Source organism: Miscanthus floridulus, chromosome 6 (genome assembly GCF_019320115.1).
Source record: "Miscanthus floridulus cultivar M001 chromosome 6, ASM1932011v1, whole genome shotgun sequence".
Classification (NCBI taxonomy): Eukaryota; Viridiplantae; Streptophyta; class Magnoliopsida; order Poales; family Poaceae; genus Miscanthus; species Miscanthus floridulus.
The window spans coordinates 117,143,077-117,211,604 of record NC_089585.1 but is presented as its reverse complement, the minus strand read 5'-3'; the positions used below and the strand labels follow the sequence as shown (position 1 = coordinate 117,211,604).

General features: G+C 49.0%; 8 protein-coding genes and 1 pseudogene across 11 annotated transcripts; 3 read left to right on the top strand and 6 right to left on the bottom strand.

Annotated features, from left to right (window-relative positions):
* Nucleotides 1-20,007: 20,007 nt before the first annotated feature.
* On the bottom strand, nt 20,008-21,597 carry LOC136459235 (EID1-like F-box protein 3). Its single transcript, XM_066459114.1, has one exon. It carries the CDS (start codon nt 21,201-21,203, stop codon nt 20,319-20,321), a length of 885 nt encoding a protein of 294 aa, XP_066315211.1. The 5' UTR covers nt 21,204-21,597; the 3' UTR covers nt 20,008-20,318.
* Nucleotides 21,598-24,805: 3,208 nt separating this feature from the next.
* On the top strand, nt 24,806-25,683 carry LOC136459234 (uncharacterized). The gene has a single exon (XM_066459112.1). The coding sequence runs from the start codon at nt 25,031-25,033 to the stop codon at nt 25,544-25,546; it is 516 nt and encodes a 171-aa protein (XP_066315209.1). The 5' UTR covers nt 24,806-25,030; the 3' UTR covers nt 25,547-25,683.
* Nucleotides 25,684-26,135: 452 nt separating this feature from the next.
* Nucleotides 26,136-30,471, bottom strand: LOC136459233 (4-diphosphocytidyl-2-C-methyl-D-erythritol kinase, chloroplastic-like). The gene is made up of 11 exons (XM_066459111.1): nt 30,113-30,471; nt 29,343-29,438; nt 29,194-29,262; nt 28,508-28,612; nt 28,369-28,425; nt 28,048-28,248; nt 27,559-27,651; nt 27,389-27,488; nt 27,192-27,291; nt 26,698-26,783; nt 26,136-26,518 (listed from the first exon to the last, which is right to left on the bottom strand). The coding sequence occupies exons 1-11, from the start codon at nt 30,314-30,316 to the stop codon at nt 26,415-26,417; spliced, it is 1,215 nt and encodes a 404-aa protein (XP_066315208.1). The 5' UTR covers nt 30,317-30,471; the 3' UTR covers nt 26,136-26,414.
* Nucleotides 30,472-32,681: 2,210 nt separating this feature from the next.
* LOC136459232 (probable auxin efflux carrier component 9) lies at nt 32,682-35,629 on the top strand. The gene is made up of 5 exons (XM_066459110.1): nt 32,682-33,619; nt 33,957-34,042; nt 34,314-34,471; nt 35,283-35,359; nt 35,504-35,629. Exons 1-5 carry the CDS (start codon nt 32,682-32,684, stop codon nt 35,568-35,570), a joined length of 1,326 nt encoding a protein of 441 aa, XP_066315207.1. The 3' UTR covers nt 35,571-35,629.
* A 10,269-nt stretch (nt 35,630-45,898) lies between these two features.
* On the bottom strand, nt 45,899-46,740 carry LOC136459230 (EID1-like F-box protein 3; annotated as a pseudogene).
* A 4,889-nt stretch (nt 46,741-51,629) lies between these two features.
* On the top strand, nt 51,630-52,630 carry LOC136456707 (uncharacterized). Its single transcript, XM_066456649.1, has one exon. It carries the CDS (start codon nt 51,664-51,666, stop codon nt 52,156-52,158), a length of 495 nt encoding a protein of 164 aa, XP_066312746.1. The 5' UTR covers nt 51,630-51,663; the 3' UTR covers nt 52,159-52,630.
* Nucleotides 52,631-52,775: 145 nt separating this feature from the next.
* Nucleotides 52,776-57,154, bottom strand: LOC136456705 (4-diphosphocytidyl-2-C-methyl-D-erythritol kinase, chloroplastic-like). Its single transcript, XM_066456646.1, has 11 exons — nt 56,747-57,154; nt 55,980-56,075; nt 55,830-55,898; nt 55,148-55,252; nt 55,009-55,065; nt 54,689-54,889; nt 54,200-54,292; nt 54,030-54,129; nt 53,834-53,933; nt 53,340-53,425; nt 52,776-53,160 (listed from the first exon to the last, which is right to left on the bottom strand). The coding sequence occupies exons 1-11, from the start codon at nt 56,948-56,950 to the stop codon at nt 53,057-53,059; spliced, it is 1,215 nt and encodes a 404-aa protein (XP_066312743.1). The 5' UTR covers nt 56,951-57,154; the 3' UTR covers nt 52,776-53,056.
* Nucleotides 57,155-57,603: 449 nt separating this feature from the next.
* On the bottom strand, nt 57,604-62,114 carry LOC136456706 (probable E3 ubiquitin-protein ligase RHC1A). 2 transcript variants are annotated; one of them, XM_066456647.1, is made up of 2 exons: nt 61,880-62,114; nt 57,604-58,937 (listed from the first exon to the last, which is right to left on the bottom strand). In XM_066456647.1, exon 2 carries the CDS (start codon nt 58,928-58,930, stop codon nt 57,953-57,955), a length of 978 nt encoding a protein of 325 aa, XP_066312744.1. In that variant the 5' UTR covers nt 58,931-58,937; nt 61,880-62,114; the 3' UTR covers nt 57,604-57,952. The 2 variants fall into 2 exon arrangements, with proteins under 2 accessions (XP_066312744.1, XP_066312745.1); XM_066456648.1 differs by lacking the exon at nt 61,880-62,114 and adding an exon at nt 61,246-61,845.
* A 1,139-nt stretch (nt 62,115-63,253) lies between these two features.
* Nucleotides 63,254-65,691, bottom strand: LOC136459229 (basic leucine zipper 23-like). Of its 3 annotated transcripts, XR_010760160.1 has the most exons (4): nt 65,437-65,691; nt 64,216-65,350; nt 63,639-63,790; nt 63,254-63,544 (listed from the first exon to the last, which is right to left on the bottom strand). XR_010760160.1 is itself a non-coding variant. In XM_066459109.1 (3 exons), the coding sequence occupies exon 3, from the start codon at nt 65,051-65,053 to the stop codon at nt 64,391-64,393; it is 663 nt and encodes a 220-aa protein (XP_066315206.1). In that variant the 5' UTR covers nt 65,054-65,095; nt 65,257-65,350; nt 65,437-65,691; the 3' UTR covers nt 64,133-64,390. The 3 variants fall into 3 exon arrangements, 2 of the variants coding, with proteins under 2 accessions (XP_066315206.1, XP_066315205.1); XM_066459109.1 differs by lacking the exons at nt 63,254-63,544; nt 63,639-63,790 and having other exon boundaries at nt 64,133-65,095; nt 65,257-65,350; XM_066459108.1 differs by lacking the exons at nt 63,254-63,544; nt 63,639-63,790 and having other exon boundaries at nt 64,133-65,350.
* Between the last annotated feature and the right edge of the window lie 2,837 nt (nt 65,692-68,528).

Below are 68,528 nucleotides of genomic sequence, written 5' to 3'. Positions count from 1 at the left end.
TCGAGCTACGGTCCTGTCTGCAGGGAGCTCTCCTCGAACGAGGCAATCAAGGAACGAGACTCGCTAGTCCATGCCCTGGTTGGCCTCGGGAGGCTCCGCGTTGATTTCCATGGCCTCGGGCTCGGCCACAGGGGTCTCGGTGACAGAGGGGGCCTCGGCCCTGCGGTGGGCTCGACCGATGGGCCCTCTTCCGCCGCCGAGGCGTAGTCGATGGAAGGCTCGTGGAGGTCTCTGGTGAAGATGTTCGGGGGGGGGCCGGGGCCCGTGCCGATGCCATCTTTGCCAGTAGGCCTCGATGGTTCGCCCGATGTGCTTGCCAAAGACCTGGGTCATGCACCGCTGGTATGTGGCCCCTGCATTTCTGAGGCCGAATGGCATAGTCACATAGCAGTACATGCCGAATGGGGTGATGAAAGAAGTCGCAAGCTGGTCGGATTCTTTTATCTTGATTTGATGATAACCGGAATACGCATCAAGGAAGGATAGTGTCGGGGACCTAATACCGGGGTACCCCAGAAGGTGGAACCAATAACCACCGAACGTAAAAAAACTTCTGGACGCATAAGGGCGCCATTTCATCCCTTGTTCGAGTGACAGGAGTTTGGTTCCGCCTCGCCCGACGCCTTTGTGAGATAACTCTGCCTCGCCCGAGGGCTCAGGGTTAATCTCTGTCTCGCCCGACGCCTTTGTGAGATAACTCTGCCTCGCCCGAGGGCCGAGGGATAAACTCTATCTCGCCCGAGAGATAAGAATTGGTCTCCATTTCGCCCGACGGCAAGGAACGAGTCTCACCCTGCTCCATATCTAAAGATTGGATTCATCTTACCTGACAACTTCTCCCCATTCCCTCAAGATGATAAGTACAGGGCAGGATAAGACATTCGGGTCAACCATGGCTCCAAGGACCATACCCTGTGCCCTGGCAGGAAAAGTACTGCCAGGGGATGACAGGACAGGTGCTTTAGACCCTTCCGGGCGTCGCAGAGCCTGAAAGGTTGTACAGGTGCGTGCTCCTTGCCCTGTAGAGTTGTAGGCGCCACCTTTAGCCCTGGGACACAGAACCCGACGAAGATATACGACAACCACTACGCTCCAGAAAAGAATTTGCTATCTCCACGAACAACGGATTTTTCGTCACCACGCTATGGACCCAAGGGAGCGGCGCCCGCTTCCCAACCCCTTAGGTCCGCCAAGTCAAATGGCCTTGACCACGGCATTACGCCGGATTCCGACCCCTCGTCCCTCCGATGAAGACTCACAAGAACCAGAAGGCGTGCGGAGCAAGGCTAGGAGAGGCTAATAAGTCAAAACCACTGTACTACAGCCCATACCCTGCACAGGGCAACGTTCAGTGATCAACCTGACATTCTACAGAGACATCGACAGTATTGTAGGCACTTATCTTCCTTCGCACTCATCAGAATGAAGGAGGAGGATTGGGTAGACGTGAGCCACAAGACTAAGTAGAGTATACATCCTAAAACCTCGCCCTTGTAAAAGCCAGCCCCTTCCTCTATAAAAGGGGATGCGCTTCCTCCATTAGGGGGACGGACTCTTGAGACCGAACAATATGACACATAGATACACACAGTCAAGTTGCTTCGAACCTCTTGACCTCCCTTCAACCCTTCCATTAGAGACTTGGGACCAGTCCCTCTCTCGATCGTTTGTACCCCTTACTACAAACCGTTCACGGTGCTAATAACACGAGCAGCAACAAACTAGACGTAGGGACTTTCGGCCTGAACCAGTATAAATCTTGTGTCCTTTAGCGCACCATCCGAGCCTAACATGCATTACTATAAATTTACTTGCTGGTGCTTGCACGAAACACCGACAGTTGGCGCGCCAGGTAGGGGGGCTTGCGCGTTCCAAATCAGGCCTCGGATGGCCACCCATGCAATCACCTGGGCCCTGGGCGCACACGTGCGTTTCGGCGACCTAGATTTCATCATCACACTAGGAGGAAAGCTGGCGCTAACTCACTTAGCCGCCCCATCCCTCCCTTCCATCAACCTCAGCCATCTTAGGCTTGAGGGCTCGCCGGGCAACTCCTAGGGAGTCCAGTCATCAAGTGAGGTCTCGCACAACATCACCCTGTGTCCAGAAGGTCCCGTACAGAGTGCCCCGACAGCGTTTCCGTTCGGTCTCCGTAACGCTGCGGCGACCGCTGGCCACCTTCTAGCGCTATGTAAGGTTCAGTCACCCACGGACATCAAGTTCGTGGGGGCGATTGAGCATGATACGGAGACCCTCTATGGGCTCCTCAACGATGAGCCAGGATCGTTCTCTAGCTCAAATTCCAATAGGGGGAGCCACCACCCTTCCCGAGAATGCTTCATGACGTAGACCCCCGAGGGTCACGTCGAAAGCGCCTCTAGGGAAGAGGTCACCCCTACAAACAACCCTGACAGCAGATCCGGAGAAGAGACGACAGCCCCATCTCGCCTAAGGATGGAGCAGCTAAGGGCCCGTCAGCAAGAGATCGATGAGGTCGGGCAAGGGCTCGTCCAGGAGTACGCGGACATCAATCGCGAGATTGAACGCCGCAAAGACAGGGGGCGCGCGTGCGCCACGGCCCGCACCGTACACCAAAGGATCCTCACCGACGATGGGACCCTTCCTCACTTTGCCCGAGCCAGCCAGAACATCGCCACAGCAACCGCCTTATTGCATGGCCTTCCGGAGGCCACGACGGCCGAAGATCGCCGGGCCCACAGGGAGATTCGGACGTTGCTTGAGCGTGCGGTGGCGCAGCAGGCGGAAAGTTCGTTGTCTCGACGATGTGAACCCGACACCAGCCAGCGCTCGCCCTCAGTACGTCCCACCAGGGACGCGTCCGTTCACCAAACCCCGCCAGCCAGCAAGCAGCCCTCCGTCGTCCCAGTACATCAACGCCTCGGCCATGGCCGCGACGTACGCAACATCATCGACGCTCGGAAACGTGCCCATGGCGACGACGGAGAAGCAGCACGCCGTGGCTACCATCCCTGACGTGGCGGACGCTACGACAGCAACGAAGATCGAAGCCCGAGCCCCGGCCTGCCAGGTCCTCAGGCCTTCGGACGGCACATCCTCAATGCCACGTTCCCCCTAAGGTATCGACCACCTACCAATATCCCTAAATATTCTGGCGAAACAAATCCTGGGCTTTGGCTCGAAGACTATCGGCTTGCATGTCAGGCCGGTGGGGCGAGTGATGACAATTTCATTATTTGCAATCTCCTGCTGTTCTTGGCCGATTCAGCGCGAGCATGGCTAGAGCACCTACCGTCCAATACTATTCAGAGTTGGGCGGATCTGACGGAGATCTTCGTGGGTAACTTCTAGGGCACGTACAAACACCCTAGAAACCCATGGGACCTCAAGAACTGCCGCCAAAAGACCGATGAAACCCTTTGCGGGTACATTCGGCGCTTCTCTCGACAGTGCAACGAGCTCCCTAACGTCGCCAACACCGACGTGATAGGAGCCTTTCTGTCCGGAACAACCTACGAATCCCTGGTCCACAAGTTAGGACGCAGGGGCCCGCAAACTACCAAGGAACTCCTGGACATCGCCACCAGTCATGCCTCTGGAGAGGAGGCGGTCGGAGCCATCTTTGATCGCTCTGACGGAAAGATGAGGCGGGACGAGGACGCAGGCGAAGGCGCCTCCAACCGTCCCGCCAAAAAGAAAAATAAGAAGCAACGGCGCGACAACTCGCTCGTGGCCGCTGCCGACCGCAAAGGTGGTCGAAAGCCCGCGAAAGGCACTCCGAACCACTTCGAGAAAATGCTCGAGGGGCCATGCCCAAACCACGCCTTCCCGGCCAAGCATCTATACAAGGATTGCGGCCTCATGCGCAAATACTTGGCCAGGGGCCTCAACAAAGGGGAGCGGGGGAAGGAACCTGTTCCCACCACAGATGACGCAGAGGCGAAGGACGACGCCTTCCCAACGCCGACCGGTGCCCTCATGATCTTCGGAGGATCAACGGTCTATGACTCCAAGCGTCGCCAAAAGCTCACACGCAGCGAGGTCTATACAGCCGGACCAGCCACGCCAGCCTTCCTCCGGTGGTCGAAATCCGCCATAACCTTCGACCGAACCGACCATCTAGATGCCATCCCACATCAGGGAAGGTACCCACTTGTCGTTGATCCAATCATCGGACCTAAGCGGCTCATGAAAGTACTGATGGACGGAGGCAGCGGCCTCAACATCATGTACGCCAAGATGCTCAATGAGATGGGCGTCGATCGAATGAACCTCCGCCCCATCCGAGCACCTTTCCATGGCATCGTGCCTGGTAGGCAGGCTATGCCACTGGGGCAGATCGATCTGCCCATCACTTTCGGGGATTGGTCCAATTACCGGACCGAGACCCTCACCTTCGACGTAGTGGGGTTCCCGTGGACTTTCCACGCCATCTTGGGACGACCATGCTACACGAAGTTCATGGCCATCCCCAATTATACGTACCTTAAGCTGAAGATGCCGGGTCCCCGCGGGGTCATCACCATCGGCACCTCCTTCCAGCGCGCTTACGAGTGCAAAGTCGAATGCTACGGACACGCATCCGTAGTCATTGCCTCCGAAGAGCTCGCCACCCTCAGGGAAGAGATCGTTGAAGGGGCACCCGACGCGAAGAAATCAACCGGGTCGTTCGAATCGGCAGAAGGCTCCAGGGAGGTCCTCTTGGACCCCAGCAGCTCCGAGGGCAAAAAAGTCCGTATCGGGACCGCGCTCTCCTCCGAATAGGAAAGCGTGCTCGTCGACTTCCTCCGCGACAACAAAGACGTCTTTGCGTGGAAACCCTCGGATATGCCAGGCATCCCGAGGGAGGTCGCCGAGCATACTCTCCAGATCCTCCCGGGCTCCAAGCCGGTGAAGCAACGCCTGCGCCGCTTCGACGAGGAGAAACGCAGGGCCATCGGCGAAGAGATAGCCAAACTGCTGGCCACAGGATTCATTAAGGAGGTATACCACCTAGAGTGGTTAGCAAATCCCGTTCTTGTGCAAAAAAAGAGCAGGAAATGGAGAATGTGTGTCGATTATACCGGCCTCAATAAAGCATGTCCAAAAGATCCGTTTCCTTTGCCACGAATAGACCAAATAGTCGATTCCACCTCAGGGTGCGAAACCCTCTGCTTCCTTGACGCATACTCTGGCTACCATCAAATCACGATGAAAGAGTCCGACCAGCTCGTGACATCTTTTATCACCCCCTTCGGATCGCTTTGCTACGTTTCAATGCCATTCGGTCTTAAGAATGCTGGGGCAACGTACCAGCGCTGTATGCTCAATTGCTTCAGAGACCTCATCGGGCGAACCGTTGAGGCCTATGTCGATGACATCGTAGTAAAAACCAAACGAGCTAACCACCTTGTCGCCGACCTTGAGCAAACCTTTGCGAAACTCCGGGCAAACGACATCAAACTCAATCCTGAAAAATGTGTTTTCAGGGTCCCGAGGGGCATGCTGCTCGGCTTCATCGTCTCCGAGCGTGGCATCGAAGCCAACCCGGAGAAGATATCAGCCATCACAAGGATGGGCCCGATCCAAAACATAAAGGGAGTTCAGTGGATCACAGGGTGCCTCGCCGCCCTCAGTCGATTCATTTCACGCCTCGGCAAATGAGGACTCCCCCTTTATCGACTCCTAAAGAAAGCTGACCGCTTCGAGTGGACGGCTGAGGCTCAGGAGGCGCTTGACATGGTTAAGCGATTTCTAACTAAACCACCGGTCTTAGTTCCTCCATGCAATGGAGAATCCCTCCTACTGTATATATCGGCCACCACCCAAGTGGCTAGCTCTGCCTTAGTAGTAGAGCGAGAGGAAGAGGGGCATGCCTTCAAGGTGCAGTGCCCTGTGTATTTCATCAGTGAGGTGTTATCCGACTCCAAAACCTGCTACTCCCAAATCCAGAAACTCCTCTATGCCGTCCTCATCACCAAAAGGAAGCTACGCCACTACTTTGAGTCACACCCCGTGATAGTAGTAACATCATTCCCCCTCGGTGAGGTCGTCCGTAGCCATGATGCTACGGGAAGAACCGTAAAGTGGGCACTCGAGCTGATGGATCAGGACATTTCCTATGCTCCCCGAACAGCGATCAAATCTCAGGTACTAGCTGACTTCATCGTGGAGTGGACCGAGGTCTAGATGCCACCAGCAGCCGTCGATCAAGAGTACTGGACAATGTACTTCGACGGATCGCTGATGAAGAAGGGCGCTGGAGCAGGACTAGTCTTTGTATCTCCCCTCGGGGTCCACATGAGGTACATGGTTCGGCTCTATTTCCCCTCATCAAACAATACTGCAGAATACAAAGTGCTCATCAACGGCCTACGAATTGCCATCGAGCTGGGCATCCGACGCCTCAACGTCAGGGGCGACTCTCAGCTGGTCGTCAACCAGGTCATGAAAGAGTCATGCTGCCACGACGCCAAGATGGAGGCATATTGTCAAGAAGTCTGACGGCTGGAGGACAAATTCGACGGCCTCGAACTCAATCACATCCCCAGGCGCCTCAACAAAGCAGCCGACACACTCGCAAAAGCAGCATCTGGCCGAGAGCCAGTCCCAACTGGCGTCTTTGCCAATGACCAACACAAACCCTCGGTACGCTATGCGGGGTCGGAAGAAGCCAACGATGGCCCTTCTAGACTGACCCCAGAGGCCGATCCGCCAACCACTCCGCTCGACCCCGAGGTCATGGAGCTAGAAGAGGACCCAGCAGTGGAGTCTGACCCTCCCGATGACTAGAGAACGCTTTACCTCGATTACCTCCTCCACGACAAACTACCGGCAGACAAGACGGAAGCCCAATGACTCACACGACGCACCAAGTCCTTCGTTCTCGTGGAGGGCGAACTCTACAAACGAAGTCACATCGGAATTCTGCAACTCTGTATCCCTGGCGAACAGGGAAAACTCCTGCTGAGCGACATCCACGGTGGAGTCTGCGGTCATCATGCCGCACCAAGAACATTGGTTGGGAATGTATTCCGACAAGGTTTCTACTGGCCCACCGCAGTAGCCGATGCTGAGCAAATTGTATGCACCTGCGAAGGGTGCTAGTACTACGCTCGGCAAACACACCTCCCGGCCTAGGCTCTCCAAATGATCCCCATCACATGGCCCTTCGTGGTCTAGGGGCTCAACCTGGTTGGGCCACTCAAAAAGGCACCCGGGGGCTTTACCCACCTGCTTGTCACCATAGACAAGTTTACAAAATGGATTGAAGCTCAACCAATATCCACGATCAAATCCGAGCAAGCCGTGCTGTTCTTCCTCGACATCATCCATCGCTTTGGAGTACCGAACTCCATCATCACAGACAACGGCACGCAGTTCACCGGTAGGAAATTCGTTTGATTCTATGATGAACAACACATCCAGATCGATTGGGCAGCCATCGCACACCCCCGGACGAACGGGCAGGTCGAGCGCGCAAACGGCATGCTCCTTCAAGGCCTCAAACCCAGAATTTTCAACTAATTGAACAAATTCGGTGCACGCTGGCTAGCTGAGCTCTCGGCCGTGCTCTGGAGCCTAAGGACAACTCCTAGCCGGGCCACCGGCTACACACCTTTCTTCATGGTCTATGGTTCCGAGGCCGTTCTCCCAACGGACCTCGACTACGGAGCACCAAGAATCAAAGCATACGACGAACAGGGGGCCGAAACATCTCACCAAGACGCCATGGACCAGCTACATGAAGCCCGCGACATCGCCCTCCTCCGTTCGGCTAAGTACCAGCAGGCGTTGCGATGGTACCACAGCCGACGGGTGCAGGGTTGAGCCTTCAACGTCGGAGACCTTGTCCTCTGTCTTGTGCAGAGCAACAAGGACCGCCACAAACTCTCCCCGCCCTGGGAAGGGCCCTACATCATCGTGGAAGTACTTCGCCCAAGCGCCTACCGGTTGAAAACCATCAACGGAGAGGTCTTCACCAACGCCTGGAACATCGAGCAGCTACGTCGTTTCTATCCTTAAAATAAGCTTACACTTTTCCTTATCAGATTTTGCCATAACAAAACCTCGATCCTTAGTGACTTCCGACCCCTGCAAATCGCAAGGGGTCAGACCTCACTCGGGGGCTGGCATGTGATCGTAACACATGACATATGTAATACAAGTATTACGCTTGCAAAAAACCTCCTGTGTTATATTTACAAACATTCTCTAAGTTTTCCGTTCGCCTCATAAACGAGTCCCAAGGGCTAAGATTTTGGGAACCAATTCTGAATACAACTGGTAGGACTGCGAGACACCCACGCCCCAGTGGCTGTAACCTCTTTGCTCACCAATTCAATCAGAATTAGTTCACCCACGTTCCTAGCTTCTTATGACTTAGACCATGAGAAGGGCCGGAAAGCATTAAAATCATTCCTACAGAAAGGAGAAAGATAAAAAATTGCTTGCCATAAGCAAATGATGTAATTTTGTTCATTTTTTGCACAAATTCGTCACTTACAAAGCGATTTCATTACAAAAAGGAATAATATACTTATAAATTCAGAGGACTGTTTACTCGGGGGCTTCCCCACAAAGTTATTTCATTACAGTCTCTACTCAGCTCTACTACAAGCACTATTGCGGTCGCCGTGCCACGCTCTCCATCGGCGACGCCCGGGACATGTACACGGGCCAGCTCGTCTACTGCGGTTGCCGTGCCACGCTCTCCATCGGCGACGCCCGGGGCATGTACACGGACCAGCTCGTCTACTACGGTCGCCGCGCCACGCTCTCCATCGGCGACGCCCGGGGCGTGTACACGGGCCAGCTCGTCTACTGCGGTCGCCGTGCCACACTCTCCATCGGCGACATCCCGATATCCCGCCGCTTCGCAGGATCCTTGAAGGCGCCGCCATCTGTGACGCCTCTGCCAGGGCGTCCGGGGACTACGCCATCATCCCCAGCCATAACCCTGACAATGGCGTATGGGCAGGAAACACCTCCCGCCAAAGGAGGAGCACAGCGGACGACGGCGCAGTCGACGACGTACGACGCCTCCCAGCGTCCCTTCTCCTTCGGCAGCAGCGACTCCTCAGCAAGGGCGGCATACACCATCTCATCTACGTTGGATGATCTCCGGCTTGACATCACGCTCTAGATTCACGAGTGGATTTGTGAGTTTTCTCTCTCTCTGGCATTACTCTTCCTCACTCAGGAACCGCCGTGACACACAGATGCATTTGGTGGAAAGGAAGAAGAAGGAGAGAGAGCGGCTCAGAGGTAGAAGATGAGGTGGGATGAGAACTCCCCTCCCCCTCCCTATTTAAAGAAGAGCCACTGCAGCTAAGGAAAGGCGAAAGGCGCCCACATAGGCAGACAACCCTTCGCCTTCCCATGCAGGACCATGGGACGATCCGATGGCACGACCTTTTTGGATCTCCTGGGCTGGCCATTCGGCCCAGAAGAGACGACGAACGAACGTCCAAAGAAAGATAAGCATCTCAGCTTTCTTACTTTATGCATTAAAATTCATTCTCGAGCTTCCGACCCCGTCAAATGGCGGGGACACGAACATCACTCGGGGGCTGCCGAGGATGACTACCAGTCTAGACATCCTCTTCACCCGACCCCTCCGTACGCTTGAAACTAGGAGTGCGGAATACGGGCATAGAACTTTGAGTAAAACTGGGCGAACTAGCAGACCCTACGCCTCGGTAGCTACGGTGTTTCTGTTCACCAGAAAAATCATACTCAACGCCCCTCGCGTCTCCAGCTTCAACGTCTGCCTTCTCAAGAAGGGTTCGGAGGGGTCCGCCTACAAAATCTCCCCCAAAGGAGAAGCTGTCAGGTTGCCCAAGTTAATTAAACGACTCGGATCACCACCGAGATACGAAAAACAAAGAATAGCAATTCTTATGCAGGTTACTCCAACCTCATCGCGAACATCAGGGTCCGAACCCCGCACAGACACATTTGGTAGGAGCTTTTCGTCACTCATACCGCCACGGTAACGTTACTGACCCCGCCTTCATTTCGATTATATTATACATATGCAAAACATCCCAACGCTTCGTGTTGCATCACGAAACAACCGTCGCCTCATTCGATATAGGCGACCACAGGCCGAGGTTCAAAGGTCGGTCAACGAAGGGCTCGAGGCTGCCTCATGCCAAATAGAGCCAGGGAGAAATAACTGAGACAAGCCCCAGCGGCCCTACCCGACTCTGCTCAGAAGCGGACAGGGACGTCTCGACCTTTTCTCGTTCGATTCTAACCCCGAGCCAAACCCTCCTGACCCTGTGCGGCAACCACCGCCGCACTCGAGGACCCTCCGGCTGGACCCTCCTCCGTCTAGACCGCTTTGAACGCCACGGGCGGATCCACCTGGGCCCCTGGTGGCGCAGATTGCACTACGCCCTCGAGCGCCACCATGACCGCGCCTGGCTGATCCTGGCTTAGCGCGGTCATGACCACCTCCACCAGGCGGTATGCGGCCCTCGACCGACTGTTCCACGTCCGCCATGGAGGAGGCCGCTCGCTCAGTAACCTCCATGGGCGTGGGAGCCACCACGGGCGCCGTCGGGTCGGCCAACGCGGCCCCGACGTCGGCACCACTCCTGCTCGAAACGGGGGTGACTCCAGGCGACGCCGTCTGTCCCGCTTGAATGGCGAGACTCTTCTTGGGCGCCAGCCCCAGGGGGTGACCCGTCCGCAAGAACCTGCACAAAGGTATTAATCATTAGATCAAAATAGAAATGGAAAGAGGATGAAAACACAGGAATCAGCAGCTCACGTTGACGTCCTCGGCCGGCGGAAGCATTTTGGGGATGGATCCCCAGATCCCTGCCCCAACTCATCTGGGCGGGACCGTTTCAAGCCTACCCCCTTCTCCGGGGCAGGGAGGCTTACCTCGTGGGGTGCGGCACCAGACCCACTTCCCTCCATCGTCTCATGGGGCGCGGCACCAGAGCCGCTCCTCTCCATTGTCTCATGGGGCGCGGCACCAGAGCCACACCCCTCCATCGTCTCATGGGGCGCGGCACCAGAGCCGCTCCCCTCCATCGTCTCATAGGGCGCGGCACCAGGGCCCCTCCCCTCCCCCGTCGCTTCGGGGTCGGCAGTGGCAGGCCCGCTTTCCTCCACCCACCGGTCCTCGACTGGCACGTCGTGCAAAGTGGCGGACTCGCTGGCCTCCACCGACCTCATCGATTCACTTCCCTCCGCGTGGAAAGGGAAGGGTCCCTGCACGGATGGGTGGCCACTCGTCAGCGTGTCCTCGTCCTCTAGGGTGTCCCAATCCATGCCAATGGCTACCTCGTCATCATCATCATCGTCGTCGTCTTCATCCTCACTGCTCACATCCTCCCCCTGATCCTGTGCCTCCTGCTTCAATTATTTCACCTTCTTCATCTCCTCCCTTGCTTTCCTATCCTGCTCGGCCGCGAGTCAATTTGCCGCCGCCACGGCCTTGTCCTTTGGCAGCGGAACCGGACTATCCTTGAAGACTAGCCCCCTCGGCTGATCCCAACGTCACAAAATCAAGTATTAAAAAAGGGAGATTCAGGAGAAAGAAAAGAGCACAGGAGAAGAGGGCTTACGAATTCAAAGAACCCAGGCTCCGGCCACATTGGGGGATGTCCGGGCACCGGATACACGATGTCGAGGACCCTGCCGGCAGAATCCTTCGTCGGCTCCGTCGCCTCCTTGATGCGCTATGCCACTTCCGAGTAAGGAAGCGCCTCATCAATGAGCACCGTCCCTTCAAACGACATCTCGGGCATCATCCGATGCAGGGGAAGCACGCGCGCCATCAGTGGCGCCACCCTCCTCGCATGGTAGGCACCGATAATCCCCGTCCCCTTTACACCCTGACCCTTCAGGGCTTGGAGGGCGGAAAGAAGGTCGGAGATGTGTTTCTTGTCTTTGGGACTGGACGCCCCAGCTCCACGACTCCGGAGCATCCACAATATGGCGTCCAGTGTACCCTCGGTAGGGGGTGGCACTCACATCATCCCTAACATAAAACCACTGCGAATGCCATCCCTTATTGGATGTCGCCAGACGCATGTATGGGTAACCCCTCGACCGGGTATGGCGCAGATGGATGCTGGCACATCCCATCGGCGCGTTCATATCTTTTCCCCCAATCTTCCTCTTCGATAAACTAATGTTAAAGAAATATCGCCACAGATCAAAATGGGGATCGATCCCCAGGAAACCCTCGCACAGGGCAACAAACACTGCCATGTGTTGAATCCCATTAGGAGTTAGATGCTGCAGCTCCACCTCGTAATAATCCAGCAACCCCCGAAGAAATCTATGCGCGGGTATAGCGAATCCCCGCTCATGAAAGATGGCGAAAGAGACAACATACCCTTCGGGCGGCACCGGCTCACTCTCGTCGCTAGGTAGCAGCCACTCCTGGACGGCGGACGAGGCCCTCCAGACGCTGTGAGGTGATGTTAGATCTGCCCCACAACTCCATTAAAGCAATAGGGGAGGAGGGCAGGCGCGAGCTTGACGGCGGCTGCAACATGAACGCAAGCTAGTCGGTGGTGGCGATACGGGCGCATGAGGCTAGGGCGATTGGCGGCGGATGTTTCAGAACGCAAAGGCAGGGGAGTGAAATACGGAACCTTGGGGGCGAACCCCGTGGTTTTATAGGGGGTGACAGACATGAGAAGGGCAAACCGTCCACCTCGATCTCTAGGCCTGCCACGCGCGCCACCGCGTCACGTCGCGGGACACGCGCCCGCATTCCCTATCCTCTCACCCCAAAAATCTCGGCGGACGGTTCACCTTCCCCAGGCGAATTCGGACTCTCTACCCACCTAGGAAACACAAGCCACGAAGGCCTTTTCTTTTCTCTTTGGCCCACCTAGGGCCCAGAAGCTCGCCAGCTGGCCAACTAAGGAAGGATCCACGAACGATCCCGAAATCAAGGGCAAAAGCACCAGTTAGGTCAGCCCTGAATCAGTTCCTAGCGAACGGGATGCCACGACCCACTCGGAAAAACATCCAGTTGATGAAAAACTAAGTCCTTCAGCCTTACCCGCGAAGGGACCGATACAACCCCCCGGGCGACTCTACTCAAATCACCCGGGGGCTCGAGGGCTACACCCATCAGGTGCGCTCGCGCGCACCCTCTGGCAAAGTAACTTTGACAAAGTCAAAAAACACCCTCCAGGTGGTTCTACTCGAATCACCTAAAGGCTCAGGGGCTACTGTCGGGGACCTAATACCGGGGTACCCCAGAAGGTGGAACCAATAACCACCAAACGTAAAAAAACTTCTGGACGCATAAGGGCGCCGTTTCATCCCTTGTTCGAGTGACATGAGTTTGGTTCCGCCTCGCCCGACGCCTTTGTGAGATAACTCTGCCTCGCCCGAGGGCTCAGGGTTAATCTTCGTCTCGCCCGACGCCTTTGGGACAGGCTCGGTCTCACCCGAGGGCCGAGGGATAAACTCTGTCTCACCCGATGCCTTTAGGGTGGGCTCGGTCTCGCCCGAGGGTTGAGGGATATATTCCGCCTCGCCCGACCCCGGAGGGGCGAGGTTGGTCTCGCCTGAGAGATAGGAATTGGTCTCTGTTTCACCCGACGGCAAGGAACGAGTCTCACCCTGCTCCATATCTAAAGATTGGATTCATCTTACCTGACAACTTCTCCCCATTCCCTCAAGATGATAAGTACAGGGTAGGACAAGACGTTCGGGTCAACCATGGCTCCAAGGACCATACCCTGCGCCCTGGCAGGAAAAGTACTGCCAGAGGATGACAGGATAGGTGCTTTAGACCCTTCCGGGCGCCGCAGAGCCCGAAAGGTTGTACAGGTGCGTGCTCCTCGCCCTATAGAGTTGTAGGCGCCACCTTCGGCCCTGGGACACGGAACCCGACGAAGATATACAACAACCGCTACGTTCCAGAAAAGGATTTGCTATCTCCACGAACGATGGATTTTTCGTCACCACGCTATGGACCCAAGGGAGCGGCGCCCGCTTCCTGACCCCTCAGGTCCGCCAAGTCAGAAGGCCTTGACCACGGCATTATGCTGGATTCCGACCCCTCGTCCCTCCGACGAAGACTCACAAGAACCAGAAGGCGTGCGGAGCAAGGCTAGGAGAGGCTAATAAGTCAAAACCACTGTACTACAGCCCATACCCTACGTAGGGCAACGTTCAGTGATCAACCTGACATTCTACAGAGACATCGACAGTATTGTAGGCACTTATCTTCCTTCGCACTCATCAGAATGAAGGAGGAGGATTGGGTAGACGTGAGCCACAAGACTAAGTAGAGTATACATCCTAAAACCTCGCCCTTGTAAAAGCCACCCCTTCCTCTATAAAAGGGGATGCGCTTCCTCCATTAGGGGGACGGACTCTTGAGACCGAACAATATGACACACAGATACACACAGTCAAGTTGCTTCGAACCTCTTGACCTCCCTTCAACCCTTCTATCAGAGACTTGGGACCAGTCCCTTTCTCGATCGTTTGTACCCCTTACTACAAATCATTCACGGTGCTAATAACACGAGCAACAACAAACTGGACGTAGGGACTTTCGGCCCGAACCAGTATAAATCTTGTGTCCTTTAGCGCACCATCCGAGCCTAACGCGCATTACTATAAATTTACTCGCCGGTGCTTGCACGGAACACCGACAGATAGGGTTTCGCATCCCGCAGTGGAGTCAATGATTTGGTCGATTCGAGGTAATAGGAATGGAACTTTTGGACATGCTTTATTCAAACCGATGTAGTCTCTAGGGGCGTAGGCGGCAGCGGCATTGCCCAACCTGAGGGGGTACGGGGGTGGTGTCATCGCCGGGCTCCGCTCCGCCAGAGTCGACTCCTCAGGAGGTGGCGGGGCAAAGCTTGATGACGGGGCGTTGCTGCGTGCCACCGGCGTCTTTCCCTTGCCCAGGCTTAAGCTGGACAGGTCCCCAGCCAGGGACTCTATACCAACAGCCGGGTATGGGATACTGGCAGAGCGCGGTGCGTCGCCCTAAGCTCGCGCGGTGTCGGGGTGGTCCCACCCGCGTCGTGCCTGGCGAGCGCGACGAGAGCGGTGGCCCGGGTGCCGCTTGCGCCTGGGCTGCTGGTGCGTGATGTCGTCGTCGATCGATGGGGCTCTGGGTGGGAGGAGTACCATATCATACTCATATCCTAGAGACATGAACTCTAGGCTCCCGAACCAGATCACCGTGCCGAGACGCAGTGGTCGCACGGAGTCTGCCATCCGAAACTTGTTGGAATGACTAAGCTGACATGCAGTATGTCCCCTACCTGGCACGCCAACTGTCGGTGTTTTGGTCCAGGGGGTCCTCAACCGACTAGTGAAAGTGTACTGCGTGCCCCTAATCCCGGATGGTGATGCAAAGAGACACAAGGTTTATACTGGTTCAGGCAATAGGTGCCCTATGTCTAGTCTGAGAGAGTGATCTTGTATTCCTTGCACCGAGGTGCTTGTAGTAGGGGCTTACAAGCTGGGCGAGAGAGGGAGCTAGTCCTAGGTCTCTGCGTAGAGTGGCGTGGGATGCTTGAGATGTTGATCTCTTGCAGTGAGGGAGCATGTGTGTTACAGAGCGTTGTGCGTTGCTTGCATGGGTGTCCCCTAGAAGCGGCCCTGGCCACTCCCTTTTATAGTCAAAGGGAGGCACAGGGGCGATACATGTATTTACTACGTGGCGTTTTGTGAGCAGAGGCGGTATGTCCGAGCCCCGTAGCTCGTCACTATGGCGGCATGGTCGGTGGAGTGGTCTTGTCCTCCGTGCACTGGAGCGACGCACCGGTCACGCCTGATCCTGTACGACGTGGGAGCTCCTGTGGCGGCAGGCGCGCCTCCTTCTGTTGGAGGCGTGCTAGTCACTGTATGTTTGACCGGCGCGGAGTGCCGAGGCCGGATTGATGCGATGGCGTGGGTACGCTGATTTCGAGGCTACAGGAGCTAGGCCCTATGCATGACGTGGGAGCTCCTGCAGCCCGACGCAGGGCTTGGCGCGTACTGCGGGCGACGTGCCGATCCCAGAGCGCTGACAACGTAGAGAGCCGAGTCCCGGTCGATGCAGAGGCTGGACCGTCGTGGGGGGGGCTCGGCGGGCACGAGTTCCGAGGCTACAGGAGCCCGGAAGCGGGTAGCCGAGGCTCGGAGGGAGCAGTTGGCCTTGTACGTCGTTTCCGAGGCTACAGGGACCCAGACTTGACTTTCCACGCCACGCTGTCCTTGGAGCAGGGGGTAGGCAGCACAGTGCAGCACGGGTGTCAACCGTGGGCACAGTGCCGAGCACAGCGACCGGTAACCCCTGCCCCGTCCTGTCCCGGATGGCATGGCGTCGATGTGACTCCCGTCTCGTCGGCCACTCCGCTGTATCGTGCCGTCGTTCGACTGTCGTCGCGGGAGTGGTTGGACGCGTTAGTTGGATGTGACGTCTCGTCAGAGAAGTCGGTCAAGGCAGCGGTGACGGGGTTGATGCCGAGCCGGCCTCGAGCGAGTCGGTAACTGGGTGCTCGTCCGAGGTCTCGTGGCGCGGGGCCTCGGGCGAGTCGGAGAATCGGTACCTCGTTCGAGGCCTCGTGGCGCGGGGCCTCGAGCGAATCGGAGAATCGATACCTCGTCCGAGGCCTTGCGGTGTGTGGCCTCGGGCGAGTCGGAGAATCGGTACCTCGTCCGAGGCCTCGTTCGAGGTGGGCCAGACGGTCCAGCCAGGCCTTGGATGTGGCAGGTTTGCCTGCGGTTGTTTTTTGGTTTCGTTATTTATAAGGTCTAAGCAATTTTTTTTGGTTCTTACTTAGGGTACCCCTTTTTATGGTATCCGACAGTGTTTTACCACACGTTTCCTCAAAATAGCTTCAGCTCCGCTAAAGAATCTACTCCATCGTAGAAGCCACAACCAAAACTGTTTAGCTGGAGCTAGAGCCTTATCAAGCGTGCCCTTAGAATTCACTAGTACCCTTACACAGGCATATTTGCACGAGACAAATGAGGGGGCGGTGAAGTACTCTGTACTCGTGTACTGCCTTTTTTTTCTTTTCCTCAGGCGAGACCTAAATTGTTTGCAAAGCTCACGCAGCAGCAGCAGGAACGGATCCTGATACATACAGCTAATATGTACTCACTTCGTTCACAGAAGAATATAATTCTAGCACAATATTATATTTTAGTATTATTGTTCGTTTCGCTAAAATTTGATTTATACTGATTTGTTGTGAGAATAAAATATTGTTCGTTCGCTAAAAAGTACGGCTGAAGTAATGCTTCAGAACATGACGAAATATAGATAAAAAAATATCTATGATACCAAATAAATACTATTGGATTAATTACAAAATATATTTTTATAATAAATTAATTTAAAGTCACAAATATGAAGAAACTTGGGTAAATGTAAACTATTTCTACCGGCACGCAAGCCGTAGTTACGTTCTTTTCTCGTCGCAGGAGTACCTCAATCCTCGTTGTGAATATCAAAATTGACCTGTAACCGTTTTATCAACCACTTCAGTTCTAGCCTTGTACGGCGTAGCAGCAGTTTCAGGATAACAACAAGGAGCCGTACACGCTGAATCTATTACTCGTTTTTTTTAAGACACGTGTAGTAGTTTATCAACTCACAATTAGCACATGCGTGCAAGTGGCTCGCGATCGCCCCCTGGCTTTAGTTTAACTTGTTTCATTTACGCTGATAAGGATTACGTACACTACAACTATGAATTCCACGTACGGTTACTCGTAGACTAATTTATAATTATATATGTTTTCACTGGTTTTTGCTGAATTATATTGCATCTGACTGAGAATTTATATTGCTGCCCCGTAACGATTGTTTTACTGCATCTGCATGTTGTTGGGACTGCAGGAACCCCCCGTCGCGGTTCGCTCGCCAAGTCTCCTGGCACTTGCGGACACCGGCGTTTCAGGCCTTGCGGCGGCGTGCAGCCTGTTCGTTTCCAACGATCATGAATTATTACCGCTGGCTGGTTTAGTGTGAGAAAAAATATTATTTTAACTTATAATTCACGATCATTTACGACACAGCGAACCTATGTGGTCGTCAAAATATTATTTTAACTTATAATTCACGATCGTTTACGACACAGCGAACAGGCGTGGTCGTCAGTGACCTCGGTGCGGCGTGACCGTGCCTGTGCTGGCTTGGGCCCTGAGTGGCTGGTGCTGGCGCTCTTGGGTGCACGTGCCTGTGGGCGAATGGATTCTGGGTAAAAACCCTATTTGGCTTCTTGCTCTAGATCGGCAGCGGTAGCGCTCTTTGCGTCCTCTACTTTCTTGGAGGCATCGTCGAATCCGTTCTTCGCACATGCTTTTGGGGCAGGTCTGGGGCAAAGTCTTTCTCTAGTGCATCTTTCCAGTAATGGTGGCGTACAGATGTTACTACCCTTCTTAGAGGCTTATTTGTCTCTTTGGAAAACTCCTGTTGTGCTCCTGCTCTGACTTCCACTTCTATCGCCGGAGTCGCCCCTTGTGGTGTTGCACCTGTGTGTGATTCAAGTTCCTCTTCACAGTGGTCTGTCCAGCTGTATTGCTTGGTGTTGCTACAGTCGCTTGGTCTTTGGTAGTGGATACTTTGCCGCTACCACTCTTCTTTGACGGATGCTTTGCCGTCGCTGTTGCCGCGATGGATGCTTTACAGCCGATGTCTCTCCGGTCTCCCTCTCTGGTAGATGCTTTGCTGCTAAGTGCGGGTTGGCCCTCTCGCGGATACTTTGCCGCCTCGTCTTGTCTAGTGGATGCTTTGCCGCCGTGTGCTTTCGTAGCGGATACTTTACCGCTATTGTGGTGCATTTCGTCTCTGACGGATACTTGGCCATCGTTCTCCTCTCGTGGATATATACTTTGTCTCCGTTGTACTATAGAACATCAATGTATATATAATTTTGTCCTCTTTCCGGTGAGACCAATAGCTTTTTTTTTGGCCAAAACTTACTGTTGTCAAAGGACAATTAGCTATGAGAGAACACTGATTTAGAAATATAACTGATTATTGTAACAGTGGTATAACAAATTCTTTTTACAAAAAGCTACACAAAGTTGATAATCCGACATGCAAATTCTGGTATGACTTCCATGCTTGGTGCTAAGCATGTCTGGAAGGCCGTTGCGCCCCAAAGGTGAAATTCTTCTTCTGGATTGCACTTCACGGACGCCTATGGACTGCCGACTGACGACAACGGCATGGTCTACAAAGGAAGCAACCTGTGCGCTGTGTGACCAAGAAGTTTAGACAACAAGCCATCTCTTGTTGTCATGCGTCTACAGTAGGGACGTTTGGCACCGACTGCTCACCATCGTGGGTTTGCAGACATGGTCACCGCAACAGCAAGACTCCCTGCTTCAATGGTGGCAACAGCATAGAGCGCAAGCACCTAGAGCCCTTCGCACATGCTTCGATTCGACGGTAATGCTAACTGCTTGGTCACTATGGAAGGAACGGAACCGGAGGGTGTTCGATGGGAAACTCCTACTTCCCCATCAGCCCTTCCAGGTGATCGTCGACGAAGCAAATGCTTGGATCGGTGCCGGGTTCGCGGCGCTGTTGACTCTCTTCTCGGCTAGTCCAGCTTAGTTGCCAACCGGTCGCCTTTCAGTTGCTCAATTAGTGATGTAATACACAATCTCGTGCGCAGTTTGTTTGCTTTCTTTCTTTTCAGTCGCTCCAGGGGCTTTCGGTATCTCACGGTGAGCGCTCTGATATTTGTATTGTTCTAACACTTCTCCTTAATGAAATATGGGCATATGCACGTTCTCGAAAAAAAAGACATACAAATTCTTTTTACATGTAACAGTGGCAAGTTTGAGTGGTGACCGGCTGACTGGACGGAGCGACCAGGCAAGCCGAGATGGAACTCGTGGTCATGGACGGCAAGCAAAGATGTTGCCTCGCCAAGTGGAGAGGCCTTGCCCAGGAGCAGCAGACTACGAGCGGAGCGTCTTTTTCAACTCTTCAGGTCAACACACACGACAGTCGATTGAGGGCGAAAAACAGAGGAAGAGCGAAACAGCCAAACAAAGGTCCGCGACCGACAAAAGTACTCCGTAGTAACAAACGAGAACGAGGGCAGATCACATCACAAAAAGGCTCCATTCAGCCTCGCGCACAGGTCGCTGAAACTGTAAACATCGCCATATCCAGCCGCGCCGCGGACCAGACAAAGCAGAGCGCGTATGCGGCATGCTGCCGCTACCTTCCACTACTCCTATGGGCTCACATGACTAGACAAAAGGACGCCGGCTGTAGTCATCGACACCGAGTCTGTGACACAGTGCTGCTGATGGTACATTGCTACTAGTACGAAATTACGCACAAGCCCATCGAGCACATGGCGGATTGGTGGTGGACCTTGACATGTCGGAGTTTACGGCGCGACGGGGCCGCCATCGCTGCCGCCTTCCGTGGAAGCGTCGTCGTCAACCTCGGAGTCGTCGCCGTCGCTGGAGGTGAGGCGCGCGAGCCAGCAGTTGCCGTGGAGGTGTCCGCTGACGCAGACGTAGTACTCGAGGCGGCCCTCGTAGGCTCCCAGCCTGCGGCCCGCGCTGCGCGGCGCCATCCCGGCCGCCACCATGCTCCAGACGCGCGCGCCGCAGTAGGGGCAGCGCACGCGCGTCTCCAGCGGGGCCTGCCGCCCCACCAGGCACGCGAGCGTCCGGGAGCGCATGAACCCGCGGAACACGCCGCGGTAGGCGCCCATGTCGTCGTCGGCGCCCGGCACGGCGTGCTCGCAGGGGTCCGACATGTAGAGCAGGTCGCCCCGGCACCGCCGCGACAGGAAGCTCCGCCCGGACGTCTTGGAGAAGCGTGACACCCCCGTGAAGTGGCCCCGCACCGCCGCCGCCGCCGCCTCGCCGCAGCAGAAGAGCAGCAGCTTCGCCAGCGCCGGCCACCCGCCCACGACGCGCCCCGGGGGCGGGGGCGCGCCGCCTGCGCCTGCGCCCGTCAGCGAGGCCACCATCCGCGGCGCATGGGACATGCAGAGCTCCCGCCACAGCACGCGCTCCGCGACGGCCCGCAGCCGCCGGCTGACGCAGCAGACGGTGCACAGCGCCTTGGGGTCGAAGTTGAGGGACCGGAACACCAGCGCCAGGACGTTCTCGTCCAGGATCCCCGTGTTCACGTCGTTGGTAGTCCGCGCCGCCGCACCAATGCCGCCGCTCCGGTAGCCCGCGCTGCTACTCCCGCTACCGCCCGCGCCGCTGCTCGACGCGCCGAGGAACTGCCGCGTGTTCCGCGCGCCCTCACTCATCGCTCGGCAATCGGGCAATCCCGTGGGGCGTTGTGGGCTTCTAGCACCGTGCTGCAATGCACAGCTGCAGTACGTAGTACTCTGGCACTGGCAGCTAGAAATAGCGAACTGACTCGTTGGCAACCCAAGCCAGAGAAGAGTGCCCAAAGAGCGTTCGGTACTAGGCGATGCAGAGCGTGCAGAGGGCAGTGCCAGCCGCCAGGGGGATGGAGAAGATTTATACTGTCGCGACGCGAAGCCGGCGAGGCGGCGACCACTTCGCGTGCTCCCCGAAAGGCGTGGGTGTCGGGGCAGGGCGCGACCGGCCAGGGTGTCGTGGCGCCATCGGCCGCTTGACAAATGGCCACTCCCCGGCCTCGAGTGCCAATAACGCGAGAACCATCCCGTCAATGGTCTCCCCCCGTTCCTCCTCGATCGCCCAAAATATCTGCTCCGTGCTCGCGGTCGCGCCGCTAAAAAAACAAGCAACTAGTACAGCCAATTCACGTAAGGATGGATCTCGGCTGATGCGAATGCGACGCGGCATCTCAATCACAGACATCTGGCACGCCATTGCCATTTCTAAACGCGTCAGATGCTATTTTGCGGCGTCACATCGCTCGACGGCTCTACGATATCAATCAGGCTCCCGTTGTTTATAGCAGGAGGTGTATCCAGATGATTTGTTTGAAGTCTTAATCCGGCCACCTTTCCAAATCGAGCCATACTGCCGCCCCTCAGCGAGCTCCAAGAGGGGAAGACGACGAGCAGCCGCAGCGGGACACGTGCCGGGGAACCAGGCCGTTCTTGCCTCCTCGGTGCACGCGTGTCCTGCCGGATTCCCGGAGCTTGACGCGTGTGCGCTTGCGGGACGCGTGCCGACCATCCAAGCAACGGCCTTTTTCGAACGCTCTCCTCTGCGCCCAAGTTTTGATTTGATCATCCCCGCAGTTCTTTTGCTTGTGCGTGGTGTCTGGCGGATCCCGCGCCCTCAGGTGCTGGGCGCGGAGAGCGACACGTGGAGCCCCGTCCCGCCCTGCTCTCGGCGCGGGGTGCCAAAGTATCTCGCCGGCGGGGGGATTTCGGGGGGACACGTGTCGGCTCCATGGAGAGCTCGTGCGGGGGACACGTGTCCGCGTCGCTTTGGAGCCGACTGGCTCTCGTCTCTCGACGGCGACTCGGTTTGTTCAGTTCAGGATTTTGCCATCGTGCTGTGCTTTTCATTCTTCTCACTTGTGCTCTGTCCCTGACGGAGTAGATCAAAACGAGTGTGATGTGGAAAGTACCTAATGTTGCATTGCTGCCACTCGCGGGTGGACACGCGTTAGGCAACGATATAACGCAGATATGGAAAAGCGCACGAGGAATGCAACGCCCAAGGTGGAAAAAGTTACAATATCATTTTCTTTTCGCAGGAATACAGTACATCTTGGCGAGGGCTACCTAGCTCTATTGGCCATTGTAACTTTTGATAGGTACATGCAGGTTTTTCTTCAGAGAACCCCCCCGCTTTGATGTGTGAAAGAATCACTTTATATCTAACAATCATACTAGATCGATTCTGCTTGGCTGAGCATGCCTAGGCAGAGTACAGGTGTAAGCTCCGGAGCAATGGAGCATGACATGCAAGATGACGGAATCTACGTTAACGGTGGAGGCGGCTCCGTTTTCATGCCATCGTTGAGGTACAAGAAAATGTTAAAACTCGGTCTCACGCCTTGTTTAGTTGGACCCCAAAGTCCAAAAAGTTGCTACAGTACCTGTCACATCGAATGTTTGCGGCCCGTGCATGGAGTATTAAATGTAGACGAAAAGAAAAACTAATTACACAGTTTGGTGGGAAATTACGAGACGAACGTTTTAAGCCTAATTAATCAATGTTTAAACACTATTTGCCAAATAAAAACGAAGGTGCTACAGTAGCCCCAAATTCCAAAGTTCACGAACTAAAAAGGGCTCAGTAGTGTCTGCTAGAGGAGTCGCGGATTCCAATCAAGTTACTCGATTGGGTGAGAAGCGCGCACCGTGGCCGCGTAAGGGCTTCTCCAACGCTACCGCGTGGCGTGCTGCCTCAGTAAACACGTTTGCACCAGATGTCCATGTCACATTGAAGTGTAGCCCTACGATATGTCAGAGACACCTGCAGAAGCGTCGACGGCTTGATCTGACAAACAAGCAAAACACCTGCTGAGGCATGTGTTGTGGCGATGAAGCATCTAGCATGTGGGACAGAGAAACACATAAAAAGCTATTTCAGGACAGAGTGAGGGGCACAACGATCAAGAAGAACGAAGATGGATCGTGCCTTGCTGTTGGAAAAAAACTTAGCTTCATCAGTACTTTTCATACATAGAGTGCCCAAGGCAACGCTACGACTGGTCAGGAGTCTCAGCGTCCAACTCGATATAGGGGTCAGTTTGGTTGCTCAGCTAGCCTTGCCTCACCTCACTAGATCAGGTTAGCCAAACCTTGCTAAGAGCCAGTTTAGTTCACTTCATTTTGCCAAAAATTTCAAAGATTCCCCGTCACATCAAATCTTTAGACACATGCATGAAGTATTAAATATAAATAAAAAATAAAACTAATTACACAGTTTAGACAAAATCCACGAGACGAATCTTTTAAGCCTAATTAGACTATGATTGGACACTAATTACTAAATAACAACGAAAATGCTACGGTAGCAGTTCGCCAAAAATTTTGCCAACCAAACAGGCCCTAAGGTGGAAGAGCAAAATTGGCTAGCTTGGGGTAGCAAGGAATTTCTTTGCCAGCACAGAAAACGAGAAACCTGCAAGAGATCCAAACACTCACCTATATTTGATTTCCTCGCCGGACAAGGTGAGGCAAGGTTTGGCTAAAGATCAATGTCTAATCAGTCACTTCTACAAAGTAATTGGGTCTACTACTTGGTTTCTAGAAAATTTTGATCGCGTCGTCTTGCTCGGCAACGGCAACTGTATGCTAAGTTTCTAAACTCTTACTCTATCTGACGACCTAGAGTATATTTGGATCCTTTATTACCAACAAAGGCTAGGTAGGCAAGGATTGCCTAACCTTGACAGGCAAAGGTAGGCAAGAAAACACAAACAGCCTGTTCGCTTGTTGGTTTCAGCCAGCCCAAACCAGTCAGCCAACAGTGTTTTCCTCTCACAATAAACTAGCACCAGTCAGTCCAAACCAACCCAGAAACCAATCAGCGAACAGGCCGAAAATGTTCTCTTCTCTCGTGAAGAAGGGGCTCTAAGTGAATAAATAATTAATATTTTAATGACCGGAGATCCATGAGGAAGGCAAGAGGTTTGCAGAGTTTTGTGCCGCTCGTCCTTCGAAAAAAAAAACTGAAAATCGCTCACCTCCGAAAGTGAAGATGCAGCCCAACCCAGCGAGAGTGAGCTGTTGGAGTGTGTTTGTCAACTTTAGATCAATGCTGATGCGCTCATATTCTAGAAGAAACATCACATTTCATTGTCTGGACGCCCTGGTTCTGTTGATTTCGTGGCTCCCCGTCACGTGCAGGCTCACGGTCACGGTGAACAGCTTTGCACTTTGCCGACGCCCGACGGCCCGACAGCGCCTGCAAGGCTGCAAGCGGGAGAACAGCGTGTGCCGTCGTGGGCGGGCGTCGTGTCATCCTCGTCCCGTATGGACACAAAGCTGACTGACTCACTGACATGTTGCGATCGCTAAAAATCACCGCCAAAGCCGAAGGCGAGCGGAGCCGAGGACGCCGGCGTGCGCACTGCGGGGTGCGGGCAGATCGTCCGGAATAGAAAATTCGCCTCCCCATCCCACCCGCCCACCAGTCCACCATCTGTCCCTGACCCTTTCGCCGTTCTGCCCGAGTAATGGCGGCGGAGGCTCAGGCCGAGGGTCCCGCGCTGCCCGCAGCGCCCCCTCCGCCCCTGGCGCACGGGAGCTCTTCCGCTTCCCCGGAGAAGCGCGGGCTCCCGATCCCGGGGAACGACGGCGGGGCGGAGGAGGAGCGGCGGCTGCCCGAGCCGAAGCGGCGCCGCGCGTGCGTCGCCGCGCTCGACAGCGTCCCCAGCTCGGTGGCCGAGGAGGCGGAGGACTCGCGTGGCTCGGGCTGCGGCGGGGACGGGGACGGCGCGTCGTTCTCGTTCCAGTACGCGCGGGGCGGCTTCGTGGCGCTGGAGACCACGCCCAAGTTCGGGTCCTTCAACCCGCCAGGGGAAGCCGAGCTGGCGAGCCTAGATCTGAAGCCCGCGGGGTACGAAGCTGACGCGGAGGGCTCGACGGAGGCGGACGACGAGGTCCCCGCGGCGTCGGCTCCTGGGGCGGAGGCCAAAGACGAGAGCTCGCAATTACTGGGCGGCGAGGTTGATGGCCAGCTCCAGGCATGAATTGTGTCCTGGTTTTGACTAGCCACGGATGTTGCCTGTTGATTGCTAGTAGTAGTAGGCTAGTAGCATGCAGATAAGCAATTATCACTACTGTCTAGTACGTAATCACTTGTATTTACATTGGTAACAGTTGAGAAATGAACAGTCCATTTTGTCAATTTGATGGTCATGCTATCACTCGCAACCAAGAAACTTCACCTGGAGCAATTCAACTCTTGTTGACAGAAAACAAGTAACCGTCTGTTACACAGAAATCATGGTTGCTATACTGAGAAAATGACAAGGCTTTCACGGGATCAGATTGTGTAATGAACAAAGTTAGATTTTCGTGAGGCGTTTCTCTTCCTTGACACACTGTGGTGGCTTTCGATGAGATTGGCTCCCTTTACCATCGTTCTCGACGCGAGCGAGAACTGAGGAAGCAAAACTTCCGCCCCAAAACTCCCTATTACTTTTGTAGACTCTATCTCAGCAAACTTTGGACTGGGCTCAAGGCCCAGGGCCCATACGATGGCCCAACCATGGCTAGTCCCTAACAGTACATTGACCAAACAAACAGTGATGAACAATGTCTAAACAGTTGTAGAGGTACTCACAGGCCTTCATTTTATTCCCGGTTGAGGGAGTAATATAGTACTATTTCCCTTGTTCATTTGATCCTAAATACATCCACGGAGTAAACTTCTCCTGGAGCCATTAATCTGACTGTTGGTCAAATCGATAGTCGCTATACTGAAAATGATCAATTTCAGAACCAGATTGTCTTATGAGCAATTGCCGATACCGTAGAATTCTTTCCTAACATGGCGGCGTGTTGATCAAAGCCTGTATCCGTATAACCACAAATCTGATACAGAACCTGACTTAATCAGTCAGCGACCGAGGCTTGCAAACCATCTTTGCTAGACGTGGCATTGGACGAGATTGGTTCCCTGTACCACTCGTTCTCATCGCGAGTGAGCAAGCAAGCCTCTGCACAGAAAGATATCAACCATTCAGAATGACGGTTCCAAACTTCCAACTTGTTAGGATAATAGGATCACAACTACATTCTAAGCACTTCAGCTTGTATTGTGTTCGGAAAATCAACCATGAATCCTTCTTGACTGCACCGAAATGGAAATGATGTGCAGTACAACAATCGAGCATACCTGACCAAAAAACATCCTTGTAGTCTTCATCGTCATACACGAATGCAGGAGGATCCGGGGAACCAATCCCAACAATTGTGCTTCCACTACAAGAGATATACAATTGTTAGAAGATGTATGGTTCCAAACGCACAGAAAACATGTATGTTCCACTGCAATCGACATCAGAATGAAACAATATTGAAACATGTACAGTTACAAATGCAGAGAAAAGAAGCACACAGAGGGATCTGTTCCCCCCAATTCGCTATAGTAGGTACACAGAATACAGTACCACTCATCAAATATGGCATACACTAATTGACATGCAGAATGCTTGGCAGTTCCTATGTGGACAACTCTACGGTTCAAATTCATAAGTGGATCCCTCCATACACTCCCTTTGTGCTCATTACAGGAATCAGCACCAATGCCACTGTCTTTGAGAACATGTGTACAGTGTACTTGGAACAAACAGATTCTTCAAAAAGCTTGATAGAAATATCCCTCCTTACCTTCCTGACATAAAAACAGCACTATAATCATCCCGGCTAGCTGCAATAATTCGTTTCTTCAACCTCTTAAGTGAAGGCAACACCTCAAAAGCTGGAGGCTCTAGAAAAACAAAAAACAGAAGCACAAACACTGTTTAAACTTAAGTTATGAAACAGAATATGCTGAAACAAAATAAATTATCTGCAGATATGCATACCTAGGTCATTAACACAAACATCTTGTGATATCCCATTTTGAGTTATTTCCTTGAGCAAGGTCAAGGGATCAGCTTGACTTGTTTGTTCCAACCTGAATCGCTGCAGCACAAGAAGCTTATGAGCAAAACACATGAATTGCAAATTAAGAAAGCAAGTGTTTACTAGTTACCTTGTAAACTTCAGCAGTTGAGCATGCTTCAGACGGCTTTATAAGAACCATTGGTAAATTTTCTGGCAAGGGATTTGGGATATCTTGGACAATCTACATTTCAGTTCAAGCTACAGATTATGATGAGACACTGCTGCACAAAACTAAACGCTGCACATGGATATACATGTCACCATCTAGTACGTAGTTAACAAAAAGAGGTAACTTGTCAATTTATTTTGAAGAGCACTGTTAAAGTTCAAATAAGGTAACTTGTATGAAAAAGAAACAAGAAAAACAGGACAAGCTAAATGGGGGTAGCATGATCAGCTAAATACTCTTCACCCTGGTAAAGTATGATATATGATTATAGATGCACTTGTATTTAAATTTGGAGAACTGTCAGCTGATTTGGAAAAAATAAAGATACTTCCTGCTGTAAGAAGAATAAATGAAGTATATATAGTGATCAATATTTGTGAACTAGACTAGAAACCACGGGAAACATACCTCTCCTCTACCAGTACAATATGCTGCTCCTCGTGAAAAGAAAAAGGGGATATCTGATCCAATCTCACCAGACCACTCTTGAAGATCGTTCTCTGAAGCTATACAGCCAGCAAACTGGTTAGCAGCCCATAGTGCAGTTGCAGCATTACTGCTTCCACCACCGAGACCAGCACCAGTTGGGACCTTCTTATCAAGATGTATCTACATTTGAACGGAAATGGCAAACCTTAAAACTTAAATAACAAAAAAAAAATGAATCACTTTAATGCCAAAAGAATGAGCAACTTCTCAAGATAAAAAGGCTTGTGTAATTGACGGTACCCAAAAAAAGTTATTAGTCCCAGTTTTCTGTCGGTAAAGATTGAGTGCCTTGATGATCTGCAGGCTCATGAGACAATAGTTAAGTTAGGGAAGTTGAGAATAACAAGTGTGCAGCTATTTGTATATAGAGCCATCATACCAAATTGCTTTCATCAACTGGGACACCTGGAACATTGGTTGACAGGCGATCTCTGCTTTTACTTGGTGACAATGAAAATTTGATCGTATCACCCAAACTTATCACCTGGAAGTTTATTATTAGAACTAGTGAGTACAGATGATAATTCTTGGCAGTCCAAAGCATGTGTCGTTGCTTTTAAGTAAGACTTGATATTGGTCAGATAATAGTCTATCATGCAAATTGGTATTTGGAGCAGTATGTCTAAATGGAAGTTAACCTTAGCCCGAACATCAAAACATATTTTCCTTGATCAACAGTATTGCAAAGAGAAGAATAAGAGGTTCATGGAAATTGAGTGGATTGCAAACATCCACAAACATAACAACTTCATTTGAAGAACTATTAGGTATATTATTTAAATGGTGTTTCCTTTGCTGTTGATAATGGTGCCATGTATGCTTTAACCTATGTCCTTTTAATGTGTTGAATCGCGTATATATTCCAAATTACTGCACACGAAATATATTCCAATGTTTGAACATAATAAACATTTTTTTTCTTCCTGAAAGGTCTCGAATGTTTTTTTTTTCCTAACTGGTAAGACTCCATTAATAAAAGCTAGATGCCATATAAATTGACAAAAAACATTTTTTTAAAAAGACACCCATGCAGGAAAAAAACAAAACAGGCACAAAAATGCTCACATGAAATAGAGAAGCCAGGTCATGGAACCCATCTGGTCTCTTACCCGTTATCCTCAAGAACACATTAATCTGCATCGCAACATATGCACAAGTCTTAATCCGAAGCACAAAAGAAGTAACCAATCATCAGAAGAAAGATAGTAACATACTTTGCAAGGTGAAAATAGGTTAAGCCGTGTCATCCCAGCATCCTTGTCAGTTTGGTCTGCTATCTGGTTAAACCTTGCTTGTGGGTCATAAGAGACCTAAAATATACACCATTACAGTAGTAAGAAAGTTGCAATAGATGCTCTGGATTTCCCTAGCCAACAAAAGAATTTTCGCAACTCTATGTGGAAAAAACAAGCATGGAAGAATTTAGGAAAACTAGAAATAGAAACAAAAGAGAGGAAGTAATTAAATAATCAATCAACCCCTTTAAGAAATCAGTGATGGAATATAATAACATATTAATGCGGGCCTTATTTCTTTCAAGGTTGCATATTTTCATTAATATATTTAGCTTAGTTGAAACGAAATGTGAGGCCTAAACATAGGAAACATTTTGGATGCACTACAGGAACACGGAGCCTTATAGAAAAAAAAAAGAGCCTGTAAACGAAACAGCTGGAAGCTGAACACGTTTCATGGCCGCAAGAAAGCACATTTCCCTGTGGTTTGGTTTTGCTGTGCTGTGAGGGACGGGACGGGACGGGACGCTTCGCGCGGAAGAGAGGAGACGCCCGCTTTGACACAAGGCAACGGTGGCATCGCGCGACGTCGGTAACGGAGTGCGAGAGAATCGGCGGGGCGGGAACGGACAGAATCCGCGCAGAAATGAAATTTCTTCTCCCGTTTCCCATTTCGTGCATTCCGAAAGCGCATAACAGACGAACAGCCCATTCCCGTTCATAATTGAAGGGTTCAGAAAGGCGCTTACCTCCACTTGCCTCCTCCCCTCCTCGAACGACGCGGCGACCCTCAGGCTGACACCCCGGCAGCCCCTGGCCCTCGAGGCGGGCCTCGCAGCGGGAGACGCCCGTGCCGGCGGTCGGCCCTTGGAGCGGAGGTTACTGGGCCCGGCCGGACTGGAGCAGTGGGACGAGTAGAGGCTGTGGGACAGAAGGTGCGCGGAGCAAGCCATGGCTGCCGCCGCCGCCGCTGCCCGGGGTCCGGGGATTAGACGAGTAGTGCGCCTGCTTTGGAGTCAGATAGATTTTGTAGTGGGATATGACGACGGCTCCGAGCGTCAGCTCCGGTCAAGGGTCGCGTTCCTCGTCATCGCCATGTGTTTGGAATTTGGAAATTTTGCTGCGGTTTTTGGTGGTTTTGCCCGTCTGCTGAGCGGCAGAATGGACGCGAGATGTTGCGCCTTCTCCCTCGTGTAAGGTGAAACTCGGCATATGTTTCTTGTTTTCTAGCCCAGTTCTCCGGTCTATTCAACAGAATATGTTTTCTAGCCCAGTTCAAATTGTTCACAAATTCTTCAGATATTAAAAAAAACAAAATCCACACCAGGAGGTGAGAGAGGGGAGATTGACGCGGAGGGGACCGGACCCGGAACCTGAGGATGGCCGCCGTCTCGGCGTGCACCCGGCGCGTGACCCATGTCCAGACACGTCAAAATTGATGAGAAGTTTGGATGGAATGAATCAAAATTGATGAGAAGTTTGGATGCAATTAATCCAGTCCAAGCAAGCATCCGACCCGTGCCGTACGCACGTGTGTTGACCAAGCAAGCCGCGCGCACCCACGAGACCAGATCACAAACGGCCGGCGGCGTGCCTAGTGTGTTTTGCTACGGCTGGCTGGCGGTAGATGGAAAAAGGCCTTGGAACCGGGCCTTTTATTTCCGCGCACAAAACACAGTTGATAACAACCCACAAATCACACCATTAGCATTTCTGCAACAGGAGCATAACATTCCACGGTAAGTTGCGTGCATCGCAACGTTTGGAGTCAATTTTCCCAGCACTTGGTGCGGTGATACGGTATTCACACCACCAGCCGTCACGTTGGGCGGCGGCGAAGCGGAGCTTGGATTACGGCGGCACGGCACGGTGGAATAATAAGTTATCATTCCATGAAATTTAGTCCCTATCACATCGGACGTTATACACTAATTGATAGTATTAAATATAGACTAATCACAAAACTAATTACACAGATTGACACTAATTTGCGAGACAAATCTATTAAACCTAATTAGTCCATGATTTGATAATGTGGTGCTACAGTAACGTGTTAATGATGTATTAGTTAGGCTTGATAGATTCGTCTCGCGAATTAGTCGCAACTTCTGTAATTAGTTTGATTATTAGTATCCGATCACCCGATGTGATATCCGATGTGACCTTGAATACAAAGACAAGACTCCAATAATGTATGAGGTGCCAATTAATGCAACTAACTCGCATGCCATGGTGAGCTTGACCGCTAGCATCTATTCAGCATGTTCGCTTATTGGTTTCAGCCAGGACTTATCAGTAATGGCACGGTATTTTTCTTACATAATAAACCAGCACTAGTCAAGCTTATCAATTCAGAAACCAACCAGCGAACAGGCTGATTGACGTCTGATTTCTGATTGTCTGCGAAGAAACGAATAAAAACACACCAGCTGGCCACACCACAGAGATGGAAACTAGCGAATTGAAACCGTCGATATAGGTGTTCGCTACTGTTTCTGCGATACTGGCATTCTTCATGCATGTGATTCAACACGCAGCATGCTGCTGCAATGCTGCATGTGCCTGGCTGGATCATTGGTCAGGCTCGATCGGACCCTGCCGTCGGGACACCGCGGCGAATCAGATCGACCTAGACGGCTGGACATTCAATTTAGCAGTTAAAACTTCGTCCAAAATTTGGATCACCAGTTTAAACGTACGAGCTGATCGTACTTGCTCCTAAGTAGCACAGCGCTGTACCCAGCACGAGCACGCACAACTCACTTTTGTTGAGTTGCTAGTGGCGTCAGCACGCAGCTAATTTCCATTAACTAGCTAGCCAGTCCCAGTGCGTGCGCAACGCATGCATGCATTTGGATTTGTAATTGCAGCTAGCTGGCTTTTTACTTGCTGGTTTTCTGACGTCCTTTTCCGCGACCCAAAACCATCGGCGAATTGAACCTGCGAACCCTGGCACCACCATATGCAGATTGCAGTTGCAGAGTCGTCCGTCAAGCACCACCGATCGTCAGTTGCATTCACAACGAGGATCGAGGTACTACCTCCGTCCAGAAAAGAACGCAAGTAGGGATTGACATTCACACGTACTTCCCAATCGTCCACTATATATACACGTCCAAGCCAAAACCTAGCCTCCCGCACTACATACCACAACACACTTTGCATCGATCAGTCACAAGATCGAGAGCAGCAAGCCAGCATTACTGCTTCGTTCTAGCTACCTAGCTAGGACGAAGAACCAGATACCGACGAGGGTTTAGTGAGGGTTCCTTGGTTTATTACGTACATACAGTAGTCGATCGCTAGATTGTTGGCACCATGATCCCGGGATCCGCGGTGTACCATGTCGTGGAGGCGATGGCGCCGCTGTACACGGCGGCGGTTCTGGGCTACGCGTCGGTGCGGTGGCTCAAGGCCTTCTCCGACGAGCAGTGCAAGGGGATCAGCCACTTCGTGGCGCTCTACGCCTTCCCCGTGCTCATCTTCCACATGGTCTCCACCAACGACCCCTACCACATGAACCAGCGCCTCATCGCCGCCGACACGCTGCAGAAGATCGTCATGCTGCTCGCGCTCACGGCCTGGGCCTTCTGGTCCCACTTCCGCCGGTGCGGCCGTCTTGACGGCAAGGCTGAGTCGTCGGCGGCGGCGTCGCCGATCAAGTGGGTGGTGACCAACTTCTCGGTGGCGTCGCTGCCCAACACCATCATCATGGGCGTGCCGCTCCTGAACGGCATGTACGGGTCCGTGTCGGGCGAGCTCATGAAGCAGATCGTCGTCATGCAGTTCTGCATCTGGTACAACGTCGTCATCTTCCTCTACGAGTTCATGGCGGCGCGGGACGGCACCGCCAAGATCAGCTCCGCCGTAGTGCCGCAGGCGGCGGCGGACGAGAATCACGATCGTATGGTTGTCGACGAAAACGGCGGAAGCTGTATTCATCGTCATGCCGCCACCGACCGTAGTAGCCATCACCAGATGGTCGTCAACATTGAGATCACGGAGGTGGCGGCAGCAGCGGCGGTTGCGTCGACGACCACGGCACCAGTCGACGGCGCGGCGGCCGCGAAGGAGCTGGGCGCAGAGGGCGATGGAGATGCTAACAAGGTGGCCGTGGATCTCCCGCCGCCAACGCCGGTCCAGCCGCAGGTGCCGTCGGTGATGCACGTCGTGTGGATGGCCACGAAGAAGCTTCTCCAGATTCCGAATACCTATGCCAGCTTCCTTGGCCTCATCTGGTCTCTCACGGCATTCAAGTGCGTCTCCCCTTCAATCTAGCTAGCTAGTATCATATCATATTTTTAGTATATCTTGTTGCCATTTTATATTTTTCATATCTCAATTCTCAATCGTACGTGCTCACTAATGATTATTGCCCTAATTTTTTCCATCGCCCTAATGATTATTGCCCTAATTCTCAATCGTACGTGCTCATCTGGTCTCTCATGGCATTCAAGTGCGTCTCCGGCTCCTTCAATCTAGCTAGTACCATATCATATTTTTAGTATCTTATTGCCATTTCATATTTTTACTGTTTATCTAAATTTCTCAATCGTGCTCACTAATGATTGCCCTAATCTGTTTCCTCTGCAGGATTGGATTCTCGATGCCAAAAATTGTTGGCGACTCTCTGTTCATCATCTACACAACCGCAGTTGGGCTAAGCATGTTCGCTTCAGGTCCAATCTCACTAAAAACTAAATCTGGTCACGATTTAATTAAACAACAATTAATTTTTAGATTTTTTTAAGCTCACTCTTTTCGTACCAAAATAAATAAGGTTTTTAACTTTTAGACTTCTTGTTTGACCGATTATCTTAAATTGAATAAGACAAACGGAAGTCTAAAAGTAAAAAAACGTCACTAGCTTATTTTGGAACGGAGGGAGTTCACATTAATTTTGATTTGCTTAGACTTATGCCAACCTATATCACTACGGGTGATTTTCAGGGACGTTCATAGCGCGGCAGTCGCGGTTCGTGCCATGCGGGTACACCATCGCCTCGCTCTCCATGCTCCTCAAGTTCCTGATTGGCCCGGTCATCATGCTGCTCGCCTCGCTGGCCATAGGAATGCACGGCACCCTTCTGCACATTGCTGTCGTACAGGTGAGCCACCAACAGCCCAATACGTACAGGAACTGTACACCTTCTTTTTTCCCTTACCGTATTTATTTTTGTTGAAACAAACAAAAATTAATGCACGGACGAAGAGCAAAAACAAATTTCGATAGTATCGCATCATAGTAACAGCAAGAATCTTTAAAACGGGAACGTGCTTACTTGTGTCCAGTAATATAAGTTGATGACGTTTGCCCAGCCGCGATTTCCCGTTGCATGACAGAGAAAGGCATAGGTCATAGCGAAGAGACGCGTAAATTTGGTGCCGTTACGTACGCAAATTTAACCCGTGCTAGTAACGATACGCCGGGCTTAGTACATGTGACAGAGCAACGGAGCCATGGTAGGCAAGCAAAGTCAGCTCCAAGTATATATCTCTAGCTAGGAGTACTTGCTCGTACAACATCGTGTGTCCACATTCGATGATCATCTGAACGAATAATGTAAGGTTGACCTGAAACTAATTAATAACCAAGGCCCCGTTCGCTCGGAGGAATCTGTGAGATAAAACAATCTATAAACAGTAGATACCAGCCGGGAACAGTTTTTTTTTTAACCAGCCGAACGAAGGCCCAATTCTTAATACGCTTGTTTATTTGGGTACGGAAGAAGAACAGCTACCAGGAAATCAAAACTAGTAGGAATAGGATAATATAATTCGAAAATCAGAGAGCGAAGAAGTCTTTTAACTTAACTTAAAAAGCCTTTTTTTATTTCACTGCTAGGAGTAGCAGTAGCAGCATGCATGCATGTCTGAAAACTCACATTTTGCACATGCGTACGTGCAAATATATTGCAGGCGGCTCTCCCACTGGCCGTGACCTCATTCGTGTATGCGGAGGAGTACAAGGTCGACGCCGACATCATGAGCACTGGGTTTGTACCTTTCACCACTCGCTTCTTACTGTCCTGTTAATTATTCTGTGGGTTTAATAATGCAGTTTATAAAGTCGTTTTGCCGAATTAATTCCATCTCTAACTGATGAATTATAAACCTTGTTTTGGTCTGGTCTCTTTCAGGGTTATTCTCGGGATATTTATCTCGCTGCCCGTCACAATTGTGTACTACATACTGTTGGGCCTTTGAATTTGCGATGGATTGATTCGATTAAGAAATGGGCCCGATCGCATGTGCAAAATCTGAAGCGGCCGGGCACATGAAAGCTACTGGCTACACAGCTCAGATGGAAGCGCATCGGTGCAAGGGAAACATCCATGCTCCTGACGATGCTACCAAAAATCAATAAGATGGATCACCGTCTGCTAGCTAGCAGTAGATGGTAGCTTGCTATTAGCTTAATTAATTACATGTGTTCTTTTTAGGAATGGTACCTTATACATGTTCCAAACACATCTCAATTAATGTATAGCAGGCATGCAACAGAAACAGATCCTACGTGTTGCAGAGCTTATGTCCCCCACCCCAAAAAAAAAAAACTTCTAGTGTATGCACCTGAAATTTGTTGTTTTTATATGATTGTTCTAGATTGATTTCGAATCTCAAATTTTGAGGAAAAATGTATATCCATAGATGCGTTGTGGATGTGCATAGTCTCAATTGTTTAAAAAAAAAACTCCTGCGAATGTTTTTCTAAGCGGTTTTTATAATTACGCTGAATAGAAGGTTTGTACTAAAAATTTTCCCTGATAAGAAAATCGAGTTGTTGGGTGAAACTCGATTTTGCTCCTCTTGAAATTGAAGGAATAAATTGTTGGCAAACACGTACACACGGGCAGACAAAAAACTGCAAGCTCAAATGGGGTGTATGGAGGCCACGTACGGGATGCGCATGGGCGGCCGGAGCTGCCCTCATTTTTTTAATGAGTCAGAAGACGCTGCGCGCGAGCGTGTTTGGCTGTTTTCTACGAGCGGTCGCACGTTTTCGATGCGACCAAGCACGGAGTCACTGCGGCGGCCGGCAACCGTACCAACCGGGGTGCATACGTACCCGTTCGTCTTACCTTATAATCTAGTTTATTCATTTTTTTAGTTAAAATAATATTTTTTTCTTATAACAATTCAGTTAGAACAGTATTTTCTATCAATTTCAGCCCAACGAACAGACCATACATATGATTTGGCTTTGCTGACATGTACGAAGGGCCGTGGTTTTTTTTTTCTTTTTGATTTGACCGGTGATTTGGTGACGAGGGGCACGGTTTAGGATTCACTAGTACCGTTACACAGGCATATTTGCACGAGAGACAAATGAGGGGGGCGGTGTAATACTCTGTACTCGTGTACCGGAGTTTTTTTTTTCCTTTTCCTCAGGCGAGGCCTAAATTGTTGGCAAAGCTCACGCAGCAGCAGCAGGAACGGATCCTGATACACACAGCTAACAGGTACTCACTCCGTCCAAAAAAAAATGTAATTCTAGCACAGTGTCACGTTTTAGTACTGATGTTCGTTTCGCTGAAATTTGGTTTATGCTGATTCTTATGCTGATTTGTTGTGAGAAGAAAACACTGTTCGTTTGTTGAAAAATATTGCTGAAGTAGGGCTGCAGAACAGGACGAAATATAGATGAAAAAATATCTATGATACCAAATAAATACTATTGGATTAATTACGAAATGTATTTTCATAATAAATTGATTCGAAGTCACAAATATAAATAGTATTCACTAGAAACTTGATTAAATGTGAGCTATTTCTACTGGAACGCAAGCCGTAGTTATATTCTTTTCTAGTAGGAGGAGTACCTCAATCCTCGTTGTGAATATCAAAATTGACCTGTAACCGTTTTATCAACCACTTCAGTTCTAGCCTTGTACGGCGTAGCAGCAGTTTCAGGATAACAACAAGGAGCCGTACACGCTGAATCTATAACTCGTTTTTTTAAGACACGTGTAGTAGTTTATCAACTCACAATTAGCACATGCGTGCAAGTGGCTCGCGATCGCCCCCTGGCTTTAGTTTAACTTGTTTCATGTACGCTGATAAGGATTACGTACACTACAACTATCCACGTACGGTTACTCGTAGACTAATTTATAATTATATATGTTTTCACTGGTTTTTGCTGAATTATATTGCATCTGACTGAGAATTTATATTGCTGCCCCGTAACGATTGTTTTACTGCATCTGCATGTTGTTGGGACTGCAGGAACCTCCCGTCGCGGCTCGCTCGCTCGCCAAGTCTCCTGGCACTTGCGGACACCGGCGTTGCAGGCCTTGCGGCGGCGTGGTCGTCAGTGACCTCGGTGCGGCGTGACCGTGCCTGTGCTGGCTTGGGCCCTGAGTGGCTGGTGCTGTCGCTCTTGGGTGCACGTGCCTGTGGGCGAATGGATTCTGGGTAAAAACCCTATTTGGCTTCTTGTTCTAGATCGGCAGCGGTAGCGCTCTTTGCGTCCTCTACGTTCATGGAGGCATCGTCGAATCCGTTCGTCGCACATGCTTTTGGGGCTGGTCTGGGGGCAAAGTCCTTCTCTAGTGCTTCTTTTCAGTATTGGTGGCGTCTACGGATGTCACTGCTCACTACACTTCTTGAAGGCTTCTTTGCCTCTTTAGAACACTTCTATTGTGCCCCTGCTCTGACTTCCACTTCTATCGCTGGAGTCGCCTCTTGCGCTGTTGCACCTGTGTGTGATTCAAGTTTCTCTTCACAGTGGTCTATCCAACGGTATTGCTTGGTGTTGCTACAGTCGCTTGGTCTTTAGTAGCGGATACTTTGCCGCTACCACTCTTCTTTGACGTATGCTTTGCCGTCGCTGTTGCCGCAATGGATGCTTTACAGTCGATGTCTCTCCGGTCTCCCCCTCTGCTAGATGCTTTGCTGCTAAGTGCGGGTTGGCCCTCTCGCGGATGCTTTGCCGCCTCGTCTTGTCTGGTGGATGCTTTGCCGTCGTGTGCTATCGTAGGGGATACTTTTCCGCTATTGTGGTGCGTTTTGTCTTCGACGGATACTTGGCCGTCATTCTCCTCTTGTGGATATATACTTTGTCTCCGTTGTACTATAGAACATCAATGTATATATAATTTTGTCCTCTTTCCGGTGAGACCAATAGCTTTTTTTTTGCCAAAACTTACTGTTGTCAAAGGACAATTAGCTATGAGAGAACACTGATTTAGAAATATAACTGATTATTGTAACAGTGGTATAACAAATTCTTTTTACAAAAAGCTACACAAAGTTGATAATCCGACATACAAATTCTGGTATGACTTCCATGCTTGGTGCTAAGCATGTCTGGAAGGCCGTTGCGCCCCAAAGGTGAAATTCTTCTTCTGGATTGCACTTCACGGACGCCTATGGACTGCCAACTGACGACAACGGCATGGTCTACAAAGGAAGCAACCTGTGCACTGTGTGACCAAGAAGTTTAGACGACAAGCCATCTCTTGTTGTCATGCGTCTACAGTAGGGAAGTTTGGCACCGACTGCTCACCATCGTGGGTTTGCAGACATGGTCACCGCAACAGCAAGACTCCTGCTTCAATGGTGGCAACAGCATAGAGCGCAAGCACCTAGAGCCCTTCGCACATGCTTCGATTCGACGGTAATGCTAACTGCTTGGTCACTATGGAAGGAACGGAACCGGAGGGTGTTTGATGGGAAACTCCTACTTCCCCATCAGCTCTTCCAGGTTATCGTCGACGAAGCAAATGCTTGGATCGGTGCCGGGTTCACGACGCTGTTGACTCTCTTCTCGGCTAGTCCAGCTTAGTTGCCAACCGGTCGCCTTTCAGTTGCTCAATTGGTGATGTAATACACAATCTCGTGCACAGTTTGTTTGCTTTCTTTCTTTTCAGTCGCTCCAGGGGCTTTCGGTATCTCACCATGAGCGCTCTGATATTTGTATTGTTCTAACACTTCTCCTTAATGAAATATGGGCATATGCACGTTCTCGAAAAAAAGACATACAAATTCTTTTTACGTGTAACAGTGGCAAGTTTGAGTGGTAACCGGCTGACTGGACGGAGCGACCAGGCAAGCCGAGATGGAACTCGTGGTCATGGACGGCAAGCAAAGATGTTGCCTCGCCAAGTGGAGAGGCCTTGCCCAGGAGCAGCAGACTACGAGCGGAGCGTCTTTTTCAACTCTTCAGGTCAACACACACGATAGTCGATTGAGGGCGAAAAACAAAGGAGAGCAAAACAGCCTGTTCGGTTGGCTGGTTCGTATCGTTGCTGGTTCGTGAAGAAGTACTGCTGGCTGATTTGTGTGAGAGAAAAATACTGTTCCGGCTGAAAATTTACGATCGTTTACGACAAGCCACAGCCAAACGAACATGCTGCAAACAAAGGTCCGCGACCGACAAAAGTACTCCGTAGTAACAAAACGAGAACGAGGTCAGATCACATCACAAAAAGGCTCCATTCAGCCACGCGCACAGGTCGCTGAAACTGTAAACATTGCCATATCCAGCTGCGCCGCGGACCAGACAAAGCAGAGCGCGTATGCGGCATGCTGCCGCTACCTTCCACTACTCCTATGGGCTCACATGACTAGACAAAAGGACGCCGGCTATAGTTATCGACACCGAGTCTGATGTTAAATTAAGCTCTAAACTTTAGGTGTAGATCTAGTGATTAAAGGGTATCTGTTGGTGTACCTTGGTAGCTCTAGTCTTCGTCCTGGCGTAGTTGCGTCGTAGCAGCGTAGACACCGGTACCGTGGCGTTGTAGGCGTCGTGGTGGCGATGCAGTGGCGACGGCGGAGTCGGTGGGGCTTCCCGTCGTTGGTAGCATTCACTTTAGATCGGATTAGGTCTTCTGTAGCTGGCAACGGCGGCTCCGGTCAACCTCGTAGTCTGAGTCTTGATCCCCACCTCTTCTTTTATAGTGCTGTGCGACAGGAGCCCATCAACCATATTAGGGTTGGGCGCCCCCGATCAGGGCGCAGATCCAAGGGCCCAACCTATTGGTGGAGATCAACTAACATTCCCCCCTTGATCTCACTAACATCTTTCAATTTCATTTACTTTTGTTCATTCCAGTACAGATTAGCGCATAGAGCATGTTTCATCGTCACGGTCAATTGCCGATAGATTTAATAGCAACAACACACCACTCTCTTCTTAAATAGATACTTAACTTTGTGACTTCTTTTGTCTAGGAATTTTAGGCTTTCCCTTAAACCCATGTTAGCTACATGTTCTCTGAACATGTTGAGTGGTAAGCCTTTTTGTGAGCGGATCCGCGAGCATCTTTTTGGTACTTATATGCTCAAGACTTATGACATGATCCCAGATTTTATCTTTCACAACATAATACTTTATGTCAATGTGTTTGGCAGTACCACTTGACTTATTATTGTGAGCATACTGTACTGCCGGATTATTATCGCAGTATAACTTAAGTGGTTTATAGATGTCGTCAACCACCTTCAAACCGGGTATGAACTTCTTTAGCCAATTCATCTGCCCCGTTGCCTCATAACACGCTACAAATTCGGCATACATTGTAGACGATGTAGTGACGGTTTGCTTTGAGCTTTTCCATGAAATAGCTCCCCCTGCGAGAGTGAATACATATCTAGATGTGGATTTTCTATCATCTCCCGCATAATCAGAATTTGAATATCCCACTATATGGAGTTAATCAGATCTTCTATACGTCATCATGAGGCCTTTCGTTCCTTGCAAATAACGCAAGACTTTCTTTACTAATTTCTAGTGTTCTATTTCAGGATTGCTCTAGAATCTGCCAAGTAACCCGGTAACAAATGCCAAGTCAGGGCGCGTACATACTTGAGCATATTACAAGCTTCCGACAGCTGAAGCATATGGAAGCACTTTCATTTGATCGATCTCATATAGGTTCCTGGGGCATTGAAAATCCTCATATCTATCGCCCTTGACTATAGGAGCAGGTGATGGACTATATTTGTGCATACTGAATTTCTTTAAGATTCTTTCTATGTATGCTTTTTGTGACAGTCTTAATACCCCTTTACTTCTATCTCAGTGAATCTCGATTCCTAGAACGAACGAAGGTTCACCAAGATCTTTCATATCAAATTTTGACAAAACTTTTTTGTCTCCAACAGTAGACTGACATCACTACTAGCACGTAAGATATCATCCACATACAGGACAAGGAAGATAAACTTTTCATTCTTAAACTTTCCATAGATACAATTGTCCTCTACATTCTCTTTAAACCTAAAATTCCTTATTGTTTGATCAAACTTCAAGTACCACTGCCTTGAAGCTTGTTTTAATCCATTAATGGATTTCTTTAGGCGGCATCCCATTCGTTCTTTTCCTTCTATGACAAAACCTTTCGGTTGTGCCATGTAAACATTTTCCTCCAAGCCCCCATTGAGAAATGCCGTCTTTACATCCATTTAATGTAATTCTAAATCGTAATATGCCACTAATGCCATTATGATTCTGAAGGAATCCTTACATGAGACTGGAGAAAAGATCTCATTGTAATCAATCCCTTCTCTTTGCGTAAAGCCTTTTGCCACAAGTCTCATTTTATACCTCTCTATATTCCCTTAAGAGTCAAGTTTTGTTTTGTAGACTCATTTATAGCCTACTGTTTTGGCTCCTTTAGGAATTATTTTCAAGTCCCGAACTTTATTGACATTCATTGATTTCATTTCATCTTCCATGACCTCAAGCCACTTTGATGAATGATCACTTCTCATGGCTTCTTCAAATGAGGTGGGATCATCCTCCATTTGAAATTCCTCGGTATTGTATACTTTATAGTCAGCAGAAATAGCTGATTTTCTAACTCTTTGAGACCTTCTAGGGGCCTCCACATTTGGCACATCTTCTGTTTGAGGCCGTTGTTGCTCCCTCTCATGTGTGCAATAGGTTCTATAGGATCCTGAAGAACAGGATCCTCATCGTCATTTATTGTTGTCACAGACGGAATAACAACAGGTGCTAGCACCATAGTATCTTGCACTGTCGGTGCAGCGACATTAGGTAGTGAGAAAATTGGCTCAAGAATCATCGGAGTGGGCGCATACACCCGCTTCTCTTCAAGGTCAATTTCTCGAGCTACCATGCTCCCCCTCATCATTTCATCCTCTAGTAAGAGAACGTGTCTCGTTTCCACAAGCTTTATATGTATGTCTGGACAGTAGAAATGAAAACCTTTTGACTTTTCTGGGTAACTAATGAAATGGTAACTCACTGTTTTGGGATCTATCTTCCTAATATTTGGGTTAAATACTTTAGCCTCAGTAGGACTCCCCCTCACACGTAAGTGGTTTAGTGAGGGTACTCTTCCTGTCCACAACTTATACGATGTTTTGGGCTTCGATTTACTTGGTACTCTATTAAGAATATGAATGACGATTTTTAACACCTCCATCCACAGGCTCAATGGTAAGGTAGAGTAACTTATCATACTGCGCACCATATCCATCAGGGTATAATTGCGTCTTTCAGCTACTCCATTCTGCTGAGGTTCGCCCGGTGTAGAATACTGGGCTACTATGCCATTCTCTTGTAAGAACCTTGCAAAAGGTCTAGAAACTTGGCCATATGGGGTATGCCGACCATAGTACTCCCCCCACGGTCGGATCTGACTATCTTAATCTTTAAATTGCGTTGGTTTTCAACTTTTGCCTTAAATATCTATATTTATCCAATGCTTCTGTTCTTTCTTTAATTGGATAAATATAGACATAATAGGAGTGATCATCTGTGAATGTTATGAACGAATCATTACCATCCACACTCTTTACAGAAAAATTGACCATATATGTCTGTGTGAATAATCTATAAAATTCCTGCTCTTCGTTTGGCATCTCACTTAATTTTCTTTATATACTTTCCTTTTATGCATTCTCTGTATTGCTCTAAATCTGAGAGCTCTAATGGAGGAAGAATATTATTCTTAACTAGTCTTTCTATTCTCCCCCTCGAAATATGGCCTCATCGACAGTGACATAATTTCGACGACGCATCGTGAGCTCTCTTATGCCACCATTTCCAGAGTAACTCTCTATCACCAGCTGCTTTATCAGCTGGGTAGTATGTCTTTGAAGAGCCAGTGAACTGACTCTTTATTCTATCGAGGTACTCGGTAACCATGTCACACTCTAGGATTGAGCCCACAATTGCAGTCTCAATCATGTTCTTTATCACAGCCAAACATTTCTTGTTGGCAGTGACCCACTTCCTATGCTCAAGGTCATAAGACATCTTTTGGGATTCAAAATCCCTCTCTTTAGTTGCCCAAGCGGCATCATCCTCGTTTGTCTCCCTCACCGGTGCCTCAGGCTCAGTGAAACACAGTGAGGTGACTACCCAGTCCACCTTAGACAAGATGAAGGCTAGGTCAATCTTTTTCTTAACATAAAAATAACAACAATTGCATGCCTTGATTCCAACATTGGTCAAAATTAAGACATACAACTGTTCTTATACACTAATTCTACATCACCGTTGGATAGAAATAGAATTAATGCATAAAATCATTAAAATTACGATATTGTTATTAACAACGTTGGTCAGAAAATAACAACATCATAATCATGTCAAAATCTCGTTTTCTCTAATTAAATATCACGTTGGTTCAAAATAACTAGAGAATAAACAATTACTTTAGTGGCGGAAAACATATACTCAATTTCTTGAATTTTACCCACAGGAAAAAAAATACTTTTTTCTATTTTCTTTGAGCTATTTTTCATTATCCAGAAATAAGCAATTACTGGAAAACAAAAAAGAAAAAATTGATCTTGGGCCAGAACTGGCATAGTGGCCCGGCCCAGCTCTGCTCTCAGGCCGACCCGTCTCTCTCGTGCGCGCACGCTGCCTTCGCAGGCCGCAACGTGGGCCTGGGCCGACAAAGCCGCGCGGCTGCGAACGCCCGCCTGGGCCGGCCTTCGGTCCGGTTACTCTCCACCGTCGGATTGAATCGGACGGCCGAGCGGCCATTTCGGCCGGTCAAAACCAGCGCCGCGTCGGCTCCCCGTAACCCTAGCGTCATTCGCCCCTCCCTCTTCTCTCTCTCTCTCTCGGAGGTCTCGCCGTCGTTAGCCGAGAGAGAGAGAGAGATGGTGCCGTCGTTCGCGGCGACGAGACCTCGCTCCCCCGCGCGACCGGCCCCCTTTGACCCTAGTCCATTTCTTCTCTGCCTTTCTCTCTCAGCCGCACGGCGCACCGAGCGAGAGTGAGCGGTGGAGTGGGTAGCCATGGCGCCATCGCCGCCCCCCTCGCCGCCATCGAGCGGCCTGGCCGCGGCGCCCCCTTGGTCGAGCCCCGGCGAAACATCTCCCCTGGTTCGGCCTTCTTCTCCCACGCCGGCGAAGGGTAAGCCCGGCACACGGCGAGGTAGGTCCCTTTCTTCTTCTTCCCCATCTCCTTCTTTTGGATTTGGATTCTTCTTCTCTTATCCGAACTGGTGTTGGGGATTAGGGTTTAGTCTAGGGTTAGGGTTCGAAATTCGACCCACTGTTCTTCTTCCCTAGAGGGTGTTCACGGGTTTAGGGTTCGGCTTTGATTCTCTTCTAGGCCGAATCCCTCTCTTTTCTTCTTTCTTTCACCCAGTTAGGGTTAGGGTTAGAAAAACCCTCTTTCTTCTCAGATCCGAACTGGATCTGATCGTTTCTCTGCTTTCTTGTATGTTTCTTCTTGGTTCTTTGCCGATTGGGGATTAGGGTTAGGGTTAGGGTTTCGTTAGGGTTAGGATTAACCCGATTCGTTTTTCTTTTGGCTTGGGTTCGGTTGAACCCTCTGATCTTTTCTTGCCGCGCGCCGGTGAAGACGACGGTGCGGTAGCTTTCCCCGTGCGGTGGCGGTGATGATCGACAGTCAGTGACGTCCGCCACCCTCCCGTTCTCTTTTCTGTTTTCTTTTACCCAGTTAGGGTTAGGGTTTCAATCCGAAACGGATCGAACCCTTGTTCTTTATTTGATTTCTTTTCTATACTTTACCCCATACTAGATCTACACACTTTTAACCTCGCTCAGATACCATTGTTAAATTAAGCTCTAAACTTTTGGTGTAGATCTAGCGATTAAAGGGCATCTGTTGGTGTACCTTGGTAGCCCTAGTCTTCACCCTAGCGCAGTTGCGCCGCAGCAGCGTGGACGCTGGTACCGTGGCGTTGTAGGCGTCATGGTGACGATGTAGTGGCGACGACGGAGTCGGTGGGGCTTCCCATCGTTGGCAGCACTCACTTTAGATCGGATTAGGTTTTCTGTAGGTGGTAACAGCGACTCCGGTCAACCTCGTAGTCTGAGCTTTGATCCCCACCTCTTCTTTTATAGTATTGTGCGACAAGGGCCCACCAACCATATTAAGATTGGGCGTCCCGGATCAGGACGCTGATCCAAGGACCCAATTGATGCGGGGGCACAGATCCAAGGACCCAATGGATGTAGATCAGCTAACATGTGACACAGTGCTGCTGATGGTACACTGCTACTAGTACGCAATTACGCACAAGTCCATCGAGCACATGGCGGATTGGTGGTGGACCTTGACATGTCAGAGTTTACGGCGCGACGGGGCCGCCATCGCTGCCGCCTTCCGTGGAAGCGTCGTCGTCAACCTCGGAGTCATCGCCGTCGCTGGAGGTGAGGCGCGCGAGCCAGCAGTTGCCGTGGAGGTGTCTGCTGAGGCAGACGTAGTACTCGAGGCGGCCCTCGTAGGTTCCCAGCCTGCGGCATGCGCTACGCGGCGCCATGCTCCAGACATGCGCGCCGCAGTAGGGGCAGCGCACGCGCATCTCTAGCAGGGCCTGCCGCCCCACCAGGCACGCGAGCGTCCGAGAGCGCATGAACCCGCGGAACACGCCGCGGTAGGAGCCCATGTCGTCGTCGGCGCCCGGCACAGCGTGCTCGCAGGGGTCCGACATGTAGAGCAGGTCGCCCCGGCATCGCCGCGACAGGAAGCTCCGCCCGGACATCTTGGAGAAGCGTGACACCCCCGTGAAGTGGCCCCGCACCGCCGCCGCCGCCTCGCCGCAACAGCTTCGCCAGCGCCGGCCACCTGCCCACGACGTGCCCTGGGGCCGGGGGCGCGCCGCCTGCGCCTGCGCCCGTCAGCGAGGCCACCATCCGCGGCGCATGGGAGATGCAGAGCTCCCGCCACAGCACGCGCTCTGCGATGGCCCGCAGCCACCGGCTGACGCAGCAGACGGTGCACAGTGCCTTGGGGTCGAAGTTGAGGGACCGGAACACCAGCGCCAGGACGTTCTCGTCCAGGATCCCCGTGTTCACACCGTTGGTAGTCCGCGCCGCCGCTCCGATAGCTCGCGCTGCTACTCCCGCTACCGCCCGCGCCGCTGCTCGACGCGGCGAGGAACTGCCGTGTGTTCCGCACGCCCTCACTCATCGCTCGGCAATCGGGCAATCCTGTGGGGCGTTGTGGGCTTCTAGCACCGTGCTGCAATGCACAGCTGCAGGTACATAGTACTCTGGCACTGGCAGCTAGGCGACGCAGAGGGCAGTGCCAGCCGCCAGGGGCACGGTCGCGACGCGAAGCCGGTGAGGCGGCGACCACTTCGCGTGCTCCCTGAAAGGCGTGGGTGTCGGGGCAGGGCGGGACCGGCCAGGGTGTCGTGGCGCCATCGGCCGCTTGACAAATGGCCACTCCCCGGCCTCGAGTGCCAATAATTAGTCATGGGGCTTAGCTGGATTGCAGGTGCGACCAACACGAGAACCATCCCGTCAATGGTCTCCCCCCGTTCCTCCTCGATCGCCCAAAATATCTGCTCCGTGCTCGCGGTCGCGCCGCTAAAAAAACAAGCAACTAGTACAGCCAATTCACGTAAAGATGGATCTCAGCTGATGTGGTGCGACGCGGCATCTCAATCACAGACATCACCTACTGTAGTACCCAAAGGGGTACTGTTGGGTGCTACCCGACAGAAGATCTGGCGCGCCATTGCCATTTCTAAACGCGTCAGATGCTATTTTACGGCGTCACATCGCTTGACGGCTCTACGATATCAATCAGGCTCCCGTTGTTTATAGCAGGAGGTGTATCCAGATGATTTGTTTGAAGTCTTAATCCAGCCACCTTTCCAAATCGAGCCATACTGCCGCCCCTCAGCGAGCTCCAAGAGGGGAAGACGACGAGCAGCCGCAGCGGGACACGTGGCGGGGAACCAGGCCGTTCTTGCCTCCTCGGTGCACGCGTGTCCTACCGGATTCCCGGAGCTCGACGCGTGTGCGCTTGTGGGACGCGTGCCGACCCTCCAAGCAACGGCCTTTTTCGAACGTCTCCTCCGCGCCCAAGTTTTGATTTGATCGTCCCCGCAGTTCTTCTGCTTGCGCGTGGTGTCTGGCGGATCCCGCGCCGTCAGGTGCTGGGCGCAGAGAGCGACACGTGGAGCCCCGTCCCGCCCTGCTCTCGGGGCATGTTTGGTTGGAAGCCTGGATGACTTGCCTGGAGAAAAGTGTTGCCTGGAATTTTGATAGAATCTGCCTGGCCAGGCAAGTTGAGAGTTATTCGTTTGGTTAGATGCCTGGCCTGAGAAAGCTAATGAATAGAGATCATGTGTTTTCTTCTCTGCTGGAGAAGTAATTAATTCATTTTCTTAATTAATAATACCTCAAATATACACAAATAAACATACGGTGACAAAATAAAAATAGATAAGTGAGTTTTCTTAATTTATAATATGCTTAAATTAATGTGTTTTTTATTTATCTCTGTATAGTTAACATGTATTTTTATAATCTGATTAACCAAAATATATAATTTAGTAAATTGTTGTCACGTGTTTAATATTAGATAATCACGTTTAATAAGATTAAATAGGAAATATATTGATAAATTATGTCTTTTAGTATAATATATGATTTTAATACTTTTGATTAAATAATGTGAGGATAAATAAAAAATAAGTAATCAATATAAGAAATCTTAATCTGGATTTGAAAAAAATAATGGTTATGAACAGTAAAAGATCCTTTCCATGCCTCTGTGATAATAACGTGGATGTAATTTTTTTTAGCAAACCTGTGTATCTTTTGTGAATAATAAAAGAACAGAACAACAATAGTTAATAATAGAACAAAACATGTGTATCTATTGTGAATAATAAAAGAACATGACAACAATAGTCTTCGATCCTGAAAAGAAGAACGTAATATGTTTCTAAAAAACACAATATGGACTTCTCATTAGTTCAGGTTTATTGGTATACGTTTTTTTTTCATGGAATTTCGTGTACACAGTACCAGCTAATACAAAGAATAGCAGTAAATAAGACAACAAGTGATTAGATGGGTGATTAGTCTAGGCAAGCCAGCAGCTGCACCCCAGGCGACCGTTTTCGTGCGCCTGAGCCTAGGGGCTGATGCCTGGGACAGGCAGCTCACCAGGGCTGCATCCAAATACCGCACAGGCATCATCCAGTCACGCTAGAGGCCAGGCATCTTCTATCCAGGTTTCAATCCAAACACGCCCTCGGCGCGGGGCGCCAAAGTATCTCGCCGGCGGGGGGATTTCGGGGGGACACGTGTCGGCTCCATGGAGAGCTCGTGCGGGGGTTTGGTGGGGTGTGGTGTGGCACGTACGTGTCCGCGCCGCTTTGGAGCCGACTGGCTCTCGTCTCTCGACGGCGACTCGGTTTGTTTAGTTCAGGATTTTGCCATCGTGCTGTGCTTTTCATTCTTCTCACTTGTGCTCTGTCCCTGACGGAGTAGATCAAAACGAGTGTGATGTGGAAACTACCTAATGTTGCATTGCTGCCACTCGTGGGTGGACACGCGTTAGGCAACGATATTTTTCTCTTACACCAAACCAGCCAGCAGTAAATAATCCACGATCGTTTACGGCCTGCCGAACAGGCTGATAACGTAGATATGGAAAAGCACACGAGGAATGCAACACGTAAGGTGGAAAAAAGTTACAATATCATTTTTTCGCAGGAATACGGTACATCTTGGCGAGGGCTACCTAGCTCTATTGACCATTGTAACTTTTGATAGGTACGTTAACGGTGGAGGCGGCTCTGTTTTCTTGCCATCGTCGAGGTACAAGAAACCGTTAAAACTCGGTCTCAGTAGTGTCTGATAGAGGAGTCACGGATTCCAATAAAAAAACTCAGTCTGTGATGGGCAGACAGCCCTCGTAACTTTGTGCTTAAGAAAGAAGATCTCTCACATAGACCGAGAAAATCCTCGAACCCCTATCCCGTCCTCACATAGGGGCCCGTAGCCCTATGAGTGAGACGGTCTTTTTTACCTATGCTATAAGACGCGGAATAGACGAGGAGATTTTTTCGACTCGCAGATAAAGTGCGCCACCTTCGGTGGACAAATCCGCCCCCGAGGGGATCGGGCCGGTAGGGTGCAAGCTGCACCGTCCGACCAACCGGACAGGCGCTCGATTGGGTGAGAAGCGCGCACCGTGGCCACGTAAGGGCTTCTCCAAAGCGTCTGCACCAGATGTCCATGTCGCATTGAAGTGTAGCCCTATGATATGTTAGAGACACTTGCAGAAGCGTCGACGGCTTGATCTGACAAACAAGCAAAGGACCTACTGAGGCATGTGTTGTGGCGATGAAGCATCTAGCATGTGGGACAGAGAAACGCATAAAAAGCTATTTCAGGACAGAGTTAGGGGCACAACGATCAAGAAGAACGAAGATGGATGTGTGCCTTGCCGTTGAAAAAAAAACTTAGCTTCGTTAGGGCAGTCCCAATGATGAATTGATGATGGTTTCTATCCTCGTTAAATGACTTGCCACGTAGGTAAAACGTTGACATGGCAACGTAATTAATGAAGAAAGAGAGCAAAAATCATAGAAATTGTTTCTTCATGAAGAAATCAGGTCTACTCTTGACCCAATGCACAAAGAAACCATGAAATCGTCATTGGGGAGAAACCACCAGTTTCTAGGGAGCTCGTGTCGCACTCCCATTGGAGAAAGAAGATAGAGTTGGGAGAGAGAAAGAGAAAATAATTATTACTCATAGAAATCATGAGTTGAAAAAAAATACTTTTTTGATGCGGTATCCTATGTTATAGAAACTACTAGTTTTTTTCATTGGGACTGCCCTCGGTACTTTTCATACATAGAGTGCCCAAGGCAACCCTACGACTGGTCAGGAGTCTCAGCGTCCACCTTCATATAGGGTCAGTTTAGTTGCTCAGCTAGCCTTGCCTCACCTCACTAGATCAGGTTAAACCTTGCTAAGGTGGGAGAGCAAAATTGGCTAGCTCGGGGTAGCAAGGAATTTCTTTGCCAGCACAGAAAACAAGAAACCTGCAAGAGATCCAAACACTCACCTATATTTGATTTCCTCGCCGGACAAGGTGAGGCAAGGTTTGGCTAAAGATCAATGTCTAATCAGTCACTTCTACAAGGTAATTGGGTCTACTACTTGGTTTCTAGAAAATTTTGATCGACTGTCTTGCTCGGCAACGGCAACTGTATGCTAAGTTTCTAAACTCTTACTCTATCTGACGACCTAGAGTATATTTGGATCCTTTATTACCAACAAAGGCTAGGTAGGCAAGGATTGCCTAACCTTGACAGGCAAAGGTAGGCAAGAAAACACAAAATGTTCTCTTCTCTCGTGAAGAAGGGGCTCTAAGTGAATAAATAATTAATATTTTAATGACCGGAGATCCAGGAGGAAGGCAAGAGGTTTGCAGAGTTTTGTGCCGCTCGTCCTTCGAAAAAAAAAAACTGAAAATCGCTCACCTCCGAAAGTGAAGATGCAGCCCAACCCAGCGAGAGTGAGCTTTTGGAGTGTGTTTGTCAACTTTAGATCAATGCTGATGCGCTCATATTCTAGAAGAAACATCGCATTTCATTGTCTGGACGCCCTGGTTCTGTTGATTTTTGGCGAGTTCGGCTGATCAAGTTGAAGCTTGTTAGCTTATTCTCTCAGACAGAATACTATTGAATCAACTGAAATCTGGTGAAACTGTATCAGCCCAAACAGGCCGTCACGGGCAGGCTCACGGTCACGGTGAACAGCTTTGCACTTGGCCGACGCCCGACGGCCCGACGGCCCGACAGCGCCTGCAAGGCTGCAAGCGGGAGAACAGCGTGTGCCGGCGTGGGCGGGCGTCGTGTCATCCTCGTCCCGTACGGACACAAAGCTGACTGACTCACTGACATGTTGCGATCGCTAAAAATCACCGCCAAAGCCGAAGGCGAGCGGAGCCGCGGACGCCGGACGTGCGCACTGCGGGGTGCGGGCAGATCGTCCGGAATAGAAAATTCGCCTCCCCATCCCACCCGCCCACCAGTCCACCATCTTTTCCTGACCCTTTCGCCGTTCTGCCCGAGTAATGGCGGCGGAGGCTCAGGCCGAGGGTCCCGCGCTGCCCGCAGCGCCCCCTCCGCCCCTGGCGCACGGGACCTCTTCCGCTTCCCCGGAGAAGCGCGGGCTCCCGATCCCGGGGAACGACGGCGGGGCGGAGGAGGAGGAGCGGCGGCTGCCCGAGCCGAAGCGGCGACGCAGCGTCCCCAGCTCGGTGGCCGAGGAGGCGGAGGACTCGCCTGGCTCGGGCTGCGGCGGGGACGGGGACGGCGCGTCGTTCTCGTTCCAGTACGCGCGGGGCGGCTTCGTGGCGCTGGAGACCACGCCCAAGTTCGGGTCCTTCAACCCGCCAGGGGAAGCCGAGCTGGCGAGCCTAGATCTGAAGCCCGCGGGGTACGAAGCTGACGCGGAGGGCTCGACGGAGGCGGACGACGAGGTCCCCGCGGCGTCGGCTCCTGGGGCGGAGGCCAAAGACGAGAGCTCGCAATTACTGGGCGGCGAGGTTGGCCAGCTCCAGGCATGAATTGTGTCCTGGTTTTGACTAGCCACGGATGTTGCCTGTTGATTGCTAGTAGTAGTAGGCTAGTAGCACGCAGATAAGCAATTATCACTACTGTCTAGTACGTAATCACTTGTATTTACATTGGTAACAGTTGAGAAATGAACAGTCCATTATGTCAATTTGATGGTCATGCTATCACTCGCAAACAAGAAACTTCACCTGGAGCAATTCAACTCTTGTTGACAGAAAACAAGTAACCGTCTGTTACACAGAAATCATGGTTGCTATACTGAGAAAATGATAAGGCTTTCACGGGATCAGATTGTGTAATGAACAAAGTTAGATTTTCGTGAGGCGTTTCTCTTCCTTGACACACTGTATAATAGCTCAAGCCGGCTTCGCAGACGGTGGTGGCTTTCGATGAGATTGGCTCCCTTTACCATCGTTCTCGACGCGAGCGAGGACTGAGGAAGCAAAACTTCCGCCCCAAAACTCCCTATTACTTTTGTAGACTCCATCTCAGCAAACTTTGGACTGGGCTCAAGGCCCAGGGCCCATACGATGGCCCAACCATGGCTAGTCCCTAACAGTACATTGACCAAACAAACAGTGATGAACAATGTCTAAACAGTTGTAGAGGTACTCACAGGCCTTCATTTTATTCCCGGTTGAGGGAGTAATATAGTACTATTTCCCTTGTTCATTTGATCCTAAATACATCCACGGAGTAAACTTCTCCTGGAGCCATTAATCTGACTGTTGGTCAAATCGATAGTCGCTATACTGAAAATGATCAATTTCAGAACCAGATTGTCTTATGAGCAATTGCCGATACCGTAGAATTCTTTCCTAACATGGCGTCGTGTTGATCAAAGCCTGTATCCGTATAACCACAAATCTGATACAGAACCTGACTTAATCAGTCAGCGACCGAGGCTTGCAAACCATCTTTGCTAGACGTGGCATTGGACGAGATTGGTTCCCTGTACCACTCGTTCTCATCGCGAGTGAGCAAGCAAGCCTCTGCACAGAAAGATATCAACCATTCAGAATGACGGTTCCAAACTTCCAACTTGTTAGGATAATAGGATCACAACTACATTCTAAGCACTTCAGCTTGTGTTGTGTTCGGAAAATCAACCATGAATCCTTCTTGACTGCACCGAAATGGAAATGATGTGCAGTACAACAATCGAGCATACCTGACCAAAAAACATCCTTGTAGTCTTCATCGTCATACACGAATGCAGGAGGATCCGGGGAACCAATCCCAACAATTGTGCTTCCACTACAAGAGATATACAATTGTTAGAAGATGTATGGTTCCAAACGCACAGAAAACATGTATGTTCCACTGCAATCGACATCAGAATGAAACAATATTGAAACATGTACAGTTACAAATGCAGAGAAAAGAAGCACACAGAGGGATCTGTTCCCCCCAATTCGCTATAGTAGGTACACAGAATACAGTACCACTCATCAAATATGGCATACACCAATTGACATGCAGAATGCTTGGCAGTTCCTATGTGGACAACTCTACGGTTCAAATTCATAAGTGGATCCCTCCATACACTCCCTTTGTGCTCATTACAGGAATCAGCACCAATGCCACTGTCTTTGAGAACATGTGTACAGTGTACTTGGAACAAACAGATTCTTCAAAAAGCTTGATAGAAATATCCCTCCTTACCTTCCTGACATAAAAACAGCACTATAATCATCCCGGCTAGCTGCAATAATTCGTTTCTTCAACCTCTTAAGTGAAGGCAACACCTCAAAAGCTGGAGGCTCTAGAAAACAAAAAACAGAAGCACAAACACTGTTTAAACTTAAGTTATGAAACAGAATATGCTGAAACAAAATAAATTATCTGCAGATATGCATACCTAGGTCATTAACACAAACATCTTGTGATATCCCATTTTGAGTTATTTCCTTGAGCAAGGTCAAGGGATCAGCTTGACTTGTTTGTTCCAACCTGAATCGCTGCAGCACAAGAAACTTATGAGCAAAACACATGAATTTCAAATTAAGAAAGCAAGTGTTTACTAGTTACCTTGTAAACTTCAGCAGTTGAGCATGCTTCAGACGGCTTTATAAGAACCATTGGTAGATTTTCTGGCAAGGGATTTGGGATATCTTGGACAATCTACATTTCAGTTCAAGCTACAGATTATGATGAGACACTGCTGCACAAAACTAAACGCTGCACATGGATATACATGTCACCATCTAGTACGTAGTTAACTAAAAGAGGTAGCTTGTCAATTTATTTTGAAGAGCACTGTTAAAGTTCAAATAAGGTAACTTGTATGAAAAAGAAACAAGAAAAACAGGACAAGCTAAATGGGGGTAGCATGATCAGCTAAATACTCTTCACCCTGGTAAAGTATGATATATGATTATAGATGCACTTGTATTTAACTTTGGAGAACTGTCAGCTGATTTGGAAAAAATAAAGATACTTCCTGCTGTAAGAAGAATAAATGAAGTATATATAGTGATCAATATTTGTGAACTAGACTAGAAACCACGGGAAACATACCTCTCCTCTACCAGTACAATATGCTGCTCCTCGTGAAAAGAAAAAGGGGATATCTGATCCAATCTCACCAGACCACTCTTGAAGATCGTTCTCTGAAGCTATACAGCCAGCAAACTGGTTAGCAGCCCATAGTGCAGTTGCAGCATTACTGCTTCCGCCACCGAGACCAGCACCAGTTGGGACCTTCTTATCAAGATGTATCTACATTTGAATGGAAATGGCAAACCTTAAAACTTAAATAACAAAAAAAAATGAATCACTTTAATGCCAAAAGAATGAGCAACTTCTCAAGATAAAAAGGCTTGTGTAATTGACGGTACCCAAAAAAAGTTATTAGTCCCAGTTTTCTGTCGGTAAAGATTGAGTGCCTTGATGATCTGCAGGCTCATGAGACAATAGTTAAGTTAGGGAAGTTGAGAATAACAAGTGTGCAGCTATTTGTATATAGAGCCATCATACCAAATTGCTTTCATCAACTGGGACACCTGGAACATTGGTTGACAGGCGATCTCTGCTTTTACTTGGTGACAATGAAAATTTGATCGTATCACCCAAACTTATCACCTGGAAGTTTATTATTAGAACTAGTGAGTACAGATGATAATTCTTGGCAGTCCAAAGCATGTGTCGTTGCTTTTAAGTAAGACTTGATATTGGTCAGATAATAGTCTATCATGCAAATTGGTATTTGGAGCAGTATGTCTAAATGGAAGTTAACCTTAGCCCGAACATCAAAACATATTTTCCTTGATCAACAGTATTGCAAAGAGAAGAATAAGAGGTTCATGGAAATTGAGTGGATTGCAAACATCCACAAACATAACAACTTCATTTGAAGAACTATTAGGTATATTATTTAAATGGTGTTTCCTTTGCTGTTGATAATAGTGCTATGTATGCTTTAACCTATGTCCTTTTAATGTGTTGAATCGCGTATATATTCCAAATTACTGCACACGAAATCTATTCCAATGTTTGAACATAATAAACATTTTTTTTCTTCCTGAAAGGTCTCGAATGTTTTTTTCCTAACTGGTAAGACTCCATTAATAAAAGCTAGATGCCATATAAATTGACAAAAAACATTTTTTAAAAAGACACTCATGCAGGAAAAAAACAAAACAGGCACAGAAATGCTCACATGAAATAGAGAAGCCAGGTCATGGAACCCATCTGGTCTCTTACCCGTTATCCTCAAGAACACATTAATCTGCATCGCAAACATATGCACAAGTCTTAATCCGAAGCACAAAAGAAGTAACCAATCATCAGAAGAAAGATAGTAACATACTTTGCAAGGTGAAAATAGGTTAAGCCGTGTCATCCCAGCATCCTTGTCAGTTTGGTCCGCTATCTGGTTAAACCTTGCTTGTGGGTCATAAGAGACCTAAAACATACACCATTACAATAGTAAGAAAGTTGCAATAGATGCTCTGGATTTCCCTAGCCAACAAAAGAATTTTCGCAACTCTATGTGGAAAAAACAAGCATGGAAGAATTTAGGAAAACTAGAAATAGAAACAAAAGAGAGGAAGTAATTAAATAATCAATCAACCCCTTTAAGAAATCAGTGATGGAATATAATAACATATTAATGCGGGCCTTATTTCTTTCAAGGTTGCATATTATGGATTTTTCATTGATATATTTAGCTTAGTTGAAACGAAATGTGAGGCCTAAACATAGGAAACATTTTGGATGCACTACAGGAACACGGAGCCTTATAGAAAAAAAAAAAGAGCCTGTAAACGAAACAGCTGGAAGCTGAACACGTTTCTTCATGGCCGCAAGAAAGCACATTTCCCTGTGGTTTGGTTTTGCTGTGCTGTGAGGGACGGGACGTGACGGGACGCTTCGCGCGGAAGAGAGGAGACGCCCGCTTTGACACAAGGCAACGGTGGCATCGCGCGACGTGGGCGTTCGGCTGGTAGCTTTGGGCTGATTTTGGATGTGTGAGAGGGCTGAGCTGAAACAAGCCGGGACATGACCAGCCGAAAGCGCATAACAGACGAACAGCCCATTCCCGTTCATAATTGAAGGGTTCAGAAAGGCGCTTACCTCCACTTGCCTCCTCCCCTCCTCGAACGACGCGGCGACCCTCAGGCCGACACCCCGGCAGCCCCTGGCCCTCGAGGCGGGCCTCGCAGCGGGAGACGCCCGTGCCGGCGGTCGGCCCTTGGAGCGGAGGTTACTGGGCCCGGCCGGACTGGAGCAGTGGGACGAGTAGAGGCTGTGGGACAGAAGGTGCGCGGAGCAAGCCATGGCTGCTGCCGCCGCCGCTGCCCGGGGTCCGGGGATTAGACGAGTAGTGCGCCTGCTTTGGAGTCGGATAGATTTTGTAGTGGGATATGACGACGGCTCCGAGCGTCAGCTCCGGTCAAGGGTCGCGTTCCTCGTCATCGCCATGTGTTTGGAATTTGGAAATTTTGCTGCGGTTTTTGGTGGTTTTGCCCGTCTGCTGAGCGGCAGAATGGACGCGAGATGTTGCGCCTTCTCCCTCGTGTAAGGTGGAACTCGGCATATGTTTCTTGTTTTCTAGCCCAGTTCTCCGGTCTATTCAACAGAATATATCGTTTAGTTGGCTTATAAGCCAATACTGTATCATAGCTGATAATCATGGCTGATACGATCAAACGAACTGAGTACATGTTTCTCGTTTTCTAACAGGTAAACTGACAAATGATTAATAGTCACAGTACGAGGGATTTGGCTTCTAATAGACTATCAGAGATGGTATCAACTGAGGCATCAAAGTATTATAAGCAACAACTTGCAAGGAGTTGTGGGCAGAAAGCTTGAGATCAGCTACAGGACCCCCAAAAATGTATAAAATAAATGTATCGGAATTCTTTTAGTTTCAGTATAGTCCGAACAGAAGACTGATGCTATGTTTAGTCTAAAAAGACAACCATGTAATGTAATGTAAGTATAATCAAGTTTATCATGACATGATATTCTGGATGCATTCAGTTCACTTATTACTGCACATAAGGGATTATGTACTATAGCTTTACACTTGATATACCAAAACAGGAATATATACGGGCATTACAGCAGAGTTCATTGCGCCCAGTTCTATACACAGCTGACAGCTCCACAATGGACATGCGGAGCAAGGGTATGCACTGAACACGAGACAACAGGCAAGAACCATCCTTGCCTTTTATCTACGGCAAGCAGCCATTACAGCTGATGAATGCTTCACCAGAGCTGAAGGTTCAAGGAACGAATTGCAGATAGCTTGGACTTACTGCAGGGTTTCAGTCAGGGGTCATAGTGCCACTCAGAATATGCTATCTGGTTTGGATCGTATACTGCAGGCTCATCAACACTTTCTTGGTACTGGTAAGAACTGGAACTGGAACTCGACGTGCCAAATGGCCAGAGAAACGAGGAGCTGTGCCTTTCCTGGCTTTCGCTGCCGCTGTTTCTTGGAGCAGGTTCAAGATCTGCTCTGGTGACCCCAGGAGCATCAGCGGCTTCGTTGTAGTAAGCTGAAGGCACACGGGCGCTACTGGTACTGCCTGATCTCTGTGATGGCAGTGGATGGCGGCAAACAGGGCAAGAATTGTGCTGAACCAGCCAGGGGATGATGCAGTCAGTGTGGTACAGGTGCTTGCATGGCATCTCCCGTGCCTCTGCTCCAACCTCAAATTCGTCTTTGCAAACTGCACACTGCGCATCGTCGTCAAGATGCCTGCGATTTATCTTCAACACAGGCATGGAATCAATAGCTGACTGTGGAGCAGGTGCTGGGCCTTGACGGTTGTTCTGGAGGAGTAGCTGCTCAAATAGGGCTTCCAGACTGGGACCAATAACTAAACTACTGAAATTTGGATGGACAGCACCAACTCTGCGGCCTCCCCTGAGGACAACATTAACATCACTGCTACCAACTCCAGGAGAAGGGATGCCGCCAAATACCAGCGTAGGAACAGCAGTTGGCCTCCTTCCATATTCAGTACCTGTCCCTTGTCTACCATGAACATCAAACAAACTATCTTCTACCATTTCTTCCATCCGTTGCCGCATAAGGGAAGACATGGCATCCATCATTCCAAATCTTCTAGCTCGACGCTCTTCAAAGTCCGGTTCAATTAGCCCATAAGTGTTCAATCGGCCACCCATCTCACTGATTTCTTGGATAAAACCATCATTGCAGTTGGGGCATATGATATCCTGCCCACGGAGACGAATTGGCCGCCGACAGGCATAACACCAATGTGTGGCCCTATTGGACATTTTGTTCCTGTGACAAATTAAGCATTCAGCATAGAAGAAAGTTTCCATAAACAAAGCACTAGGGACAACAATTATAAAACAAAGTGCTTCTACCACACAGACCCACGAAACCAATAAACTGGTAAGTGTGTTTATAAGTATTATGCATCTCATGAGGTGAAGCCGGTGCATATCTGCTTCAAATGGTATACCAACTTATGATACGTTAATGTTATGGGCGTGCCTCCAAATAAGGAGGAAGTTCCCAAGTTGTTAGGGTCAGCTGCATGCTAGTAGTAACTAGCAATTAAATTAGGGCTAATTAGGATGTTATCAGGTTTTAGTCTTTTAGGTGTCACCTCTATATAAACAGAGGCAGAGCAGTCATTAGAACAAGCAAGAAGAAAATATTCAGAGCCTCCAGAGGGAGGGCGACTAACTGGTTGTTTCTTCCTGCTATCCCAACCAATCTATATCATTATGTTTTCTAGTTTCGTGTGCACACTATCATGGAGTCTTGGTACCAATACATCTCAGAAAGGAGTCTAATATTTCGAACTTGCTACAGATAGAAAAGTAGATTGTTTGGACAACAAGGTATATTAGCAATAAGTGGAGCTGTCCAATTAGAAGTTTAGAACGGTGTAATTTTTACTTATTTCGTGTGTGTTTTTCAAATGCCTAAGCCTCTACTCTTGATTAGGGTCTAATATAGTATTACCTTCAGCAGTGGTAGATTAACAGCATGTTTGGATTGTGGCACAGAGTGATTCCAGAGTAATCCGATCCTAAATCAGACCCTACCATTTTATTTGGATTTTGCCACTGACACCCTTCCCCAGACCCCACACAGAGCGGGAGCTCTCTGCACTGGGTACGCCCTTTTTTAGTCAGCACATGGTTCCATCCTCCGTAATTAATGTTTGGAACCTTTGCCAGTTCCACCTTGCTTAGCCAGCCTCGCCTCGTCTCGCTCCACAAAGGATGATGAGATTTGCTTGCTCTGTTTTGTTCCCTTGTTGGGTTGCTCTCCCCTCCCTCCCTTCTCCCCACATACCATGAGCTCTACATGGGAGAGCCTAACACCAACGCCGACAAGAATGATTGGGACAGAGGCGCTCGATACAACAGCAGGAAGCTCAATTTAAATCCTACCAAGCCGATTCTATTTGACAAGACGTTGATTCCAGAGGAGACGAGGTTGATTCAAGGCAAGATGGAATGAGCAGCTTGATCCGCGTGGGGAAGATGTCAGGAGAAGAACCAATTTGGGCATCAAGGATCTCTATTGGGCACCACGCGGAGCTTGAACTAGATCGGGAGGAGGTTCAATTTGAGGATTAGCAGTCGATTTGGGGCAGTGCGGTGCTTCTACCAAATACCAATGGCCGCTCGGCCACTATTTGGCTGCATCAAAACTTGATTATCCTATGCATCCTAAACTTGGCTGGTGCTATGGCTTGTTTCACTTGCATGTTCTCAATCCGATGGTCGGCAAGAAGATTCAGAGGGCAGATCGGAGCGTGCGGTGACGTGCCAGATTGGAGCGCGCAGCGATGTAAACACGAGCGAGCAAGACCTTGCTCATGATCGGCTCTCCTCCATAGGCAAGGAAATCCTTGTTGAGCCAAGCAAAGTGAGCTTTCTCAACACTACCAAATGCTTAACCTCACCCAGCAAGGCGAAGCAAGCGGCAAGTAAAGAAACCAAACAGGGCCCAACACTGCAGTGCAATTCATTTCGCCGGAGCCGGACCAACTCACTCTAGGGAGAAGCGCCTCACCACCATGTACAGAACTGACTTGACCTAATGACTCCGCAAATCATCAAACAGACCATAATATTTCAACGATATTATAGAGGTCCATTTTCTCAGGGGTAAAAAAGAGGTTGCAGTTAGGCACAACACAGATTTCTGACTAAACTTTATTGCACTTAAGGTTTACAGAACTTAATGCAGTGTGGTGCTCATTACTATTTATTTTGAGGTGGACTATCACCTGGAACTGGACAGTTCCAGATAACAACCCCAGGAATTGGTAATAAATAATATACTTTAGGATTTAGTTTTATCATGGTTCATTTATCAGCAACGGATCAAAATTTTCATTGTTGGCACTAAACAGAGATTAGTTCATGGTGTTCTCCCAGTATAGGAGTAAACTGAAAAGGCCAGAGGATCCGAAGATTCCCCTTGTAAACAATTGAATCAAAGTGAAACCAGTTTTTGCCCAAACTTCAATCAGGCTTTGATTACCTCCAAAAGATTGACGATTGGTTCTTGAAATTCCTACCAAAAATATTTCAGTTCATTCTAAACCGCAGTCCACAGTTACCTTCAGCAACAGGTTGGAGCCACAACCACCGACGTGGATCTTTCCAATTGATACTTGCAATTTCACTCATAGAGCTAACTCGTGCTTGAGTTTCCTATGTTGGCACAAAGCAGGAGGTGGATGTACCAGTTAATCGACTGCTGATCCTAATCGACTGGATTTTACTGGAAGCTAAATGGAAATAGGTTTCTTGTAGCACCAGGTTAATTTCAACATCTAGAAAATCGCAGTTATCTAATAATCTCGCATATATAAAATAAAAGAAGGGGAAAGAGGAAAGCATACCGGCAACACGTCCTTGCGGAGTGCGCCCAATCTCGGAAGGAACATTTCTCCTAGCGCAATAGAAAGGGCGAGGGAACCCAGAACTCAGTCCGGAATCACAACTGACACACATTTCTTGAGGGTTTCCCTCGACTCCAGAAGAGCGGAGAAAATTGCTACTACGAGGATACGGGAACGGCCATGGATGGATCTACCAAACCACACATCCACCCATAACCCGATTCCACAGCAATCCCACCCAGTTGCTAGCAATCGGACACAGAAGGGCGATCGATCGATCTAGCGCACACAGCCATCCACCGAGGAAGAAGGAAGGAACGGGAGCATCGGGGGGTAGGTCATTGAGTACCTTGCTGCCAGGAGCGCCGTCGGGGAGGATGGGAGATGGGGTTGTGGGAGGGTGGCGAGGGGCGTGACACACCACAAGTGCAGTGCGCCCGATCGGGCGCGGGGAGTGAAACGGCCGCTGATCTCTCGCTCTCATATAATCCCGCAATCTTGCGGCAAATGCGTGTGCAGGTGTGCTGCTGCTAACCCGGAGTGGGCAGCGCGCCGCCCGGCGTGTGCGCGCGCACCGGGCCCCGCGCGCCGTTGGGGTTGTGGTGGCGTGCCCGAGCCCGGAAGCTTCGAGGCGGCGTGGCGCCTCCCGCGCCGCACGCCCGGGCGCGCGCCGTTATGGGCTCGGGGTGGGGGGTGGATCCGTGAGGTGAGATGACCGTCCGTCGGCACGTTTGCTGGGGGCTGGGGCAGAAAACTGCTGGCCTGATGGGGTTTGGCCGTTCGCCCGTTCGGGTGCATCGGGCGGGTCGACGCTGCACGAAAGTGCGTGACACCCGGCTTTGGAAATTTTTCGTTAACGGAATCGATGTCACACTTTTTCAGATTGTAATGGTGATCATTGGGCACACACATGTCTTTTAGCATCTGGAAAACAACCGATAAAAATTTATGTAATTAAAATTCTAGGCAAAATTTAGGAAACAAACACGTTATTGGTACTGTCATTTCCACAAACAGTTGATAGGTGTACGCTACTGCTGTTGCCTTTAGCTCAAAAGCTACAAGCAAGCTCCTGCGGTCCTGCCAACGAAACCAAGCAACAGGACGGAGCACATTTAGAGAGACGCCTCTTGCCCTTGCTGCCTGCCGCCTGCGGCTTCCCTCCCTCGCTGGAGGGGCGGCGAGCGACGAACCTCGACATCGATGGAGAACGACCGGGCGTTTTGAGGCAGAAAAGGGTAGCTCCTGAAAGAATATTTATATGCCTCGCCAACCTGCACCGGCCAAGACTGAAAAGGGTAGCTCCTGAAAGAACATCTAGGAAGAAGTTGCTTGATACGTGTAAAGCCCCCTTTGACACGGCTCATCCAAAACGGCTTCACCGGTGAAGCCAGAAAAACTGGCTTTTTCTGGCTTCTAGTTCATTTTAACCCTGGCTTACAAAACGGCCGCTACAGTGGCTCGATTTGCGCAAAATAGATGAAGCCGAAGCCGGTATAAGCCGTGCCAAAGAGGCCCTAAGTAAACACGCTGCAAAGTATTGTTGATGCTAAGCATTAGATGATCAGTCGACGAAAGATACAGTCTAAAAGCTTGACAAATAAATATATTTAGTAAGATATAAAATAGTGTTGATCGAGATTTTGAGCTCTCATCATTCCAAAATACTCGGTGCACCATGGCATTTGACTTGCGAGGGCAATCTGCTTACAGTCAGCACAAGTACCATCCGCAATTACATGTTTTGGAGCTCCATAATGTACCGAATATTAACTGGACAGCGAGATAAGAAAAACTAGATAAAAAAGTGTAGCGGCTCTGAAATCACTTAAGTTTATAGATACAGAAAACACTTTGACAGACAGTGGTACGTTGTGCTTTATTTAAACAAACTATGGTAGCAGCAATGCCCACCTATATAGAACTATGTCTGGAAAACAAAATTTCGAAGCAAACTACATTTTGAAAGACGATGCTGAAATGCTCATTGTCAGGGGTCTCGACCCCTCCTGTTCTGTCAAAAAAAAATGCCCATTGTCATCTCCCTGCAGCAAGTGAAATACTATTCTAACAATGAAGCGCTGCTGTCAGTACAGCTGCATACATACCAAGTGTCTCAGATCAGGAAACATTTTGGGCCAATACTGCATTAGCATTGCAATTCTGCAGGTATTATCTTGGGAAAATTTTGATGTGCAGCTACCCCCAACAAGAGCCCCAGTGTCTGGCCGGCTGGTGGGAGGACGTGGCAAGCATGATACTGAAGCAAGAACGACAAACGTTTAACGGAGCGCTTATTTACATTGTGTGGAACATATGGAAGAAAAGGAATAGGAGGATTTTTGAAAATGAGCACCAATGGGCAGAGCAAGTCGCCTATCTAGCCAAGGAGGACATTGTTTAAAGGCGTAGGTCCACGTGTATTGCGGGGTAAAACACATGCGTGGGGTAAAACACATGCGTGAGCGGTGGATGTTGTTTCTTGGTCCTATGGCCGGTGTTCTTAGGCACTGTGGATGCCATTGTACATAAACCTCATTTTCCCTTCTTAATTGAGCGGCAGAGCAGAGCTTTTACTTTCAAAAAAAAAAAATCCTGCAGATAACAGAATAGAACTTCCTCCATATACTAGTATCAGATAAGCCCAGTACACACTGAGCAGTTACAAGTAGAATTAGAACTTACATCCAGCAGGCTTCTAGACAGGGTATATCATCAACTTCACAAACCTGCCCATATAGCAACCAATTATTCAAAACTAGGGTATAAGTAACAACATTATACCAACTAGATAACAACTTCAAGCAAACCAAGCTGGGATGTATCTGAAAATGGTCAAAAGCAGCTTGGCCAAAGTCATTCATTCAGCCAAAGAGGCTGAGTTCACCAAGCTTGCAGCAGCATCCATGGAATTAATCACTTCAGGAATATCGAGTTCACGTGAGATACTGCCACTTTCATCGACCTCAAAATCAAAAATTGTTGGCCCGGAGCTCTCTTCCCGGGCTGCAACCTCTGCATCATCATCATTAATAAAGCAAAGAGTAGGGTCTGTGCAGATAACAGAACCAAAGCTCCGATGCTTTTGGAACGGGAAGGCACCGATCTCTGCATCGATCTTGCCTTGCACATCAAACAAGAGGCCTCTTAACCTCGCCACCTCAGCCTCAAGTGCTGCATGCCTCTGCAGTCTCCTCAGCAGCTGCTGGTTGGTGGCGCGCAGCTTCTTGACCTCCTCCTCTAGGAAGGCCGCGTGTGCTTTCTTCTTCTCCCGGTACTTACGCACAGCCTCTCTGTTTCCGAGAGGTTTTCGAGGCGTCCTCAGCTCTTCGCTAGAGGCTATGACCTGCCTGTGCGTGTGGAGGCATGTGTGGATATGCATAGCGGCCGATGGACCCGGCGGATTGCAGGTGTGTGTATGAGTACATGCAGCTGTACTCTTGAGGAAATCGTCGAATCCATGAGAGATCTCAGGGTGTGGTAACAGAAGGTGGTGGCTTGGAAGGTCTACTCCGTCGTCCATTTGTGACAAAAGGTGCCAGTAAAATTCTTCCTCTATGGTTAACTGAGCAAGTTGAACAGAGGTGCCAAAGCACTTCAACAACTCAAGAATTTTTAAGTTCCAACAAAATCGAAAGAAATTTGAGCTTTTTCGGTAGCTGAAAAATTCAAGTAACCCCTAGATTACTGGTTAATGATTGTATAGTCAAGAGAACATGCAAGTACCAAATATTCATGGTGGCCAGGAGCATGAACATATGGACAACTCTAGGCACTAAATAGCAGAGCCTCACGATATCCCAACCAGGACGAAAACCTTCTGCATAAGTGATCAGCACCCGGATCATTATTATCTAATATCACAGATTAAACCAAGAGAATGAACTTGTTCGAAGAAGAAAATACCCAGTCTGCCGAACCGCATCAAAATCTCATCTTGATGTAGGAGGAAGCGGCGGAACCGAGGGAACGACCTCCCGAGACAAGCTGCTCCTTGCAAGAAGGCGTCCTCTTGGCCGTTTCACTTTCGGTTCGTCTCCTCTCGCCTCTCGGCCAATCTTTTTATTCTTGGCGTTTGCTCACCTTTTTCCTTTTCTTTCCGGAATCTCGGTGGGAGGAGAACCTCAGGAACAGAGAGAGCAAGGGAGCGGCGAGGCTAGGACTAGGAGAGTGACGTTATCGGATCGGGTGCGGCCGAGAGGATAGAAAGTGAGCTGTGAGGGCATCCCTAGTTCGTGACACTATTCTCTTCATATTCATTTTGGTTTGCAATATTTGGCCCGGTGGATTCAGCCAGCATTCGAGCAAGTTGACTAATAAAAGATCTTCGACAAATGTTAACGTCAGCAGTGTGGCGGGAACTTTGTATTAATGCACTAATTTTCATGTAACATTTTTTCCTTTTCTTTCCAAATTATCACAAATCCAAATAAACTCTGTTTCTAGCCTGTTAGATTTTGTTTCCCAGTGATCATAACATGACACGACGGTGGTCTGTGTATCCTGGAACCGTGACTTGTGGGCCTTCGCTGGAATTTAACTTATGCGGTTGCTTATGCTAATGTGTTGTGAGAGGAAAAATATTGTTTGTTCGCTGAAAAATACTGTTGAAGTAGTGCTGAAGAACATGACGGTTATTTGTTAGGATTAAGTCCACTCTTGGCCCCTTAACTCTTGATTTTATCTATTTTTATTTAATCCTCAATGACAAAACTGTCTAACTTTGGCATCTCAACTATCACAACTGTTTAATTTTGACCTCAGAGCATCTCAAAACCAATCAAACCCTCCCCGGGGTTAAAATTGAGTAGTTTTGATAGTTGAGGTGCTAAAGTTAGACAAAAGGGACTTAATCAAGTATTTTAGTTTTTTTAGATATTTATGAAAAATTTATATATTAAGTTTACTTATTGATAAATACTTATATGTATTAAATATATATCTACTCTTTTTTGGATTTTTATATCCTGGATATTTTATTTTGAGTACGAATTAGAATATATTTAAAATATAATCTATAAGTTTGAAGTTCTCATATTTTGAAATTCATTTTTTAATTGTTCAAAAAGAATTTGGTCGGAGAAATGACTAATATAAAGTCATAGATCTCAATGAGACATACAACTTTGTAGATGATGATTTTTTTTCGTTCGAAATCATTTACAGTCCTGAAATTTCACTTGAAGTTCTCATATTTTTAAATTCAAATTTTTTGAATTCTTTGAATGGACTCGGATGGAGAAAATGACCAAAACCAAACTTATAGATATTGATGAGATATACAACTTTGTAATTGTTGACTATTTCAACTACGTCCCAAAATTCAGTTTGAAATTCTCATATTTTGAAATTAATTTTTTTTTGAATTGTTCGAACAAACTTAGATGGAGAAATGACCAAAACCAAACTCGTAGATCTTGATGAGATATACAACTTTGTAGTCGATGACTTTTTTGACTTTAAACCATTTAAGGTCTTTATGTTCGAATTTCTCATTTTTAATTTATTTTTCTAATTGTTCGAATGAACCTAGATAGAGTAATGGCCAAAACTAAACTCGTAGATTTCTAAGAGATTAACAACTTTATAGTTGGAGACTGTTTCATTTGAAATTATTTATTGTCCTAAAATTCTATTTGAAGTTCTCATGTTTTAGAACTCAAAGTTTTCGAATTGTTGGATCAAACTCGAATGGATAAATAACCCAAATCAATGTGATAGATTGTTTTTTTTGAAAAACTTGGTACCAAAGTTTAATTTATGATAATTCTAAAACTTCTTTTTATGATAAAAATCCAATAAAGTATAGATAAATAGTTTAATACATACAAATATTTATCAATAGGTAAATTTAATAGACAAAAAAATTCATTAAATATATAAAAAACTAAAGTACTTGATTAAATCTATTTTTGCCTATCAACTCTTGTCTTTATATAATTTTAGCACGTCAACTATCAAATAGTTCATTTTTGACCCCCTGAGGTGGTTAGTGGTTTTGAGATGGCTCTAGGGTCAAAATAAAACGGTTTTGACAGTTGAGATGTCAAAGTTAGATGGTTTTGTAGTTAAAGAATAAAATTAGACAAAAGCCTAACTTGATGTATTATTTTGGTTGATCAAATATATTCCATTTGGCTTGTTCATATTTAATCTTAAGTTAATCATCATGCCAGAAAAAAAACTTGATCTTAAGTATTCAATCCTTTTAAGTACTTCGCTTGGGACTTAAAAAAAGATAACATGAACATCGGAAAGACCGAAAAGGACACTATTTATTAGCTTCAACCTACCCCACAAGATAAAAATTTTCTCTTCCAACTACTTAGTTTTTTCTCAATGTATTCCTCAGTTGCCTTTTTGGTCTTTGTTTTGTAACTTCATAAAGTGCATTTTGGAATATCCAAATACCTAAGGTGACGTTTGGATGGTGAGGGGGAAAGGGAAACGGAAATTAGGAGGTATGGGTTATGGATTGAGAAATAAGATTTAAAGCCAATCCGTTGTTTGGGTTAGCTAGGTTTGGGTTTGGGTTTAGTGGGGTCCACAAGCTTTAAAAAATAAATAGAAAATCCTATCCCCACCCTATGGCTGCTGTTGTTCTCCAAGCTCGGGAAGGTTCCGCCGGCGCGCGTGCGAGGAGATCGTAATCCGCTCATAACCCACCTCCATTGATGGGATGGCATATCCCTTTCCCTATCCCTCTCTATTTCCTTTTCCGTAAAACCAAACAACGGATGAGTTATCCATCATCCCTTATCTCCCTATCCCACCCCCCTATAACCCAATATCCAAACACCACCTAAAGGGTAACAACCCATTTGCATCGGAAGAGAACTGGGTATTGGTACTCATATTCCTTCGCTTGACAAAGCAAAATAGTTCAGTGAAAGTTAATTTTTAAACCCGATAACTGCTCATATTCTTTGCATGTTTAATAGCATGGTCCATAAAAATAATTATGTCATCCTCATACCACAAGACAAACAGGCTATCTT

Coding starts and splice junctions, on each gene's coding strand:
- LOC136459232 (XM_066459110.1), top strand. CDS start 32,682: ATGATCCCGGGATCCGCGGTGTACCATGTCGTGGAGGCGATGGCGCCG. Junction 34,043..34,313: donor GCTAAGCATGTTCGCTTCAG/GTCCAATCTCAC, acceptor GGTGATTTTCAG/GGACGTTCATAGCGCGGCAG. Junction 35,360..35,503: donor GCCGACATCATGAGCACTGG/GTTTGTACCTTT, acceptor GGTCTCTTTCAG/GGTTATTCTCGGGATATTTA.
- LOC136459233 (XM_066459111.1), bottom strand. CDS start 30,316: ATGGCTTGCTCCGCGCACCTTCTGTCCCACAGCCTCTACTCGTCCCAC. Junction 27,652..28,047: donor ATTGTACTGGTAGAGGAGAG/GTATGTTTCCCG, acceptor ACTGAAATGTAG/ATTGTCCAAGATATCCCAAA. Junction 26,784..27,191: donor GCTGTTTTTATGTCAGGAAG/GTAAGGAGGGAT, acceptor TATCTCTTGTAG/TGGAAGCACAATTGTTGGGA.
- LOC136459235 (XM_066459114.1), bottom strand. CDS start 21,203: ATGAGTGAGGGCGCGCGGAACACGCGGCAGTTCCTCGGCGCGTCGAGC.
- LOC136459234 (XM_066459112.1), top strand. CDS start 25,031: ATGGCGGCGGAGGCTCAGGCCGAGGGTCCCGCGCTGCCCGCAGCGCCC.
- LOC136456705 (XM_066456646.1), bottom strand. CDS start 56,950: ATGGCTTGCTCCGCGCACCTTCTGTCCCACAGCCTCTACTCGTCCCAC. Junction 55,899..55,979: donor ACCTATTTTCACCTTGCAAA/GTATGTTACTAT, acceptor TTTGCGATGCAG/ATTAATGTGTTCTTGAGGAT. Junction 53,161..53,339: donor CAAGGATGTTTTTTGGTCAG/GTATGCTCGATT, acceptor CTTTCTGTGCAG/AGGCTTGCTTGCTCACTCGC.
- LOC136456707 (XM_066456649.1), top strand. CDS start 51,664: ATGGCGGCGGAGGCTCAGGCCGAGGGTCCCGCGCTGCCCGCAGCGCCC.
- LOC136459229 (XM_066459108.1), bottom strand. CDS start 65,053: ATGGACGACGGAGTAGACCTTCCAAGCCACCACCTTCTGTTACCACAC.
- LOC136456706 (XM_066456647.1), bottom strand. CDS start 58,930: ATGTCCAATAGGGCCACACATTGGTGTTATGCCTGTCGGCGGCCAATT.